Source organism: Palaemon carinicauda, chromosome 3, assembly GCF_036898095.1.
Source record: "Palaemon carinicauda isolate YSFRI2023 chromosome 3, ASM3689809v2, whole genome shotgun sequence".
Classification (NCBI taxonomy): Eukaryota; Metazoa; Arthropoda; class Malacostraca; order Decapoda; family Palaemonidae; genus Palaemon; species Palaemon carinicauda.
This window is the reverse complement of record NC_090727.1, coordinates 1-72089: the sequence shown is the minus strand read 5'-3', so window position 1 is coordinate 72089 and position 72089 is coordinate 1. Positions and strand designations below refer to the sequence as shown.

At 41.6% G+C, this 72089-nt stretch overlaps 1 protein-coding gene and 5 pseudogenes across 1 annotated transcript; 2 read left to right on the top strand and 4 right to left on the bottom strand.

Annotated features, from left to right (window-relative positions):
- The first annotated feature begins 18094 nt into the window (after window positions 1-18094).
- Window positions 18095-18613, top strand: LOC137638885 (uncharacterized). The gene has a single exon (XM_068371291.1). It carries the CDS (start codon window positions 18095-18097, stop codon window positions 18611-18613), a length of 519 nt encoding a protein of 172 aa, XP_068227392.1.
- Window positions 18614-27521: 8908 nt separating this feature from the next.
- LOC137638191 (ATP synthase subunit a-like) lies at window positions 27522-28630 on the bottom strand (annotated as a pseudogene).
- Window positions 28631-28741: 111 nt separating this feature from the next.
- LOC137638192 (cytochrome c oxidase subunit 2-like) lies at window positions 28742-29458 on the bottom strand (annotated as a pseudogene).
- Window positions 29459-56936: 27478 nt separating this feature from the next.
- Window positions 56937-57997, top strand: LOC137638884 (NADH-ubiquinone oxidoreductase chain 5-like; annotated as a pseudogene).
- Window positions 57998-59445: 1448 nt separating this feature from the next.
- LOC137636625 (ATP synthase subunit a-like) lies at window positions 59446-60580 on the bottom strand (annotated as a pseudogene).
- Window positions 60581-60691: 111 nt separating this feature from the next.
- Window positions 60692-61408, bottom strand: LOC137636635 (cytochrome c oxidase subunit 2-like; annotated as a pseudogene).
- Window positions 61409-72089: the final 10681 nt, after the last annotated feature.

The window sequence follows — 72089 nt, the reverse complement described above, 5'->3', positions numbered from 1 at the left end:
AAAACATCACGAGTAACTCTCGTGAAGGGAAATATTAACGTGCACCCCCCCCACTGTAAATGACGGCAAATGGTCCTTTTTCGTTATGGGACTACATATTCCAACCACCCAAAAAACACTTAAGTTCACAAAGAAATTCGTAATGTCGAGAAACCACGAGAAAACGGCATTCTTGTTAGGTTAGGGAAAGGTCCTGACAATGCGTCGTTCGCTGAAGCCACGGCCAAGTTATTCGATCGTAAAATTTCCCCCAAGCATTGTTTCCTGCCTGACTATAATACCACCCGTTTGGCGGCGCTCTGTTCGCCTATCAGCTGGTGGCGCAAGCTTGAACAGTTATCGATGTTCGGACTTATGTTTTTGCTAATTCCAACAATCTTCATTTTTAACCTCATGTCAAGATTGTTAGTTCGTTGGGACACGTCCTGAAATTATGCCGAATACTAATTTGTAATATATACAACCAAAGGTTAGGTTAGCCAACATCTACTGTAGTTAAGATATTTCGGTAGATAAAGCCAGTGTCAAACAAACCAACCGAACTAACCCTCTCGTTGGCCGCGTGATTTCAAATTTTTAATCCCCCCCACATGACCTGAGATTGACCTGGAGTCGACCCTTTCCAACTGTAACCGCCAAAATGGATAGACGTGTTGCATATGGTTACTCTTTGAGCGATGTTGTTGAGTTTATCACTCATATTGATCAAATTGATTCGTTGAAGACAATAAGGTATTTACACGTACGTGACTTTACTCGAGTTACCCCAATTTTTTCATTATTTCGAGAAGCCCTCTTAGGTGATTTTAGGGGTCCATGTGTTAAGTGTAAAATTGGTGATGTTGCCCTTGTGCGTGATGGCCGCAATGTGCACAATGGCCAATACAGGTTTTATTGGAGGTGTAGGAACCGCCAGTGTCGCCGAGAGTTCATGATGCGGCATGGATCATTCTTTGAGCGGTCACACCTCGAAGAACGTGAGGTCATTCTCCTCGCATGGTTTTAGCGACATCGAATATTAAGTTAAGCCTGAGTAACTTTCTTATTATGACAATGTGGTTAAGATATAATTTTGAGTGCTGCCCATACCTTTTTTTTGTGTATTAGAGAGACTTACGAAGGGGGTCCGGGGGCTTGCCCCCTGGTAGGGGTAGTGACCTCTGAACTACTAGGTTTGTTTAGGATGGGTTCGTGGGGTTTGTATGTTAGCGACAGTGGTTGGGCAACGCCCACTCGGTTAGATCATGAGGAAGGTAAGGACATGGCTGGCTTGTAGGCCAGGTCAGGAGGGGAATTTTGGGTTGTCCATTTTTCTCGCACGTTTCCGACATCCATGAACAGACTGGTCCTAGTGTGTAGATTGTTGGGACAAGCATTTACAAAACTAGTGAATTTAATATTATTTAATTCCGTGATCATTCCCGTGAAAAATAGCCAATTTCGGACTTTTTGTACTCGATTTTCGGCCGGTCCGAGGCCTGTCCCCATAAACTACAAAGGCTCCGTTATTTCTTATTTATTAATCCAAGTTTTCGTTATAATATAACCAATGGTGAAATCAGTTTGTCGTGTTTTATTTGGATCCTTTGTAGTTTATGGGGCTTACATGTGGTCTGTAATGGAATAGAATATTAGTGAATGTCACACAGAGGAATTGTAGGTTTTTCAAGAACACTACCTAACTTGAACTTTCCAACCTAACCTAAACCTACAAGCTGTACCCTACCTAAACGGGGGGGCTAACACCCCCTGCGACCCTCTTACATTGCCGTATTCTTATTCCCTAAAGACTACTGTATTCTTAAACCACACCCATACAGAAATCCGTCTCATACATACACACCCCTATTCTTTCTTATGATCATATAAAATCATTAATTAAACATGGGAATGAATTATGTGAAAATTTAACTTACCGTAAATTAACTAAGAAATGTGTCGGTCAGGTCGGGTTCGGCAATGGTGGGATTAATGGTGGTAGGAAAAGGGTCTGTAATAAAGTACTAGCATTAGTGAGCAGTTCTCGTACATTGAATATTTAACTTGGTGTTCGATGATTCGCAAACGCATAATCTTTCATGTATTCATTTTAAGAGCAATAGAAATAAAACGGGGAAGAATGTGTGGCAATTACTTCATATGACTGATGAAGACACTGGCATTTATTATAATAATAATGGGAACGTATTTGTGAAGATTAAACTTACCGTACATTGAAGAAGAAACGTGGAAAGACTGCATATTCAGGGTTCGGTCGGGTTCGGCAACGGTTGGACTGGTGGCGGTAGGAAAAGGTTCTGTAGTATAGTATAAGAATTAGTGAACAGCACTCACACAGATAAGATATTTGAGGTGAATAATAATTCACAAACAACATAGTCTTTCATACATTCATTTAAAACCAATAGTATTAAAACGGGGAAGACACGTGGAAGTATGATACAGTGAGCCCTCGCTACTTCGCGGTTCGACCATCGCGGATGCGCGACTTTGCGGACTTTTTTCATTAAATATGGCATCCGATTTCATCAGCAAATCACTATTTTTGGGGGAAACATCATTTTATTCTAGAAAATTGCTACTCTTTAAATAGTTAATTGCACATTAAGAAAGCGTGTACTTTTGTTTTTAAATTTTGGGTGTGTTTTAAAAATCGAGTGTTGTTGACTTCTTTTTGTTTTACTTTTGGCTGTGATCAGATCAGCGAGTCTAGCTGCCGGTCTCAAGAATATGCGTGTACGAAGTATTGTTTATACCATTTCTTAACTTATTCAAACCATCTATACAGTTGATATTACATAAGCACCAATGTGTTATAACCTATCATATTTTTTTGTTTATTACATTTAAAACTTCTCTCTCTCGCTCTCTCTCCAGGATGCCTGAAAACTTTAAATATCTCTCTCTCTCTCTCTCTCTCTCTCTCTCTCTCTCTCTCTCTCTCTCTCTCTCTCTCTCTCTCTCTCTCTCTGTGGGCTACTTTTCGCTACCTCTCATTCCTTACCTCTATCTCACTAACAAATGAAATCTTTGTTGCTTCACAAAGTTTCATATATATTGAAAATCAATCATAATTCAATTTTCCTTACTTTCTCCAATCTCACACTCTCACATCGAAGGTTATAACGGTAACTTAATTGTTTGACAACTTTAAAAATCGGCCTAGTACTTGCTTCTTCTCTTACTTTTTTTTTTCTTTTTTTCTAGATGGTTTCATAATTGAGGGGGGTACAAGTTGACTTATAACTGAAGTTAGGAAAAGTATTTTGGATATGGAATGGAGAATCATCTTTAGTAACAGTTTAGAATTATCGTAAATTATCATTCGGTCACTAGCGGCAGTTTGTTATTGTTGATTAAATGCCAAAAAAAAAGAAGAAAAATTTGTTCCTGCTTTGCTATGTATGTAGGATTTTATATAGATACGGTAAATAATATTTGTAATAACATATTTACTAAAAGCTTTTAATATTATTTATCACTTTCATTATGCGCGTTTAATGCCTTAGTTTGTTTATTACAATCGAAGATGGAGCATACAGTAAACGAATGAAAGGTTTCCGTTTCAGGCGGTGTCATAAAGAAAAACATTATATAAATGGCATTCATTTCATTTATTTGGAAGTCCTAAGAAAAATTAAGTAAAACATTGGTAATAACAAAATCAACATATAATCAATACTTGGTAAGATTGCTGTCGATGCAAAAACTAACCTACAGTATACACAGATGTGTAAATGCGTATTTCTTCATTATGATCAGAGATTAACGTAAACAAGACATTGGTTGTCATTTTTTATCGTGCTTTTTGGCATTTTTAGGAAACGCATGATATAAAATCGCCTTTAATATTTGTGCCTGTTTTAGTTTAGGGTACTGTAGTACATGCATTAAGTATTCTGTACATTTAAGGGTAGTTTGTTAACAGTACTGCGTAAAGGGAAGGTTTTAACCCTTTTACCCCCAGGCTCTTTGGAAATTTCCAACCCTTAACCCCCAAGGTGTTATTTTTTCCCCAGCACATTTTGCAGTATATTTTTTTTTAAATTGCTCTAACAGCCTTAATTTTTGTCATAGAGAGGTCAGGTTGGTCTCATTCTCTTGGAAAATGCCTGAATTTTCTCAAAAAATTATCAAAAATATGAAAAAAATTTTTTATAGCATTTTTTTGCAAGGACCTACCGGTACGTCCATGGGGGTAAAGGGATGAGTTTTGTGAAACGTACCAGTACGTCCTTTGGGGGTAAAAGGGTTAAAAGTCTGAATATAGGCTTACATGTTAAATAAATACGTAAATATGGTGTCCCTACTTCGCGGATTTTCAGCTATCGCGGCCGGGTTTGGAACCTATCTACCGCGATAAACGAGGGTTCACTGTATATTCAATTGGGTTACCACTACAATGTGTTGCATAAGGTATGCTATTTACCTCATCGCCGTGTATTCACGATATCAAGCCATGTCACGATATTTTTATGGCCAGATTCAATTTATCAGGTGTTTTAATAAGGCGTCCATAACTTTAGTATCTGGCGGCCTGTGATTATCAGGTATGGGTGTCTTGGGTGGCCATCGTTGTAGGGGTTGTCGTGTTGTTGATTGGAGCATCTATCTGGTCATCCACAACGTCCTCTGGCTCAGTATCAGTGTTGAATTGGAATTTCTCACCAGTGGTCCTCAGGTGTCTCCTGTTCCGTCGGTATTTCACAAGGCTGCGGGAAATCACATCATATGAACGTGGCTCTTCCCGTCTTTTCTGGACTTTTGTTGGTATCCAACACTTGTTGCTGTGGTCCATCATGCGGACATCTTGGCCTTCACTAAGTTCTGGGAGTTGTTTAGCGGATTGTAATGCTCCCGCCACTTGCATGTTCGTTCCCTTCGTGTGACTGGTTCTGAGCATATTGGCAGGTTGGATTTCATCTTCCTTCCGTAAGATAGTTCTGATGGCGATGGTTCTCCAGCCTAAATAGGTTGTTCCAAGGCTTAAGAGGGCCATGGTTGGGTCCTCATTGCTCTCCGCAGCCTTGGTCAGTGTCCGTTCAACGGTGCCTACGAATCTCTCGGCTTTCCCATTATTCTGTGGGTATCGCGAGCTGCTAGTTTGATGCTGAAACTCACTGTCTCGCGAAGTCTCAGAACTCCTGTGAGCTGAAGTGAGGTCCATTGTCGCTGGTAAGGGTGTTGGGAACCCCATGTTCTGCAAATATTGAATTGAGTTTCTGGATTATAGACTTAATGTGGTACTTGTAAGGCATCTTATGAAGAAGAATGAACTGAAGTAGTTTACAAGAAGTAGGTATTCCACCTCCTTGAGTTGGAGTAAGTCACATGATATCTTGTCCCATGGATGGTCGCCTTCTACGTGTATCAAAGTTTCCTTCTGTTGAGCTGTTTGGTTTGTTTGGCATGTATTACACTTTCACTAACGACTCAATGTCATCATTTATTTTGGGCCAGTGTACACATTCACGAGCTCGTAATCGACACTTCTCGAGGCCTTGGTGACCGCTTTAGGATGTCAGACCTCAGACACCTAGGCACTATTATCCAAGACCCTTTTAGAATGATACCATCTACAACAGGTAACTCGTCTCGAAAGTTCCAGTAGGGTCGCAGAATGGCAGGTCATTCCTTCTGTACTTCTGGCCATCCTTCGTGGACCATCTCCTTTAGTAGTGTCGGCTCACTTATCTGGGGTTGTTGCTGACTATATGGCTTCTAGCCTGTCTCACGATAAATTTCGTATGACATGGATGGTTACGTTCACATCCTGTATTTCCTGGCCTTGGACTGGCATCCTCGAGAGTGCGTCAGTTATGCATACCTCCTTGCCAGGCTTGTACCGAATGTCGTATGAGTGTGGTTGTATCCGTAGCAGCATGCGCATCAGTCTCGGTGGTGCCTGCTTGATGCCTTTCTTGGCAATGGATTCCAATGGCTTGTGGTCTCTCCACTATTACTGGGCGGCCGTACATGTAGTGGTGAAACCTATTTAATCGGAATACCACCCCAAGCATCTCCCTCTCTGTTACTGTAATTGCTTAGTCTGCGACAAGACTTTGCTGGCATAGGCCACAGGTCGACTGTTCTGTAGGAGTGCAGCGCCGACACCTCTCATGCTAGCATCCATTTGTGTGGTGACCTTTTGCTTAGCGTCAAAATATGTGAGCGTCGCGCAGTTTTGGTGGTCATGTTTGATAGCATCGAATGCCTTTTTGTGTTCTGGGCTCCACACATACTCCACATCTTGTTTGACAAGGTCTCTCAGAGGGGCGGTCTTGGTTGCAAGGTTTGGGATGAACCTGGAGAGATAGTTCACCATGCCCAAGAAGGAATTAATTTCCTGTACGTTTCGAGGATGCACCATGTTGACAATAGCGGTTATCTTGTCTTGATTCGGCTCCAGACCCTATGATGTTAGATAGTTTCCGAAAAATTTTATCCTTTTTTGCCGTACTCTGCATTTTTTGGGATTGAGACAGACCAACTTCTTTCGTTCGTTCCATCACTTAACGCAGCCTCTGCTTGTGTAGTTCCAAACACGACAATGTCATCGGCGATTGCGACTAACCCTTCTAGGCCCTCGAAGGTTTGGTCAACCTTCTTCTGGAACACGTCTTGTGCCGATATTAGGCCGAAGGGCAACCTGCGGAAACAGTAGTGACCGCATGGTGTGTTAAAGGTTGTCAGAAACTTGGATTATTCATAGTTTCACATTCCAATACCCTGAACGTGCATCCAAGATGGTAAAGAATGCAGCCCCTGTAGTTGGGGCAATACGTCGTAAAGTGTTTGGGTATAGTGGTGCGGTCTTTTTACCCACCTGTTTAGGTCTCTGGGGTCCAAGCAATGGTTTTGTGACATACAATGTTGTTCACCCAGTCGGTTGGCCTGTCTACTTTTTTGATTACGTCTAGGTCAATCATGCGTTTGAGCTGCTGTTTAACAGCGTCCTCCTGTGACTCAGGCACGCGTCTGGGAGGGTGTATCACCAGCTTGGCATTTGGTTGTACCTCGATATGATATTCACCAGGGAATAGTCTGATGCCGTCAAATAAAGTAGGATATTGTTTGGTTAACTCCTCAGTTTCATCACTGTTCACTTGTTTCGATGCCAGCAACCTCGCATGTCTGTTGGCAGCTGGAGCAGTGTGCCTCCCTGCAATTAAGTGTTATTAAGCCAAAGCGTAGGCTGGACGACAGGCTTAGCATCGTTGTACCACTATCATTGGTAACGTGAAACTCGCACATCTCGGATCGTTGGTGACAGCACCGTATGTTAGACACCGTATTGTTTGATCTTATGATTGCCATATGCTGTCAGCACTATGGGGCTTGGTCTAAGTGTTTTCGGCTCAACGTTTTCTTCAAAGTCATCAGGGAATAATAGTCTGTAAACACGCAAGGGCATAACATTAACCTCCGCGCCGCTGTCGATTTTGCATTTTACGGTGACCGGTTGCTCTCCAATCATTTTGATGTTGGCGTGCTTGGGAGTGTGTTGAGTCTCCATTGTCATTTCCGGTCAACTCATGCACTTGTTGGTGCCTGGCTGATGTGTTTGTCATTGGTTTATTTGCAGTTTCTCCTGCCTCGTCGCTCTTTTTCTAGAAGCACACTTTTCTCCAGTGTCTTTTACCCTTACAGTAATGACACTCGCTGTCTGCGGCTGGGCAACGAGCGCCCTTCTTGTGCTGTGTTTCGCAGTTGAGGCATCCAGACGATCCTGTTTGTTTTGCTCGGTGGTCTTGTATTTTTGTGATGGCATGTATTGGCCTCTGGCCTTCAATATCGGATAGTAGTTTCTGCGTGCCTTTATACGTTCTGACGACTTTTATTGCCTCACCTAGGGTCAGTGTTGCGTCCTTAGCAATAAATTTCCTTTGTATGTCTGAGCTGCAGGCTCCTGCAATAAGCGTATCAAGTAGTTGTTCTTTGTGTGTTCACACTTGGCCGCAATGACCCTGGATCTTTTCATGAACATGTAGACAGTTTCCGTGGTCTCCTGGGTATGATTTTATTTATGGACATTAATAATGTAGTGTATTTTAACTTAGTTCTCTGTTAAGGAGGTCTTTTGTAGTATTTCTGTATATTGTCGTAAATGCCTAGTTCTTATAAAAATCAAGAAAAACGTTAGCAAGTTCACCTGAAAAAGTTTAAGTCCAATGTTATTCTTTTCATGGGCACGGGCAGCTCTGTAAATCTCATTCTACTGGGTAGAAGCTTCGTAAATCTCATTTTAGTAGGTGGTAAATTTATCTTCTCAATGCGTACGCATAGAACCAATCTGTTTTGGTTGTTGGCTCCACCTTTTCAACTTCTGTAATTGGAAGTAATTTTATGACGTCTTAATATTTGCCTTCTACTCCAATCATCAGAATCCTGAGTTTGTTCATTTGTTTGTTATCGGCAACCACTCAACTCACCCGTTTCATCTCTTGTGGCCTAACTCTATTATTGATTTCAGCCAATAACAAACTTTTTTGGAATTACGTAATACTTTTTGTGTCGTTTTGCCATTCGAAGACAGGTGCTTCAGGCCACTGTTTTGACAATTAGACAATCTACAACTGCCATCTACAAACATACCTGATTCTCTCCGAAATACTATGGTTTGGTTGGTCCTCGTTAAAGAGATGTCAATTGTCACAGTTTATGTAACTGGCCGTCAATTTATGACTTTTTCATTGTTAACCCTTTTACCCCCAGGCTATTTGGAAATTTCCAACCCTTAACCCCCAGGGGTTATTTTTTTTTCAAGCACATTTTGCAGTATATTTTTTTTAAATTGCTCTAACAGGTATAATTTTTGTCATAGAGAGGTCAGGTTGGTCTCATTCTCTTGGAAAATGCCTGAATTTTCTCAAAAAAGTATCAAAAATATGAAAAAAAAAAATATTTTATAGCATTTTTTTTGCAAGGACGTACCAGTATGTCCATGGGGGTAAAGGGATGGCTTTTGTGAAACGTACCAGTACGTCCTTTTGGGGGTAAAAGGGTTAAAGGTATGGATAGTGAAATTCAGTTGACTTGTGAGCTCGATTATTTTTGGGTAATAGGCAAATATCTTGATGGTGCATATGCCGAACATGCAAAATATGCATATGATTATTTTGTTAAAATTTTGTTACCTTTGAGTGTTCAGTGTCCTAAGTGTCAGAAACCATTACTTTTTAGGGAAGATAAGCATATTTGGTATTGTAGTTCTAATGTGGGGATTGCTAAAACAAAAACGCCGGCGATGTGGGTATAAAGTTTTAGATTATTAAGGTACCTTTTTAGATGTTACTCATCTTCCTTCTTGGAAACTTATCATTTATTAATCATTGGGTCAATAAATTGTGGAACCATCATACGGTAATAGATTCTCTTAAAATTAGTAGAGCAACCAGTGTTGATTGGCGTAGTTTTTGTTGTGAAGTTGCTGAATATTATTTTGATAATCAAAGAACCAATTGGTGGTGATGGTGTTATATTAGAAATAGATGAATCTCATTTTGGCAAACGTAAATTTGACAGGGCCCGTCCTCTCAGTGATATTTGGTTTTTTGGGGGGATTGAGAGGGAATCCAAGAAAATTTTTATAATGCCTTTAGTGGAGCCTTTGCCTCGAACGCTCAGCTGAAAATCTTACTCCTTTAATCCAGAAATAAATTAAGAGTGGCTCGTGTATTAATAGCGACAAGTGGTGTGAGTATAATAAGCTGTCAGCTTTGTGTTCTATACATAACACGGTGTGAATCATTCGGAAAACTTTGTAGACCCTGAAAATTCATTGGGTACATACTCAAAATATTGAAAAACTTTGGAGAAATCTCAGAGTGGATCAAGAGGCCTGGAAATCGCTCACAATATTTTAAGCAATATATATCTCTTTAGTTTTAAAATGACACCCTGAAAATCAGCTAATACATTATTTTTGTAAAAGTGCTGCATTGCTGTAGCCTCCTCAAGGAGAGAGGCAACGGCCCAAGAGGCCACAGGAAGAGGAAGAGGACGACGACCAGCAGCAGCCTCATTGTTCAGGCTTGTAAGACTGAGAGTAATGGTGAGTGTATTTATTTCTGTAGTATTAGGTACCGATCAGGTATTATTTTGATTATGGTGCAGATATATTCAATGACAGGTTAAGTCAGAAAATTAAGGTTAGTTTAGTGCACGACTACAATGTGACGTTCAATAACTGGTCATATAGTGCATTTGTTTGCCATTTTCTAATGTAAAATTCTTGGCTCGGGTTTTCCCATATCCTGTGTTTTTATGTATTTCGAATTCTGTGTATACCTGTATACCTGTCCATTTTTATATGTTTGAGTGTCATATTTAGGTTTTTTCCTCCATTTTGCCCAGTTTTTACCTACTTTGTGTGTCTCCCCCAAAACCCCGCTTCCCAAGGAGGTTCCCCCATATTGTTTTCTAAAGGAGGAGGGGTGGTGGAAGGATAAGTATTCATTTGAGATGGAAATAAACCTCAAAATCATTCAAATCACATCATAATAGAACAGAAAAAAACCTATATATTATAGCAATTAATGTCCATAAGTAAAATAATTGTCTCCTGTTTTAGGGCACGTAGCTTGAAATGAGCTACCCGGAAACTTGATTTGGGCCTTAAAGGGAAACCTTTAGGATACTCGCTCCAGAAGTTAGAATTCTGTGATAACCTGTGGTTAAATTCTCTGGGAATATCTAGTAGTTATTTACCCAAGGAAGCTACCAAAAAGGAACCTTCCATCAGGACGCCATGGCTTGAGCCCAAAAACCTTGTGTAAATGCATACAACCGAATGAGTAAGTATTCGCTGATTTGGTATTCTTTATAATGACACTAGTGTGTGAATAGTAAATGCAATTTTTCATAGTTAGTGAATGTCTTATCAAAATAGTTTTTATTTTAATATCAGTTTTACCACTAATTGGATATGGGCTATAGTTTTGTACAACGAGGTAGCCCTAGTCTAGTCAGAGTACATTTTAATTATACGCTAATTTTATCTACAGGTAGTTATAAGTGATACCCCTTGAAATGAGTTACCAACTAGTATCCGACCTTAGCATGATACCAAAGTACACGAGGCAACTCCCTCTATCCACGAATTTAACAAACCTCTGTGCAAAGAACCAAGCACTCAAACTTTTTCTGAAGCTGTTAAACAGATGAAATCCATTTTAGTTGTGAGTTTAAGGGGTTTACATTGCAACACATAAGGACCTTTATACCAAAAAGGGGCGTACAGACTCAATAGACCTGGCAGATGCTTACTAGCACCTACCAATCTGTTGCCCTCTCTCCTCCTACCTAGGATGCAGGTTACTCTAAATGGTAAAGCATTGATTTTGTGTAAAAATAGTTTATTCATCAAAGTGACTTATTCCATAATGATTGCATAAGTAACCGTTGAAGGGTAAAAAACTACTCTTCAAAAATAATGGACTTTACGTTATACAGAAATGTGATGAAGGTATATATTTTAACTTTGACAAATAATTATTCTAAAATGTACAATTATAAGTTATTTGATAATCAAGAAAATTATCCTCTGACAGAAATCTTTCTGCTCAAGAGAGTGATATAAGTTTAGTTAAAAAGTTTGTCGTTCCCCCTACCGTATGACTGAATTGAACTGGATAATAACCGTTCTTGGGTAATTCATGGGGTTCGAAATAGGGAATACGCATGTAAGAACATGACAAACTGCGTAGATTGTCATTAAATGGAAATTTTGGTAGGCTAACATTTACTTATGAAAACAATGAACAATACTTATATGTAATATATCTAAGATATGGAAATATTTTGTAGAAATCAGTCAGGAAAAAAAAAGGAATAAAATAAGCAAATCTAGCGTCATTGTGTTATTGGTATTAGGGTTACAAATGTATCTTGATCCAAAACTGAGGAAATGTGAGATGCAAATAAACAGCAAATTGGAAATTCATTAAACATAAAGGAAAGATATATATCGATAGAGAATTTTTCAGTAATTATAGTATCAGATAATTTGAGTTTAGACGTGTGTGACTGAATTAGAAAACTTGAACTACTAGCTTTTGGTAGCGTTGTTGGTGGGAGTCGAGGGGAAACCAGATGATGGTTCATTGCACTTTTCAGGGTGCTTTCTGTGAGATTTGATTTGTATGCCAACATAGAAATATGCTAAAATAGACTGCATAATCATGAATAAGGACTAGAATTGCATGTGTTTCAGTTTGGTGGTGGGATGACATGCGAGGGTCTGTACGTCTCTTAAGAAGGAAGTCATTAGGGGGCTTTGAGTATTTCCTCAGGTAGGGAATGTCATCATTGGCTAGTGGTGTGATTCTACGTGGTAAAATAAAAACTGACTGAAATATCTCTTGGACAGTTGGAAATAAAGGCTAGAATCAGAGACTATATTGGTTTGCTGTAGAAAGGAGGAGTTATTATCAGGGAGAGGAGGAGATTTTGTGGAATTTCTTAGTGAACTGTGATAAACGACCAAATGCTGTACCCTTTAGTAGGATATAAGAGTGATTTTACCTTTACAATGTGGTTTGTATTTGTAAATAACTTATCCAGGATGTCAGTGTGTATCACAGTATTGTTTTAACGTAGAGCGTTGTCATAGCGAAGGGGTTAGAGACTTAGTTGCTGATTTGATATGAAAAGTCTTAATTTCTTTCCTACCAGCATGGTCCTTTTTTATTTAATTGTTCCTACACCTAATACAAGCACTTTAGCTTTTGTAGGAGTTAACATTGGCAAAGGTGAAACGACAGTAAGGTAAACCACCTTTATTGCCGGGTGGGGGTCATATAAGCCTTGCTCACGAAAGTCAGGTCAACACTCGTGTTTGACTTTGGCGTCAGCCCAGTACAGACGTACACTGCTGCACTCCCTGACTTTGCTGTTGCATTACTTTTGCTTTCCATTTCTCTTCAGTGTTTGGGACGTCTACTCCTAAGCCAGAAATGTGGTTTTTCCTCAACCTAGGGATTGGGTTCCTGTGCAGTGGGAGAAATTCCCATAGAGGAAGTTGGGGTCTCTCTCTCTCTCTCTCTCTCTCTCTCTCTCTCTCTCTCTCTCTCTCTCTCTCTCTCTCTCTCTCTCTCTCTCTCTCTCATTCATATATATTTTAGAACATTGATAATAAAAAATTTACATGACATTTTCAACAAGGAAGTTTTTTATTATAAAAAAATTTACATGAAATTTTCAACAAGGAAGTTTTTGGGCAGGGTTGGAATTACAGACAAGGTAGACACAATTCTTTGTTTGGAACCAGCTGGTGCTTGGCACAAAGTAGCTTCCCCAGCGCCAAGTACTTAAGTTCCTGTCTTTGGCATGGGAACATTAGTTATCACATTGATTTTTTTATATCAAATTTTCATTTAGGTAAAACCTGTTATAATTTAGCAACTTTTAAATTTTAACCCTTTTACCCCCAAAGGATGTACTGGTACGTTTCACAAAAGCCATCCCTTTACCCCCATGGACATACCGGTACGTCCTTGCAAAAAAATGCTATAAAAATTATTTTTTTCATATTTTTGAAAATTTTTTGAGAAAATTCAGGCATTTTCCAAGAGAATGAGACAACCTGACCTCTCTATGACAAAAACTGTGACCTTGGCAAGAAAAATGGCAGTCTAAGTTTTCCAGGAGGAAAGGGAGTTGCACAAATTAAATGGATCTGACTGAAGAGGATGAGGGCCTCGCACTCAATAAGTAGGTAAGTGATGTCACAGATGGTAATAGATTTAAAAAAAAAAGGTATAAAGCGTGAACCCTACAAGGGTGCGTGGCCTCAGGTTCAAGGGTACCATGTATGAGGGTTTTTCCGCTTACAAGATCATCGTGGATTAAATGGCCACCTACTTTGATTCTGTCCTTCAAATTGATTAGTGTATGTTAATGATCCATATTTATAGTAATTAAACATTCAATGTTTCAAGAATTTCTTTATAGTACTAAAGAGATTTCTATGTAGATGTCATGCCTTGCAGTTACATCCATCATTTTTTATCCATTTATAACTGCATGACTAAACCTTATCCACATTACCAACTGTGCCCCTTTGTGGGATGTTAAACAAAGTTACCTGCATTTAAATGAATTTTTTAGATACCATCCTTGTGCCAATGGCATGTTAACCTTTTTGTTTTTACAGGTGTTAACTTGTGTAGCTTGTAAGGGCTTCACAGTAAGCGTAGCCTACACATCATTTTGAGTGTACCTTACACTAAATGATACTACTTGGTGTCAAAGATTCAATCATTCGTCAGAAGATTTCACTGCGTAGGACTCTGTAAACGGTAAGTGGTGTTGTACGCAAACTGTTCAGTCCTTTTTTGCCATCGTACTTTAATGTTGCAGTGTCATAGGGCAGGTATTCTTACGTGCATTGAGAAGGTATTGTGAACTGTATACTGTACTTGTATACAAACAAGGTACACGTTAGGTGACGAACTGGTAGGGTTTAAGTGACCTTGCAAAGACTGCAATCACTCGAGTGATGTCACAACTTGACTAATTAAGCTGTACTGTAGTGGTAGTAATATACACATACGCAGTTTAGCGATATGCGCCACAGTATCAATTTGAGTTGTTAGACAAGAATGTTTCGCTGTTACTTGTACATAGTGTGGCGTGGTGCCGACGTACATATAGTGAATCGTCTTACCTTGTACTGGATCTCTTAGTAATGTAAAATTACATTTTAAAGTAATATAAACGACAATGCAGTGGTAGAAACCACATGAAAATGCTAGTACAGTACAGCTAGTCATTAAGCGTCATTCGACTGCTCGTAGACGGTGGTCTGCGTTTCAGGGGGTTATGAGTTGACCTTGCTTTAGGGGACCAATTTTATGAATGTTTTCGGTACGTTTCCTAACCCCTGCAGTGACATAGGTCTGAAACATTTAAGAATAATTTTACTCATTATGGCATGTTGCGACTTGCGAAAACCTTTGAAGGTTGGCTTAAATAATGATACGAAGCCAAGGTTATTAGAATCCGGACACTATAGTTGTCATGTAAGTGGAGAAAAAATTCTTGAACTTTAATTTTCCTGAGGCTTGCGGTTTAATTAGTTGCACATATTTTTTCATGGGTGATCTTCATCACTGATGCCGAGTAGCTCAGTCGAATTAAAATTACTTGTATATTAAAAAACCGTAAGTGGTATTGGCCATTGTCCAATGCTAAATATGTGAGGATCACCGAATCTTGAATGGTCTTGCAATTGCAGCTCACAGTATAGACGGGTACGATCCGTTTGAGTAATGGTGTTTCTCAACTATAAACTTTTGTCTTCTTGAACCTGTTCTATTTATGTTCACGTAATTTACTGCTATATTTGATTAATGTTTTTCATTGCTATATATGTTTATGCTTCAAGTTCATTCGAATTACTTAATTATATCGTTATAGTTTGTACTTTCCAAGAAAAGTTGTGATTTTTAGTTTTTTCACTTAATATTTATTTAGGATTTTTTTTAGTATTTTGAATTATGTTTCAGGTTGAAATGCAGTAATAAAAAGAAAAGCATTGCAACATCTTTCGTGACTTTCACTGCACATCCAACATTTCAACACATTTGGCACTCTGTTATTTTGGAGGAAGAACTGCAGCAAGCTAAAAATGACCGAGCACAGGCCAAGAGGACCTTCACGAGAAAATGCAACATTCGAGGACACTGTTGGACAAGCTAGTACTTCAACAGCGCTGACTGAGGTTTATGAAGAAGTCTGTAAAGCTTTTGATAAGGTTGAATTTTGTCATGAGAGGTATGTCTCCATCTTCATTAAGGTTGGTGCCAAAGAGGAACATTTAATTGAGTGTGACGAATATATTGATAGTTTGGAAAGAAGGAAAGTCCAGATTGTCTAAATACAAAAAAAAATATTCATGTGGTACAGGACTCTAGTGTTAGAAGGGTCAAGGTGAAGGCTTTGCAACCGCCTCAGTTTAGTGGAGACAGTAGAGATTTTCCGAATTTTATAGATTATAAAAGATTAATGGTACATAGTTTTGGAGAGGATTATAAAAGATTAATGGCACATAGTTTTGGAAAGGATCCCTATGCACTGAGGTCATGTTTAAGTGGTGAAGCATTAAATACTGTCAGAGGTATTGAAAATGACTATGATGAAATGCTCAGTAGGTTAGATTTAAGGTATGGGGATAACCGCAAATTAGTTGATGCAGTACTTTCAGACTTGAAATCGATCAAGCCTGTTAATGATGGTGATAATGGAGCGTTTGTCATAATGGTAGAGAGAGTTGAGAGGTGTTGGTTAGACTTACAGAAGATGGACCTTGAAGGGGAAATGAATACCGCTAACACAGTAAGCTACATAGAAAAGTTACTCCCTATTACACAAAAACGTGAGTGGATACAAATAGCAGAAGAAAATAGAAGCTCCACTGAATTGTTTAAACATCTTATGGGGTTTCTGCTTAAAGAAAAAAGGGTACTGGAATATATGAGTTCAGATATCAGGACATGTTCGAGTTCTAGGATTTGTCATATATCAGGTCAAGTTAATGAAGAAGATATGATAGCATCCATTAAGGGTATTCCAGAAAAACATAATGAATTACTCCGTGTAGATCAGCTAACTCAAATAGTCACTAATTTGTGTAAGGATAATGATACTTTGCAAACTGGGAAGTGCTTATTACACAAAAAAGGCCCTCATAACACGGGGAGCTGTTCAGTATTTGTCAATCTAGGTAATTTTGAGTAGTTTGAAACTGTAAGGAAAAGGCAAGCATGTTTCAATTGTCTGAAAGCTGGTCATATATCAAATTCTTGCCGTCTCAAGAATACTTGTAATGTAATAACTGAAGGTCAAAGATGTGGAAAATATCATCATCCATTACTTCATGGAGCATTTTCAGAGGGTCTGATGTACAGTACTACTCTTTCCGTCAAATCCAAATATTTAGTAAGAGACAAAGCACTGTTAATGATTAGTAAATTATACAGCAATGGCACACCTTTGAATACGTTGTGGGACCCTGGAAGTGATATAACACTAATATCATTTGCTACTGCTTATAAATTAGGTTTGAAAGGTAGAGACATTGAATTAACTATCACAGAGGTAGGAAGAAAGGTAGAACTTATAAAGAATAAAGAATATGTAATCAAAGTGACTGATCTTGAAGGTAAACACTGGTATATCACGGCTTACGGCATAGAAGAGATAACATCTGAAGCATGTAAGGTAGACCTGACAAATATCGTTCTTTTGTTTGATGATATCCGTCTTTTTGATGTGGAACGTCCATTTGGTGAAATAGAGTTGTTAGTAGTATCCAATTGGTGTACACTTATGCCACAAGTCAAACAGTCTGTTGGGAATTTACAACTGATGGAAAACATGTTCGGATATTGCATAAGAGGATCCCATCCATCGATTAAGTTTGAATCTTCGAACAATAGTTTCAATGTCAAAGTTAATCAAGTTTCTAGTGTGGTTAAAGTAGAGGAAATTAATGTTAACAATAATGAATTTTTAAGGATGGATTTAGATAAATTTTTCAACATTGAAAGCTTGGGCACATACTGTATACCGAAATGTGGATCATGTACATTAGGTGATAAAAGTTATAACAATTAGAGAAGAAAAGGAGTTAGACATGATTTCAAAGGGCTTAGAATATACCTGTGAGGAAAAATATTGGACTGTTAAATATCCCTGGTTTAGGGACCCTAATAAATTGCCTAACAATGTGGCAGTGGCTATTGCAAGAATGAGATCAACAGAGAAGCGATTAACTAAGATAGGTTATAAATATACACAACTGTATAATGATCAAATAAAAGACATGTTGAGTAGAGGCGTTGCAAGAAAATGATCTTGGAAGGAAATGAGTGAATTTGATGGTCCTATACACTATATTCACCATCATGAAGTATTAAAAGAAAGTTCAACCTCAACCCCAGTCAGAATAGTGTTCAATTCTTCAGCAGATTACAAGGGCCACAGACTTAATGATTATTGGGCAAAAGGATCAGATTTATAGAATGACCTAGTGGGAATTTTATTAAGATTCCGTCAGAACAATGTTGCTGTCATAGGGGATATATCCAAAATGTATAATGCAGTAAGATTGAAAGAATTGGAGCAGCACACCCACAGATTCGTATGGCGAGATGCAGATTATAGTAGACCCCCGAACCACCATGTACTTACAGCTGTGGGTTTTGGAGACCGACCCAGCGGTGTCATTGCTATAACAGCTCTTAAGAAAACTGCTTCAATTAAGGAGAATGAATTTCCGGAGATCAACAACATTATAGATAGGAATACATATGTAGATGATGATATTTTTAGTTGTGAAGATGTAAATAAAGCTAAAAAGCTTATGGGTAATATGAATTTGGTGCTAAATGAGGGTGGTTTCAAATTCAAACATTGGATTATGTCTAACAATGAAACTTTAGACAATGAATTAAAATTGTTATATGCTGGTGAGGAAAAGGTTCTTGGTTTACACTGGATTCCTAGAAAAGATATATTCTTCTTCAAGATTAAGGTGGACTTGAATAGATCCAAGAAAAGAATTTTCAAAATTGGAATAGACAAATACATCCAATCGGATAATACCTAAAGACTTAACAAAGAGAATGGTACTTAGTCAAGTATCTACGATTTATGACCCTTTAGGACTTACCGTCCCCTTCACTTTGAATGCAAAAGTCTTAATGAGAGAGCTCATCACAATTAGTCGCTCGGAAGGCAATAGATGTGACTGGGACGATCCCATGTCTGACGAAATGAGAGAGAAGTGGAGTAAATTTTTTATTGATATGCGAGAGTTGGAGTTTTTGTCATATGCTATATATCATGCTTTTACTAAATCCGCTGCCTTGACCATTGTTTTTGTATCGCCACCAATCAAAACAAACTCATTTACTTGTGTTGAGGTTAGCATTTTCAATAAATATAACATATGATGGTATTACTAATGTTTTCTTTTACTCACATCAATTATGGAACCACCAGGGAAAAGAATAAAGTAAGGTTAGTTTTAAATTGAGTTGTACAATCAGCCAAAGAATCAAACAATTGTGCTGCCCCTGGAACGTTTGATGTGACAGAAAATGGTGAGATTGGAGTGAGGATAATTTAAATGATGCTTTTTTAATGAAAAATCTAAAGTTAAATTTTATTTTGTTATTAATGCTACCATTGAAATTATTTAAAGGTTAGAGAAAGAAAATTAAGGTTGCTGGGAATGCAACCATAACTCAATGTTTACATTTTATCAGCTGGGCTCTCAGGTAAGAGTTGATTTCGTTGTGAAGAAGTATTCCTTCAAATAGGCTATTATCGTGAACTTGTACCTATAATGTGAAAGGTGAATATGGTTAGGTTGCCTTTATAAAAAATCGGACCAAGGCCTAGTATAGCCTACCATTAAACATAACTTGGAATTGATAGTGTGATTTTTTCGGTGGTTTAAGACGACGACTATTTTCAGGGGGTGAATGTTTAATCTTTGATTTGTTTGTTTATATTATAGTGTTGTTTCCTTAAATGAGAAAATGTAAACAGTGATTTACACAATTGTTACAGTTGGTCCTGTTTGTGAAAAATTGGCTGATTTCTCTATATTGGAATATTTGTGGGTTACTGTATGAAAAAATTGCGAGTAATTTGATGTTCGCAGACTTGGGTCTGCATGTCAGGGTGGTGGCATCAGTAGAATATGAAAAACCTTTTTTCCACCTAGTTTTGACATGTAATTGACGCCTTTCCAATTACAGTATTTTATTGGCAGCTTTGGTCGTTCACCAGCCAGGATGCCACAACCCCGCAGATGCCTTTCCAATTACAGTATTTTATTGGCAGCTTTGGTCGTTCACCAGCCAGGATGCCACAACCCCGCAGACGCCTTTCCAATTACAGTATTTTATTGGCAGCTTTGGTCGTTCACCAGCCAGGATGCCACAACCCCGCAGACGCCTTTCCAATTACAGTATTTTATTGGCAGATTTGGTCGTTCACCAGCCAAGATGCCACAACCCCGCAGACGCCTTTCCAATTACAGTATTTTATTGGCAGCTTTGGTCGTTCACCAGCCAGGATGCCACAACCCCGCAGACGCCTTTCCAATTACAGTATTTTATTGGCAGCTTTGGTCGTTCACCAGCCAGGATGCCACAACCCCGCAGACGCCTTTCCAATTACAGTATTTTATTGGCAGATTTGGTCGTTCACCAGCCAGGATGCCACAACCCCGCAGACGCCTTTCCAATTACAGTATTTTATTGGCAGATTTGGTCGTTCACCAGCCAAGATGCCACAACCCCGCAGACGCCTTTCCAATTACAGTATTTTATTGGCAGCTTTGGTCGTTCACCAGCCAGGATGCCACAACCCCGCAGACGCCTTTCCAATTACAGTATTTTATTGGCAGCTTTGGTCGTTCACCAGCCAGGATGCCACAACCCCGCAGACGCCTTTCCAATTACAGTATTTTATTGGCAGCTTTGGTCGTTCACCAGCCAGGATGCCACAACCCCGCAGACGCCTTTCCAATTACAATACTGTATTTTATTGGCAGCTTTGGTCGTTCACCAGCCAGGATGCCACAACCCCGCAGACGCCTTTCCAATTACAGTATTTTATTGGCAACTTTGGTCGTTCACCAGCCAAGATGCCACAACCCCGCAGACGCCTTTCCAATTACAGTATTTTATTGGCAGCTTTGGTCGTTCACCAGCCAGGATGCCGCAACCCCGCAGACGCCTTTCCAATTACAGTATTTTATTGGCAGCTTTGGTCGTTCACCAGCCAGGATGCCACAACCCCGCAGACGCCTTTCCAATTACAGTTTTATTGGCAGCTTTGGTCGTTCACCAGCCAAGATGCCACGACCCCGCAGCCGCCTTTCCAATTACAGTATTTTATTGGCAGCTTTGGTCGTTCACCAACCAAGATGCCACAACCCCGCAGACGCCTTTCCAATTACAGTATTTTATTGGCAGCTTTGGTTGACATGATTTGTTTAAATCTTTATTTATTTTAGCATAAAATGGAGCTTACAGTAGACATGTTAACGTGGAATAGAGTTGGTACCTGCACTATTTGATATTTTTAATTTCTAATTTGCATATGCTTAAGGTAAATGTTAATTAGCAAATGTACTTTTTCTTGAATTAACGGTTGCAAGAAATTACTGTTTAATGTATTATATAGTACATAATATACTATATGACATTGTACATACTGAGGGTATTTTTTTTTTTCTTTTTTTTTCTTTTTTTTACAGGCTTAGTTTGGAAGAGGAGGCCCCAGAAAACATCCATTGCCAAAGAGGGTAGAAGAAAGTGGAAAGTAAAGAATCGGGTGAGTGTGGCGTTATGGACGGCGAATCCTCCTCAGATCCACTGGACAAGGTCAGTCCCTAAAAAGGGAATGGCAGACATTAGGTTGGTAATAACAGTCGCCCCTCAAAAAGATATTTGTCCTCAAGGTAAGACATAGCCTAGGAAGGCGGTAGCCATTACTAAGAATAGAATGATAACCCCTACTGATCAGGTGTGCATGTAAAGGAAGGACCCGTAGTAGATGCCTCGGCCGATATGTCTATATAGACAGATAAAGAAAAAGAAGCTCCGTTTGCATGAATTGTTCGAAGTAGCCAACCATAGTTGACATCTCGGCAAATGTGTGCTACACTAGAGAAGGCAAGTGTAATATCGGCCGTATAGTGTATGGCCAAAAAGAGGCCAGTTGCGATTTGGACTACTAAGCAGAGTCCTAATAGGGACCCAAAGTTTCAAAGTGTAGAGATGTTAGCTGGAGTGGGGAGGTCAACTAAAGCTCCGTTAGCGATGCTGAATAGTGGGTGGGATTTTCGGATTGGGGCTGCCATTAGGAGAGGCGAAGGGGGACAAAGAATCTTGATCTTAACTTAACAATAATTACTAAAGATAAGAGGAGGTATAGAATGATCACTGCCGTTAGGTTGGCAGAAGTAGGGTTATACATACTATTTAATTTAAATTGGATAGATGTTATTTCTTGGGGGGATCAGTAAAAAGAGGTTTCAAGAGTTTCTTTGTTGGGTAGAATTAGAGTTTCGGAGAAAACTAAAGCCGGGATAGTTATAAGGGGTAGCAAGAGAATAATGGTAAGTTTAAAGTTAATTTTAAATATTTCGTTGGAGGCCAGGGAAGCCACGTAAATAAACAGTACTAAAGTAGCCCCTAGAAAAATCAAAAATAAGATATAGGAGAACCATCTTATTCCTGCGATAAGAGTAGCTGTGTTACAAATTAGGATAGTTTGCATGATTAGTGCTAGGCCCCTGGCCAGGTGGTGAGTCAGGAAGGAGAAGCAAAAAGCTATCGATAAAAGTCTTAGGGATAAAAAAATAAGTGTTGATATCCAGGGGTGAGCCCTGAGCTTCAAGAATAAAAATTCATTTACGGCTTACAAGACCATTGTTTTATTTAAACTATTGAAGCTATCAGGAAGTAGTTTAAGTAAAATATTAGTTTTGGGGACTGAAGATAGGGGTGAACTTTCATTCTGAAGTGCTAATGGTAATCTTGAGGCTTTGAGTTTGTATTCCTTTGGTGAGGTTGTGTTGTGGGGCTCTGGCATTTGTGATGAAGCGAAAACATCTTTTAAATTTACTTTTAAGCCTAGAGTTTATTATGGTTAGTATTTTTTGGTTTATGCTTAGGGTGGTAGGGTTTCTAGGGGAGATTCTTTTTTCTTAATATTTTTTTTAACTTTGGCCGCTTGTGAGGGAGCCCTTGGCTTGGCTTTGTTGGTTTCTATCGTTCGTAGGCACGGAAGGGATAATTTCAACAGGTTTAGAATTTTAGGGTGCTAAAGTTTGTTTTTATAGTTTTATTGATAACATTGTGTTCCAATAGTTGGCTGTCTGTTCAGCTTTCTCTTTTTTATTAGGTAGTTTGTTGTTTAGTGTGCTTTGTTTAAGAGGGTTTGGGGAGTTTCAATATGGCTGAAGTTTAGGGGTTGACTAGGTCGGCTATTTACTGATTCTACTCAGGTTTTGAGTTTTGGCGTTAGCTTTGGGGGCCAGGGAGGGAGTTAAGCGAGGTTCCACTTTTAGGGGGGTGTTTTTAATTGTTAATTTATTTTTATTGTTATCCCTAATTTTGACTTTTTCCTGTTTAGATTATTTGTTGTTTTATATTTGTTTCGAGAGTTCTTTGGTTCCTATTATAATTTTAACCCTTTTACCCCCACTATAAGGTTAAGTTTTGAGCACATTTTGCTATATACTTTTTTTAAATTGCTCTAACAGGTTTAATGTTTGTCCTAGAGAGTTCAGGTTGGTGTCATTCTTTTGGAAAATGCCTGAAGTTTCTAATAGAATTATCAAAAATATGTAAAAACTTGTAATTAACAGTGTTTTGTAAGAACATGCCGGTACATCCTTTTGGGGGTGAAAGGGTTAATTTTAGGCTGGGGCTATCAGCCCGAGCGGCTGCAAGCCGGTGTTTATATATTATTCTATACTTTATTTGGGTCTCTTCCTTTGTTGATCTCTTTTTTAAGATTGTATAACTTGGGCGGTACTATAATAATGAGTCTATGGGAATGTCCTGAGTTAGAGTTTAGTTTAAGGCTGATTTGATATGTCTCAAGGGTGGTGGCTTTTGTAGTAAAATTACCTATGTATTTAGTTCACTTGTGGCTCCCCAAGGCGCACGTAGAGGCCCCCGTGGCCGGTTCCATAATTTTAGCTGGGGTCCTACTTAAGCTTGGGGGCTACGGGTTAATTCGTGTTGGTCCTCTTTTTTTTCCAAGGTGGGAGTTAGTCTTAGCTGGGTTTGGATTAGTTGGGGGTTAGTGGGCGGTATTATTGTGAGTTTAATTTGTTTACGTCAGGGGGATATAAAATCTTTGATTGCTTATTCTTCTGTCGCCCATATGGGCTTAGTTTTGTGCGGACTGATACTCTGCAGCTGGTGGGGAGTTTTTGGGACAGTTGCCGTGATAGTCGGCCACGGACTGTGTTCTTCGGGGCTTTTTTGCTTGGCAAATGTAAGATACGAGCGGCTGGGAAGGCGAAGTTTATTTATCAGAAAGGGGCTCTTAAGGTTTATGCCTACTTTGTCTTTGGTGGTTTGCTTTAAGGGTGGGAAATATAGCGGCCCCTCCGACTTTAAATTTATTGGGAGAAGTTAGTTTAATCGTTGGGGTTATTTCTTGGTCATCTTGGGCTGGTTTGGGGGTGATATTTTTGTCTTTTTTAAGGGCAGCGTACACCCTTTATCATTTTTCTTTGAGCCAGCATGGGAAATATTTTAGGTCTGTTTTTTCTTGTTGTTCTGGTGAAGTTCGGGAATATTTAGCGTTAATACTTCATTGGCTGCCCTTGAATATTTTAATTTTAGTGGGGTATATGTTTGTTGTCTAATTCAAAGCTTGAATAGTTTAAGAAAAAAATATTGGTTTGTGGGGCCAAAGATATAATATTTATTTTGAGCAGTGTTATGAAATATTAAAATAGCTGAGAGAAGAATAATTTTTCTTTTAGGAGTGGCAGTTTGGGGCATTTGATCTTCGCTAGGGCTTTTGAAGTCTGGTTGTAGTTATTTTATAGAATGGGAGTTGGTTAGTTTAAACGGGGTGAGAATTGAAATGTCTTTAATTTTTGATTGAATGTGTCTGATGTTTTTATCTTTTGTCTGCTTAATTTCTTCTATAGTATTGTATTACAGGGGGATCTATATAAGGGGGATAGAAATGTGAATCGGTTTTTATACATTGTACTTGGCTTCGTCGCGTCGATGCTGATGTTGATTTTAAGGCCTAATTTAGTGAGGATTTTATTGGGGTGAGATGGTCTTGGCTTGGTGTCTTACACCCTAGTTATCTATTACCAAAACGAGAAGTCAGCCGCTGCTGGGATATTAACGGCGCTATCTAACCGGGTGGGGGATGTTGCTATTTTGTTGGGCATTGCTTTTATGGTAGACTGGGGGGGCTGAAACTTCCTCTTTTATGTTGGGAGAAGATCATTAGAAAATAGTTTGGTGCTTTGGTTAGTTGTTACTGCTGCAATAACTCAAAGAGCTCAGATTCCATTTTCAGCTTGGCTACCAGCTGCAATAGCAGCTCCTACTCCTGTGTCGGCTTTAGTGCACTCTTCTACTTTAGTGACGGCGGGGGTGTATCTGTTGATTCGGTTTAGGCCCAGGCTAACTGGCACTTTGATTAGAGATATTTTATTGTTGATTGGTTGTACTACGTTGTTTATGGCTGGTTTAGGTGCTAACTTCGAGACGGATTTAAAGAAAATTATTGCCTTGTCTACCTTAGGCAATTGGGGGTGATAGTAAGAATTCTAAGTTTGGGTGGGGCCATGTTAGCTTTTTTTCATTTATTACGCATGCTTTATTTAAGGCTCTCTTATTCATGTGTGCTGGTTCTATTATTCATAATGTTGGGGGTACTCAAGATATACGAAATATGGGTAATCTGGTCGGCAGTCTCCCTTTGAGAGTTGTGTATCAACTTGGCCAATTTATCTTTGTGCGGAATTCCTTTTTTAGTTGGATTTTATTCTAAAGACTTGATTTTAGAAGTGGTATTTATGGGGCCGTTAAAGGTAATTTGTTTGTTAATATATTGACTAGCAACGGGCTTGACAGTGTGCTATAGGTTCCGACTTGTTTATTATAGTTTGAGTGGGTCTTGGAATTTGAGTTGCTGTTCTTGCGTGAGAGACGAGGACACTTTGATAAGAACGCCGATGAAAGTGCTCAGGTTGGGTGCAGTCATAAAGGGGGCAGCTCTTTCTTGGCTGATTTTTCCTGCTTGTTATATAATTTGTTTGACCCCTGTCTTTAAACTGTCTGTGCTATTTGTAACTTTAGTAGGGGGGACTATCGGTTATGTACTTAATTTAGTTTCTGAAAGTTGTAATTTGAAATCTTTAAAGTCTTACCATAAGACTGTTCTTCGGTTCCATGTGATTTTTGCCCTTTTTATCCACCTTGGGGGTGGTTCCTGGGGGACTATCTCTTGGGAGACTCTTCCATCAAATTAGAGATAATGGGTGGTCAGAATATTACGGGGGCCAAGGGATTTATTTTAATTTAAGGAGGCTTAGGAAAGTTCTCCAAGTAGTCCAAGAAAATAGGATTAAAATCTACTTGTTGGTGATATTAGTTTGAATAGTGGGGCTATCTTTAATAATTTAAACACGGGTAGACTTATAAAGAGCATTACATTGAAGCTGTAAAGGAGGTATTCTTACCCCTGGGTGTTTTTAAAAGGAGTGTACCTTTAGCTCTACAATGAAAATGTAGTGTGTTTATTACACTATAATAACAGAGATAAAGACAGAGTTAAACTGCCTGAGAGTGAAGTTAGAAGCTGCTTCTCCTTCAAGTTATCTCTAGTTAGAATCTAAATTCAATAACTTCATTAACAGTGAAATACCTCTACTTTGGTTTTAACTAAAAGCTGGGGGCAGGTGTTGCTAAAGTTTAGGTCGAAACTAAATGCGATAGTTCGCTTCCCGGCCAAGATTAGCTTAATAGCACCTTTTGCGTGCAAGGCAAATATCATTGTTGACTACAATCTCTGGGGAGTACTAAGAAGATCAGTCAAGGGCGCCTTGATTCCATTCGTGGTAGAGGCCTGCTAGAAGGATTAGGAGGAAAAAAGTTCCAGTAATTACCCAGGTTTTAATAAATGTTAGCTTTGTTACAACTACTAGGGGTAATAGGAGTGTGATTTCTACGTCAAAGATAAGGAAGATAATGGCAATGAGGAAAAATCGGAGAGAGAAGGGGAATCGGGCAGACCCTTTAGGGTCAAATCCGCACTCGAATGGTGATCTTTTTTCTCGGTCGATAATAGTTTTTTTTGATAAAAGTGAGGAGATGAATATTACAATTGTTCTTAAGGCAAGGGCAAATAAGACTATGGTCAAGATCATTAGAATTACTTATCCTGGAGATACCAGACTTATTGATTGGAAGTCAATTGTACAATTATACTAGATAGGTATGGGATTACCCTCCTCATCAATAAATTGAAATATAAAGGAAGAGTCAAACTACGTCGACAAATTGTCAATACCAGGCAGCAGCTTCGAACCCTAAGTGGTGGTTGGCCGAAAAGTGGCACATGTATAGGCGGTATAGGGTCACTATAAGGAAGCCAGACCCAATGATAACGTGAAGTCCGTGGAATCCAGTAGCTACGAAAAAGGGAGAGCCATAGACCGAGTCTGCAATGGTGAAAGGGGCCTCATAATATTCGAGGATTGAAGGGCTGTGAAGTAAACTCCTAAAGAAACTGTTAGGGCAAGTCTTTGAAATGCTTGGGAAAAGTTGGATCTGATAAGTGCGTGGTGGGTTCATGTTACTGTTGCCCCTGAGGCTAAGAGAATGGCGGTATTTAGAAGTGGAATTTGGAAGGGGTTAAAAGACTGGATCCCGGCTGGAGGTCAGCAAATTCCTAATTCAATGGAAGGGGACAGTCTTCTAAGGAAGAAAGCTCAGAAGAAACTGAAGAAAAATAAGACTTCTGATGTGATGAATAGCATTATTCCTCAACGAAGTCTGTTCACTATTTTAGCAGTGTGTTGACCTTGGTAAGTCGCTTCTCGTATGATGTCTCGTCATCATTGAACTATGGTCAATAGAGTGGTGAGTAAGCCTAGGATCAAAAGATCTGGATTGAATTGATGGAATCATTTTACTAATCCCGTAGTTAATATTATGGCTCTGATTGATCCTGTGAGCGGCCAGGGCCTGATGTCTACTAAATGATATGCATGGAACCCGTGTTTTTGCATTAGTTAACTTCCCTGGTGTACAGGGTTGTTAGAGCTGCGAATACATAAGATTGAATAATAGCAACAGCTGATTCTAAAATTAGTAAGAGGAGTTGGGAGAATAAGAGAATAGGTAGTAGGGTTTTGGGTCACGCTGGTCCTGTATTCCCGAGCAGGGTTAGTAAAAGGTGCCCGGCAATTATGTTGGCAGCAAGCCGGACTGCTAAAGTCCCTGGGCGAATATTTCTTACAGTTTCGATTAAAACTATCAGGGGGGTTAGGGGTATCGGTGTTCCTGAGGGAACTAGGTGTGCAAACATGTGTTTCGTGTGGTTTAACCAGCCGAAAATGATTGAAGTTAGTCAAAGGGGAAGGGCAAGAGAGAGGGTTATTACTAAGTGTCTAGTTCTTGTGAAAATATAGGGAATTAAGCCTAAGAAATTATCAAGTATAATAAGTCTAAATAGTGAGACGAAGACAAGGGTGCATCCAGGGTTGGCAGGCCCTAAGAGGATTTTTAGTTTCTTATGTAGTGTTAGTGTAAGAGAGGACCATGCAAGCGAGGCCCGTGAAGGCATGGCTCAGTATAGATAGGGTATAAACAAGAGTGCTAATGTCATGGAGGCTCAATTTAGGGGCAAGTTAGCTAGCCTAGAAAGGGGGTCGAAACTAGAAAAAAGGTTTATCATTTTCAAGGTTGTGGGGTTTGAACTGCTTTTACAGTAGAAGTTTTGATCTTAATTGGAAGCTTAGTATAAAAATTTAAAATAATGATTAGGGCGAAGATGGCTGTGAAAAGTGCGTACAGGTTGAGTCATAGCAAGGGGGCTATTTGTGGGATTTTAAAATATTAGGATCTAATAATTAAAGCTTGACAAGCTTATGTTACAATTTAACTAATTTTAAATCTCATTAGGGGTGGGTGGTTACGCCATTTTAGGGTTAAAAGACCTACACTTATATCTTCAGTCACCTAATGAGGAGGAGTTCTTTGTGTTCATAGATTCAGTTTAAGAAAGACTTAACTGAAACTCCTTCTACTACAATCGGTATAAACCTATGGTTGGCCCCACAGATCTCAGAACATTGGCCATAAAATAGTCCTGGCCGGTTGATTTGGAATCTTAGTTGGTTTAGTCGTCCTGGGATGGAATCTACTTTGACCCCTAAAGAAGGGACTGTTCAAGAGTGGATAACATCTGCTGCGGTAATTAGAACCCGGATTTGAGTGTTTATGGGTAAGATTGTTCGATTATCTACATCTAGTAGTCGAAAATTAGAGTTATCAGCCTCTGGTTCTGGGATTATATAGGAGTCAAATTCTACCTGAGGAAAGTCTGAGTATTTGTATCTTCAATATCATTGGTGGCCAATGACTTTGAGTGTGACGTTGGGGTTATTTACTTCGTCGAGTAAATAAAGAAGGCGAAGAGAGGGAAGGGCAATAAAAATTAAATTAACTGCTGGGAGGATCGTTCAGATGGTTTCAATGGTTTGGTGTTCTAATAGGAATCGATTTGTGAGCGAATTAAAAAACAAAGATGAGAGTATGAATCTTACTAAAGTGGTGATTAAGATTAAAACTAATATAGCGTGGTCGTGGAAGAAAATTAGTTGTTCTATTAGGGGCAAGGCGGCGTCTTGGAAGTTTAGAGCAGTTCAGGTTGCCATAAGTTCTAAAAGGAATATAAATTTCCTACTAGGAGCTTAAATCCTATGCAATGATCTGCCATTTTAGATAGTTAGTAATTAGAGGAATCTCAGAGAATCTGTGGTCGGCGGGGGGGGGTAGTTATGTTGTCACTCAATAGAAGTGGGCATAAATAGGGAAAATAAAACTGGGCGTTTCACTGAAAAAGCCTCTCAGATTACAATTACAAACCCAATGACTGCGATTAGGGAAATAGTAGACCCTATTGAAGAAACTACATTTCAAGTAGTAAAAGCATCTGGGTAATCTGAGTATCGTCGGGGTATTCCGTTTAAGCCTAGGGAATGTTGGGGGAAGAAAGTTAAATTAACTCCGATAAATATTGTTGTAAAGTGGGTTTTTAATAGCGTAGGGTGAAGAGAGAGGCCTGTGATGAGGGGAAACCAGTGGGCAATTCCTGCAAAAATACCAAAAACAGCTCCTATCGAGAGAACATAGTGGAAGTGGGCAACTACATAATAGGTGTCATGGAGAATGATATCAATAGATGAGTTGGCTAAAACTACTCCTGTTAAGCCTCCTATAGTAAACAGGAAGATGAACCCTAGGGCTCAAATAAGGGAGGGCCTGTACGTAAACTGGGTTCCATGCAGTGTTGCTATTCATCTGAAGATTTTAATCCCCGTGGGGACGGCAATGATTATGGTGGCAGAAGTAAAATAGGCTCGTGTGTCAACGCCTATCCCCACAGTGAACATGTGGTGAGCTCAAACTACAAAACCTAGGACTCCAATTGCTATTATGGCGTAGATTATTCTAGTGTCCCGAAAGAATCTTTTTTGCCTGCTTCTTGTCTTACAATGTGGGAGATTATCCCGAAAGCAGGTAGAATTAAGATGTAAACTTCCGGGTGCCCAAAAAATCAAAATAAATGTTGATAAAGAATTGGGTCTCCACCTCCGGCGGGGTCAAAGAAAGACGTGTTTAGATTTCGATCTGTTAATAGTTTAGTATGGTCGATTGAGAGTTGCATACTCATGAACTCTGACATTGTTGTAACTCAAAATGTATGTGTGTCGAACTTAAAAAGTGAATTTTCTGTACCTGTCATCATAACTGTAATGTCGTATTTTATCAATATTTTCTTACTGTATATCATTTCATTTCCTTGGTTCATAGGATAGCATATGCTTTATTAAATAGTTTTTGTATGACTATTTTCCAATACCAGAATCATTTTAACAAGCAAGTTATGTTTTATTCTGTTTATATTTGGTCCGTTGGTATTGATCAGGTGATCTCGGTCCTGCTACCGTACGTAATAATATTCAGCACCAATATCTGGCAGGACATGATAATTTTCTTACAGTTAGTGTATACCAAAAGATATAATTCCCGTTTTAAAGAAACCTATCTGCCTGAGATGGTAATGCAAATTTAGTTCATCAGACTGTTTGTTATTCCACCTTCCATGTGACTAACGATATGAACTAGATAATTCCCGTTTATTGGTAATTCTCGGGCTTCGTTATAGGGAATGTGCATGTAAGAATGTGACACACTGCGTAGGATATCATTCAATGGAAGTGACAGTAGACTAACTTTTACTCGTGAAAACAAAGAACAATACTTGTATGATATGAGTGACGGAAGTAGACTAAACAGCGTTTTCAATAACACATTATTGATGTTTTGGGAGCGTTGTGGGTGGTGGTCAGGGGAGAACAGATGATAGTTCATCGCCCTTTACAGAAGGCTTTGTGTGATTTGAACGTATGCCAACATAGAAATACACTAAAATAGACCGTTCATAATCATAAGGACTAGAATTGCAAGTGTTATTAGTTAGTGGTGGCACGAGATATGAGGATCCCTACGTCTCTAAACAGTGGGTTGTAAGGGGGTTTTGAGTATGCCTCGGGTAGGGAATGTTGTTTGGATAACAGGAAAAGATGAAAATATCTCTTGCACAGACAGAAATAAAGGCCAGAATCCTAAAAACACTGTTAGTTGGCTGAAGATAAAAGGGGTTTTAATATCAGGGAGGGGAGGAGATTTTAGTGAAATTTCGTGAGTGAATTGTGTAATAAACGACCATGTGCTGTACTCTTGTATTGTAGGATATAAGTGATTTTATCTTCAATGTGGCTTATTTGTAAGCAACGTATCGTGGATGTCGGTGTGTATCACCGGCCATGATTTGACATAAAGCGACGTCGTCATAGCAAAGGGGTTAATGACCAAGTTGCCCATTTATTTTTTTTCCCTCCAACAGAGATAGATTATATTAGTTCCTACATTTAATACATTCAATTAACTTTCAGTAGGAATTAACATTGGCAAAGCTGAAACAGCTTCGTCGGAAGACTCGGACGCCCGAGAGACGAGAAGGAAGTGGAAGAGGTCTAAAAGGAGTCGAGCTCTTACGTAGCAAGAAGAGGAATTCCTCCAAGAGGAAATGGGCTAAAGTGGCTTTTCCCCCTAGCGGGTCAAACAGGGCTCTTACCGCTCCAGTGCCTGCCTCTTGTTCCTTATATATTTTTCAACTTTAGAAAATTTTGCACCCCTAGGTATTGACTTCTTATTTCAGAAAATTTGCTTTGAGTAATTTATCCTGTAGACTTTAACTTTCTCTTTAAAATTTCTTCTGTTAAAGGTTTAATCTCGTCCATAAATATTTATTGCATGTTTGTTGTTACTTTTGTAAGATTGTCATAACTTCTGTTAAAATATAGTTTTTTCTTGGTTATTAATGAATAAGTCACCCGTTGAATATGTGAAACATATTTTCCTAACTAACAGCATGCATAGTTTATATTTAATTGTTCCTACACATGATATAAACATGGAAAGGTAATATAATCTTGAAAAGGAAAACCTTGTTGCTTGCCAGGTAAGTCCTGCACACCCAGTAGTCAGAGCAACTCTCACTTTTGATTTTGGCTGCATCCAAGCACAAAGTGACGCTTGTGTTCCCTGACTTGGCTGTTGCTTTACTAGTTTCTTGCCCTTTTTCTTTGCAGTGTGTTTGTGGCTGTTTGCAACGTCTGCCCCTAATCCAGACACGTGGAAAGCTGTAGGTTTGGGTGCTTTTACTAAGGTCAAAGTAAATTCCGTAAGTTACTGGTATTTTGTCCCATTGTTGTTAAAGTACTGGTGCCTTGTATATTTTTCAAATTTAGAAAATTTTTCCACCCCTGAGTATGACTTCTTTTGAATGTTTTTAAGTGATTTATACAGGAGACTTTAACTTTCTTCAAATTTCATCCAAAAGGTTTACTCTCATGCATTGTTTATTACATTTAGACCCTATGCTTGCTCTGGTCATTAATGACTAAACCCATTGAATATGAAAAACCTCTCTTCCTTTCCCACTAGCATGGATAGTTATATCATTTGTTCCTACATGTAATAGAAATCCTGGACCTTTAATTGAAGAATAACATTGGCAAAGCTGAAACAACTGGTGGACTTTTAACAAGGTGAACATTGTTAATGTCTGGGTGGCAGGTAAACCCCACCCCCTCAATAAGCAGAGCAATTTTCGCTTTGAATACAACCACAGAAGAGTACAGACATATACTGCTACATTCCCTGACTATAGTTAATTGACTTTGCCCAGGTGAAGAAGGATGCAGGTATGACAGATATGTAGTCATCCCTTGGTATGCCAACGAAACGAAACGGTATTAACATTAAATTAAAATTCACTACAGGTATACTGCCTGTACTGTAAAATAAATCTTTTTTACACAAGTTTCATCCAGTTGATGTAAAGTATGTGTGTAACTTTACTATTTTATAAAGATTTTTTTTATAACTCTATCCTGTGCTGATCCATTTCAGAGTTATGAGGTCACATTTATTGAATTATATATCTTTGAGTGTCCTTGCACTTCCCAAGTTACAGAGTGTGGTGCTGACATGTTCTGGAGTAAATTTTTGCTGAGCCCATGGACGGGAGGAATAGACATGTTAACCCACGAAGGACAACAGGCGGCGCCGCCAAAGGACGACGACGGTATATTGATATTTATAGAAAAAAGAAAAAAACTAGATATATTATTTTTCACTCTAATACAAAAGTATTTGGTATCATTAAAACCGCAAGAAGATGAGCTTTTTTAATAGGGCATTTATTGTTTAATACATTAATTACTTTGGATATAAAAAGTCTTTAGAAATCACAGTAGCAAAAAAATCAGTCCCTTTGAAGCTGGATTATTACGAAACTTATTACAGTATTCCTTTTTGTTATAACAGTGCTAATTTTGTAAAGAATGTTATTTTGAAAGTCCTAAAAAACGGATTTTGAGCGAAGCGAAAAATCTATTTTTGGGTGAGATAGCCATGTCGTCCTGATGGAAGGTTCCTTTAGTAGCTTCCTAAGGGTATATATGACTACAGTGGATATTCCCAGAGAATTGAACTCAAGGTTTCCAGAATTCTAACTCTGGCGCGAGTACCCTTAAGGTTGTCCTTTAGGATATCGCATAATAACAGGGGACGTATTCTTGACACGCCACATAGCTATCTGCACCCCACATAGCGTTTACGCTTCGAGGGGGAAATTGGTGGCAAGATATGGGAGGAGGCGTTATAAAGTTCTCCTCCGTTACTGTTATGGGTACTCGGATGACGTCATATGCGTCGGCCATCTTGCTGACGTCATCACCGCCTGCCAACTCCATTCCTTATAGTGTTAAGACCAGCCCCCATGATACAGTAAGATTGGGAAGGGGCCTGCCAAGGCCTTATAGAGAACAAAGGGCGGGTCCATCAGGACGTCATGGCTATGTCACCTAAAAATAGATTTTTTGCAGTTTTTGGGGCTCCGGCCATGTTTTCCTGATGGAAGTGTACTATAGCATTAATGTATCATGGATTTTTCCCTTCAGTAGTGCCTTCAACTAAGAGACCTGTGACATTACCAGTATATGTCACTTCAGCTGAGCATGTACTATGTTACTGCTTCCTGCCCCCCAGCAGGGATGAGTCCTATTGGACTTTGGAAAATCTCGAAGTTGCATGATGAATGGAACCCACCCAGCATCAAGAAGTACCTGCCGGTCCCAGAGCGAGGTAATAGATAAGGTATGTATTACGTGTTGGAACAAATTACCTCAGGCTAGATGAGTTTGTTTAAGCGTAGGAACGATAGAATTCTTTTGTTCAATTATCTTATACAGAATAGAGGGATAATAATACTCACTCAGTTTTTTCTACACTATTAGGGCGAAATAAGACGCACAGAAAAAGTAGATTCATTTATTAACAATAAATGAGAATTAGCATACATAAAAATTAATGTAAATCTGTAGTTAGAAATGTAAATAAGTTACGTAGACTTGGAACATTAGCAGAAATTATTGTGGTATCTGAAAAGGAAACTTGCCCTCACACATGTCGATTCTGTAGGAATTGTAATGTCTTTCTGAAAATGTCTTGTATACTTCTTGTTTGAAAACACGTGGCACAAGTGTTAAGTCTGTGACATCACCTCAGTATATTAGAACAGTCCATAGTGTCACAATGGTGACACAAATTTCACTGTGTTGCACACTAGTGTCAACACAGACACCCTTAGAGATAGTCCCATATAACTCGCTGTTCTTCGCAGTACTAAGCGGCAGGTTTTAGCACACACCTGCAGCTACCACAAAGTGTTTCGCTTCTTGCACCTGCTTCGCATAGTGTTTAAAGAACTCTCTCGATGACTTCCATCCTGCATACGAGCGAAGACTTTCGAAATCCATTGATTGGAAGAAATTCAAGGAAGAGGCAACTTTCCTGGGATGATGACCTGCAGGTGTACTGTCAGGAACCCGATGTTTCTTATTTAAAGAGCTGTCCTCCACCGAAGTCGGAAGATCTTCGAAGATAGACCTTTAGACACTCCACTGGACACAGGGAGATATCTTCCTTCAGAGGGCAGATTCTCCAGGGACCCCATCTCTTAGTGGGTAACTCGTTCTTGGCGAGAAACGTAGAGTCAGGAAAGAGGGCGAGTTCGCCTGTTTCTGCGAACTGAATCTGGCCTGCTTCCCTTGATAATGCCACAATTTCACTGACTCTAGCCCCCGTGGCTAGAGCAAACAAGAAAATCACTTTCGAGTCAAATCTTTCAGAGGGCAAGTCTCATTGTGCAAACCTGAGGCAAAATGTAGCACCTTGTCGAGGGACCAGGAAATAGGTCTCGGAGGGGCAGCAGGTCTGAGTCTAGCGCATGCCTTCGGCAACTTGTTGAAAATTTCGCTGGACAGGTCTATTTGGAAGGCGTATAGTAAGGATCTTTTCAGGGCCGATTTGCATGTGGAAATCGTGTTGGCCGCTAAGCCTTGTCCATGAAGGTAAATGAAGAAGTACAAGCAGAAAACCATCGATATTTCCGTAGGATTTTTAGCCTTGACAAAGGCCACCCATTTCTTCCAAGATGCTCATATTGCCTTCTGGTAGATTTTGTTTTATATTCCTCTAAGAAGTCTAAGCTTTCTTTTGAGATCCCAAACCTCTTCTTGAAGGCTAGGGAGAGAAAATCATGAGATGAAGGTCTTGAGTTTTCTGTGATGAAGCGAAGACAGTCGACTTCTGAACTTGTTGGGACTGAACTGGGTCCGGCAGAGAAATTAGCTTGGGTTGTAACTCCAGGATCAGTGGGAACCAGTTGCTCCAAGGCCACTTGGGAGCCACTAGGGCCGCTTTTCCTTGAAAGGATCTCAGCTTGGTGAGGACCTTAAGCAGAAGGTTGGGTGGAGGGAACAGGTAAATCTTGGTCCATCTGTTCCAATCCAGGAACATTGTGTCCACCGCTTCCGCTCGAGGGTCCTCGTATGAGGCCACGTATCGAGGAAGTTTTTTGTCGTCACTCGTTGCGAAGAGGTTGATTTGTAGTTCTGGGACTTGGTGAGAGATGAAGGAGAATGAGTCTTCATCTAGGGACCATTCTGACTCTATCGGAGCTGTTCTTGAAAGAGCATCCGCCGGCACGTTGTGGAATCCTTGAAGGTGAACTGCTGAGAGGTGCCATCTTTTCTTCCCCGCCAGACGGAAGATGGGCAATAACACCTGGTTGAGTTTGGGCGATCTTGAGCCCTGACGATTCAGACATCTGACCGCTACGTCGCTGTCCAAAGTCAGTTGGATGTGGACTGAGGGGCGTGGGGACAGTCTCTTAGAGGTGAGAAAGACTGCCATGGCCTCCAAGATGTTGATGTGAAACGTTTTGAATAGAGGAGACCACGTTCCTTGAACTTGACGTTAATGGGAGTGACCCCCCCCCCTCCTTCTAGCGATGCATCCGTATGGATGACGACCGAGGGTGGAGTTAGTTGCAGAGGTACTAATCTCCTGAGCTTCTTGGCCTCCGACCATGGCTTGAGGAGTGATCTTAGCAGAGTCGGTAGACGTCTCTTGATCTCTTCGAGCGTTTGATGAGTGTCTTCTCCAGACTTGCGATGCATCTCATAGCTGTGCTCTTAGCACTAGGTCTGTCACTGAAGCGAACTGGAGGGAGCCGAGCACTCGTTCCTGTTGTCGTCTTAATATCCGTTTGGATTTGAGAAGTCTCTTGACAGACCTTGCTATTTCCTTCCTCTTCCTTAGCGGAATGGAAAGACGATGTGACTGGAGGTCCCAATGTATGCCTAGCCATTGGAACTTCTGAGCTGGAGAAAGTTGAGACTTTTTGGTGTTTTATCTTGAAACCTAAGTGTTCCAGAAATTGGATCACCTTCTCGGAAGCTTGCAGGCATTCCTCTTTTGATGCTGCCCACACCAGCCAATCGTCATGGTAAGCCATCACCTGGACGCCTTGTAGACGTAGTTGTTGAACAATTCTCTGCAAGCTTCGTGAAGATCCTTGGGGCTATGTTTAGCCCGAAGGGCATGGCTCTGAAGACGTACTGTCTTCTTTGAAGCCTGAATCCTAGGTAGGAGGAGGTCTGGCGATTCATTGGAATATGCCAGTAGGCATCCGCCATGTCTATCGAGACTGTGTATGCTGAAGGGTCAGCATCTTGAACTTGTTGTTCACGATGAACTTGAGAGGGGACAAATCTAGAATGACTCTGAGTTTGTTGGAGTCCTTCTTGGGAACACAGAACAATCTTCCTTGGAACCTGATGGACTTAGCCCTCTTGATCACCTTTTTATTCAAGAGTTCTTGGACGTATTCTTCCAGAACGGGGTTGGAGTGTTGGAAGAATCGGGGGAAAGGTGGTGGTGGTGTCCCCCAGCTCCAGCGAAGTCCGTTCTTGATGATGCTGTGAGCCCAGGGATTGAAGGTCCAACGATCCTGGAAGAGGCCGAGTCTTCCTCCCACCGGAAGCATCTCATTGCTTCTGGTTTCCGGAGGGCTTCCTTTCTCGACCGCTTGCTCCCTTGCCGCCTCTCCCTCTGGAGGGACGTCTAGAGGGGTCTCTACCTTTGGGAAGAAAGGGAGTCGTCTGTCTCTCGTAGGTAGGCCTGAAGGCTGGTGACTTGAGTCGCCACTGGCTGGGGTACCAGTTGGAAGGTTTGTTGGGGCTGTGCCACCAACAAGGGAGCAGCGGCCACAGGAAGCTGATGTTTAGCTTGTCGAGGCTGTGGCCTTGGTCTCTTGGACTTCTTCGGTTGGGGGCCTTCATCCAAAGATTTCCTTTTTGACGATAGGCCCCACTTTGGGAGAAGGTTCCTGTTCTCCGTGGCGGCCTTGTCGATGATCTTGACCAAGTCATTGGGGAAGAGATCTTTTCCCCAAATGTTGGAGGAAATCAGCTTCCTCGGTTCGTGTTTGACAGCGGCCGATGCAAACACCAACTCTCTGCAGGCCCTCCGTGCTCTGACGAAGCTATAGAAGTCAGGTATAGGACCATGTGCCTGTCGTCCCCAGCCAGGTCGCCAGGTGGGAGATAATCCAAGAACTTGGAGGTTCTCACTGAACTGACGTCCAGCGATGTCGGCCTCCAACTTTCCCACAGAGAAAGTTAACTGGATGTCCTTCCAGCTCTTGTCGTCGGGGGGTAAGGCGAGGGAGAGGGGCCTACATACCTCCAGTGTAGGGCAGGGTTTCCCTTCCTCTACCGCCTTAAGCACTGCCAGGAGAGACTTCTCCGCGAAGGGGAAGACCATGGTACTTGGGGCAAGAAAGGACGGGTGTTTCTTGCTAAGGGCCGGCACCTTAGAATTGGTGTAGCCCTTGTCCTTCAAGCAACCGGCTAGCAGAGATTGAGCTTTTGGATGGTCAAACACGATAACCTCCTTCGGCTCGGTTTCTTCCTTAGAGACGGGTTCTGACGAGGCGTATAAAGCAGTCTGGATACGCCTCAAAGCTAGGCCAGAATTCCACCTCTTCAAGGGGGACGGCGCCTAGCTTGTCGTTGATCACGATCCTACCGCTGGTGATGGACATGTACTTGGCATGCCTCCACGGGTTGGTCACAGAGCAAGTAGGAAGGTCCTTGACTTTAAGCCTTCTCCGAGGCTCGCGTTGCCTCGATTTCCTTCTTGAAATCCTCATCCCTCTTGTGGAACCTCTCCTCGAGGATTGCCATCATAGCCTGAAAGTTGTCCATGGAATCACCCTGTCTTATGGGCATGGGAGTGGACGATGTAGAGGGGACTTGTTCCGAGATGACTACGGAAGCTACGGAGGGTGCAGCGACGTCCTCCTGTTCGGAGTCGGGAGCCGTCAAAGGCTCCTCTCCGTGACCTTTGGCAATAAGGGTCCTCTCGGTGGTGTCCGACACCCTAGACATCCTGTCATCGTCGAGATGGATGTCCTGAAGTGCGTCAGATATGTCGGGGTCGACCGTCGGCTGGACGCATGGGATTTCTCGTTTTGGGATGACAGCATCTGCAGATGCCTTAGGGAAGAGCATAGCCCTCATCTTCTCATTGGGAAGGTAAGGCCCCATGGTGTTCTTTTGGAAACCACGCACCCACTTCCGCAGTTTCTCTCGGGCGATGTCCCTTGACTCCACAGACTTGTGAGTCTCAAATGCCTCATTGAGCAGGTCCTTGCACATTGTGCATACCTGCGGGTCCCAGTACCTCGGAGATCCTTGGGTGACGGAACAGCTGGTGTGAGTTCGGCACGCCAGGTGCCCGTAGAAATCACGGCGCTGAACGCTGCAGAAGGCGTTCTCACACTGGATGTACTCCTCCTGAAAGGAAAGGTACACGAGTATGCGGGAGTCGAATATATTAGACAGAGTAATTTTAGATTAACCTTAATGTGATTGAGTATGTGGGAGTCAAATATGTTAGACGAGTAATTTTAGATTAACCTTAATGTAATCTTGATTATAATATAAGATTCCTTTCCAAGTGTAAGCTTAGGATAGGTAAGCTGGTTGGCCGCCAGGCGTGCAGGACTGAGTGTGCTCCTCGCCTTGTACCTCACCCCCTCCCCCGTTCCCTGGTACTCCATCCTTGTTGTCCGTCTGTTCCGGGAGGGCCAGGATAGTTTGAGTATCGTATCTATAAATGGTAGCTATGATTCTTTGATTTGATTCAGATATTCTACTCTGTTATGATCCATTATTTATCCAATATTTATTTACGTAATTTTATGGATGGTTGGTCTGGGAGAGGGGCTTAGACGGAGTGTTTGTTTACTGGTAAAATATGTACTATAGCGCGGCGGAGTTACGCAGGTATTCCGACACTATGTTAGTATCTCTATACTCCCTTCCTGTCTTTTAAGTTTGTCATTTTGGTATGATTTTAATGTAATGAATCAGGCTTACTGGGGCCTACGGAGTCTCGATGTTTGTACCAGGTCCGCTCGTCCCTTACCTTGTTACAACCCCCTCTGGTGGGTGTTCCGAAGGCAGAAAGTTCATGTTACGTTTCTTTCTCTTGGGCTGGTGGACGGGTTCATGGTTGATCAGTCATTGTTCCCGTGCGCTCCGAATATTTATGATTACGTTTTATTGACTAACATTTCATGACGGAAGGATGACATATATATAGGGTACTATTACATATTTTTAATTCTATTTAAGTCCTTAAGCACGCATGCTTTTCCGCCGAACTACGCGGCGGATTTTAATCAATTCAAGTATTCCGCCGGGTTTCCCAGCATCCGTTAATTTAATACTTGTTTACCAAATTATCTTGCAGGTGGTACGCTGTCAGGAGACACCATGCACTGCTGTGTTGCGGCAACCTTGCGGGCATGAGGTTTGCCGTTCCCATGCCGGGTGTGCGGTCCAGGTGGCCAATCTATATTCTTTACCTCATTGTTACTTTTTGTCTCTTTGGGGAATATTTTGGTATATGCTACAAATTTGGTATCAGATTTTTGCTTTTGTTGCAGAATTATTGTTCCTACCATTTTCGAGTATTAATTTTTTCTTTACCATAATTCCTTTTATGGTTTGAGTTCTAAATGGCAGTTTCTCTTTCAGACTTCCCCCGCCATCAAGAGCACTTCTCTTGCAACCCTCAAGACCTGGGTTGGTGGCTTTGGCCGGAACATGAAAGCCAAGCAGCCATATATTTTAGCAGAGGAGATGTTCCCTCCTCTATCCCAACGCCAAGATGTCGGCGGCGGTGGTGTCAGATGTGGCAGCCCCAATCATCACGAGGATTCGTGATACCTAAGCACTCCCTGAAGATTTAGTGGTCCTAGGGGAAGATGTTTTAGGTGATGTCGCTGCCGTTAGCTTAGACGTGGAACCGATGGTCGTCGACTCGGCAGGTCAAGGTAGGGTGGTAGGTGAGGCAGGTAGCGTCCGGCCTAAGGTTCCTTTCCTTGGTCCAGCACATTCTATTTCTTCTTCTGGCTTTTCTTTCCCGGGATTTACTGGAAATGTCATGGCTCGGGACAAGGCATGTTCAGTGGTCCCTAGAATAAAACAGGTCAAGGTGGTGTTACGCGAGGCTCACAAGCCTTCTAAAATGCTCATGTCACTCCCCGCCAGGCCATCCTCGGTCTCTAAGCGTCTGACATTCTTGGCAAAGGTCCCTCTGCCAACCCAGGACTTGAGAGCGAGGAGCTCAAAGGCGAAGTCGCCGGAGCTGCCTTTTGACCCGGTGGCCTTCTCGAGCCAGCTCTTGGAGCAGATGGGGAGTATGGTTCAATCCCAGATTGGATCTATTGCTGATTGTTTACAGTCGATGGACTCTTTCGCCCAAAGACTGCAGAACCAAGAGTCCATGATTGAAAGTCTATTGAGGTCAGGACTCCTACAGCAACAACAATTTGTGGTACCAGATGCGTTGAAGCTTCCGGCGTTTATTAAGAGCAATCCGTGGCGGTTGGCCCTTCATGCTCCATTTTCCGAGGGCATGTTGACTATCGAGGGTTGTGGTACCCGCCGGGTTTGCAATTTCCCTTCCCTGGCTATGCGGGCTTGACAGTGGACGCGCTAGTCACGGTGGATAAAGTTCCAAAGGAAACTGTCATATTCCCAAAGGAGCAGGCTCAGTCCGCCTGGGTCCGAACCCTGACGGAGTGGGAGTTTAATACAAAGTTAACCCCTCATAAAGGGGCGTATACCATGTTCGTTGTCGAAGAGCAGACTCCTACTCAATGCACCACCAAGGTGGTGGGCCTTACTTTGCAAGCGGAGATGGAAGACAAACCTATGCCAAAACTTGAGAGACTGACCTGACTACTTTGCTGAATTGAGACCCCGGCTACCTTCACGACGGGTAAGTTGAATCCGGACTGTGCGTCCACACAGTTCAGTGAACATCTTCCCTGGTTACAGGATTCGCTTATTGGGACGGAGTATGAGGCACGAGTCAAGACTCGGTAGGTCTATCAACTCGGCTACAATGGCGGAGATGTCTTCGTTGGTATACGCCGATGAGCCTTTGTTCAAGATATTGATGAAGTTGTTGTTTCACACGCTTCAGTGTGATGCATACGACTTTGCAGTAGCTCGTCGTACGTGCCGGAAGCACGTGTTAGCGGAGGCTTCCATTGGGCATGAGCCTAACAGGCTGATTAAAGCCTTCGTCTGGGGAGCAGATCTTTTCCCATATGATGGGTAAACAGCGTCCTCAGTGAAGCAGCTAGGGTCAATAAGACCCTTAGGGTTAGGTTGGCTCTCATCCCTAAGAGGAAATTTGAACCCATAGGGACGCAGTTACGAGGAAAGAAATAACCGAGAAGGTTTCTCGCCTTCCAGGGTTCACAAGTCCAACCTGTGGTGCAGGTGCTGCCTGTACCCCAGGTGCGTCATCCTTCCGCCTCTAAACCTCAGCCCCAACAATGTGTGTTGGTAAGCCAGCCACCCCAACCATCGACTTCGTTCTCTACTTCGCCTGCTTATAACCCTGCCTTTGAATCCCAAGGCCTGGCTCACAGGTAAAATAGGCAGGCGAGAGGGAGGTGGTCGGGTTTCCGGGAGGGGCAGAGGATTCCGAGGGAGCCGTGGTAGCAGACCACCTGCGAACCAAGGAGACTCCTCAGGTAGGGGAGAGGCTATACCTTTTCCGGAGCTGTTGGACGTTCAACAAATGGGCTCGCAGCAGTGTCAAAGGGTCTAGGGTGGAGTTGGATTCAAGGGCCACCTTCCGCCGGTCAGTTTTTATCAGTCCAACGGCAGATCTTACGCTTTTCGCACAAGATGATCTCCTCAAAAATGCAATAAAGGATGTAAAGCATTTAAAGTTTAAAGATTTCTTATTCAGTGGGCCAAAGAAAGACTCCGACAAGTGAAGAGTCATCTTAGATATGTCTCGCTTGAATACATTCATTCAATGCGACAAGTTCCAAATGCTGACAGTCTCGCAGGTACGGACCTTACTTGCCCGTGGGGCCGTCACCACCTCTATAGATCTTAAAGACGCTTATTATCATGTTCCGATAGCGCAACATTTTCGTCTTTTTCTGGGATTCAAGCTAGGCAAACGGGCATACGCCTTCAGAGTGATGCCGTTTGGTCTCAATACCACTCCCAGAATATTCACGAAGTTGGCGGAGACAGTGGTCTAGGAGTTGATAACTCAGGGAATAAGGTTGGTGGCCTTTCTAGACGATTGGCTTATTTGGGCCAACGATGACAAGGAGTGTCGCGAGGCAATGGACAAAGTAAGAAAGTTTCTGGAACACTTAGGGTTCTGTGTAAATTTTAAAAAGTCCCGCCTGGTTCCGACGTCAATGCTTCCAGCGGCTGGGTCTACATTGGAACCTGATCACCCACAGACTGCCGATTCCTCCAAAGAAGAGGAAAGAGATAGCAAGGAACAAAAAAAGATTTCTCAAGGACAAAGTACCATCTCGGAGAAATCAGGAATGGGTCTTAGGTTCACTCCAATTTGCTTCTGTCAGACGTTCTGCTGAAAGCCAAACTAAAGGACATCAATTGAGCTTGGAGGTTCAGGGCAAACAACCAGAGTCGAGACGAGGTTTCTCGGATTCCATCTATCCTAAAGAAAAGACTTCTCCCTTGGATGAAGGTCAGGAACTTGGTAAAGTCTGTACCTCTTCATTTCCCTCCGCCGGCATTAGTAGTCCTTGCAGATGCCTCCCTGAGCAGTTGGGGGGTTACTCCCAATTCGAAAAGGTCCAGGGTTTGTGGTCAGACTTTCCGTCATTTTCACATCAATATTGTAGAGGACATGGCAGTTTTCTCGACTTTAAAACGGCTCTCTTTGTCAAAGAATCAACATATCAGATTAATTCTAGACAGCGCGGTAATAGTTCACTGCATCAACAGGGGAGGTTCCAAGTCAGGTCACATAAATCAGGTGATAATTGCAATATTTTCATTGGCATTTTTCAGCAGTTCACCTGTCGGGCGTCAGGAACGTCTTCGCCGATGCACTTTCACGGACGACCCCGCTGGAGTCGGAATGGTCCCTGGACCAAGTCATTCTGTTGGATTTGCCAGAAAATTCCAGATCTTCAAGTGGATCTATTCACCACGGAATTATATCCACCCTTCGGCAATATGATTCTGCTGTTAAGAAGTTAGCGAAGTTTTTGAAAGGCTTGGATGTTCAGGTGATGACTGCTAATCTGTCAGTTACCTTTTTCAGAACTTTGTTTGAATGGGGACTAGCGGCCAGTACTATTAAGTCTGCATTGGAGAAAATATTTCAGTTCGGGTTCAATATTGACCTTATGGATTTGTATTTTTCTTCTATCCTCAAAGCTTGTGCCAGGCTAAAACCAGCAACTCATCCACATGTGGTTTCTTGGTGCCTAAATGATGTCCTTAAATTGTCTTCCGATACTAATAATGACTCATGTTCTTATGTAACGATTCTTAGAAAAACGTTATTCTTGGCTAGTTTAGCTTCAGGAGCCAGGATATCTGAACTCTCGGCGTTATCAAGAGAGCCTGGTCACACTGACTTTCTTTCTTCTGGTGAAGTCTTACTTTCTCCAGGTTGACGATTCTTGCAAAGACTGAGGACCCACAGAGTAGATGGACCCCGTGGAAGATTGTCCCACTTTCTCAGGATCTCTCCTTGTGCCCTGTTAAAACACTGAAAGCTTATTTGAATAGAACTACTAATACGTCTTCAGGCCCCTTGTTTATTCAAGAACATGGCAGAACCATTTCCTTGAAAGGAATTAGGCAGCAGATTCTTTATTTTACTAAAGCAAATCCTGCTTCAGTCCCGCATGCCCATGATATTCGAGCAGTGGCAACATCAATTAATTATTTTCATCACATGAATTTTGAAGAATTAAAAAGATACACAGGCGGGAAATCACCAGCAGTCTTTAAGCACTACTATTTGAAATCTTTGGAGGCCCTTAAATTTGCAAGTGGCAGCAGGGAACGTAGTTCCTCCAGATATAGCGGAACCTTTATAACTAGGTCCTTTCTTCTTATTTCTCTTTCTTTTAGTGCCTTGTCTCCTTATAAAGAGCGGGACGTCACCTGCCTTGCCTACTCTCCCTACCGTTCCTTTGTCTTTCATTTGCTTTCCACCCTACCCCATGGTTACGATGTATATATTTTATTTGTCAAGAACAACTCGTGGAAGTTAGCAATTCACGCACCCTTTAAGGATGGGATGTTGACCATCGAGGGTTTTGGCACCCGGCCGGTGGAAGATTTTGAGTTCTACCTGCCGGGTTTGCAGTTTCCTTTCCCTGGCTTCGCCCGCCGCACGGAGGAGGCTCTGGTCCGCCTAGACAAGGTCCCTAGGGAGACCGTCATTTACCCCAAAGAACAGGCCCAATCCACTTGGGTTCGGACCATTAATGAGCTGGAGTGTGTCAACACGATGCTTACTCCTTTTAAGAGTTCCTACACCATGTTTGTGGCAGACGAGCGCACCCCTACGCCGTGTCACCAAGATCATGGACCTTGCCATGCAGGCTGTCAATGAAGACAAGCCATTACCGCAACTGCGGGAAACAGACTTGATTTCCCTTGTTTTCCCGAGGGACTATGAGTGCTGGGCTGGTGCCCCGGCGACATTCACTGTGGGTAAGCTGAGCCCTGATTGCGCCTCTACTCAATTTAGTGAGAGACTCCCTAAGCTCCCTGAGTCCCTGATTCGCCTCGAGTATGAGGCTCGCATGCGCCCGAGTCGCTCGATTAACTCGGCAACCATGGCGGAATTGACTTCTTTCATATATGAAGAGGAACACCTCTTCAAAGTACTTACCAAGTCGTTGCTCCACACCTTGTTGTCGGATGCCTACGACTTCCTAGCAGCTAGGCGCCGCTGCCGCAAACGTGTTAGCAGAGGCCACTATCAGGCACAAGCCTAACAGACTCATTAAGGCCCCAATCTGGGGTACGGACCTATTCCCTGAAGATCTGGTGAATAGCGTCCTCAGCGAGGCTGCTAGAGTGAATCAGAGCCTCAAGGTGCGTTGGGGTCTAGTCCCTAAACGCAAGTTCGAACCTGTCGCTTCCCAATCTCGCGGCAGGAAGAGACTGAGGCCCTTCCCCTCTTACCAAACCTGGCAGCCCCAGCAGATGGTTCAACGTCCCTTTAGCTCAGGGAAATCTCCCTTCCACCTCAAAAGCCCATCACCAACAACAATACGTGTTGGTCCCTCAAAGTCAACGAGCCCCCGCGACCTATGCTTCCCCAGTCTACAACCCCACCTTTGAGACTCAGGGGGCCTCTCATGGATACCAACGTTCCAGAGGCTCTGGCGCAAGGGGCACCTTTCGGGCCAGAGGTGGAAGGATCGCCCCTCGAGGCCGAGGCCTCCGTGGAGGACGAGGAGGTAAATCCTCCACGAAGTATTGAGACACCACAGGTAGGGGGAAGACTTTACATTTTCCGGAAGAACTGGACTTTCAGCAGTTGGGCACTCGGTATAATTTCCAACGGTCTGGGGTGGAGTTGGATAGAAGGGCCCCCTCCACCAACCAGTTTTTATCAACACCCAACAAAAGAGTTAGCCTCGTTCGCAGACTATCTGCTTCGAAAGAACGCAATCTCAAAGGCACGTCATTTGAAATTTCAAGGTCGCTTATTCAGCGTGCCAAAGAGTGAGACTGACAAAAGAAGAGTAATCCTGGACCTATCCCATCTAAACTCTTACATTCAATGCGACAAGTTTCACATGCTAACCGTCTCTCAGGTGCGGACCTTACTTCCCCGTGGGGCCGTCACCACCTCCATCGATCTTACCGATGCCTACTATCATGTTCCGATAGTAAGGCATTTTCGTCCGTACCTAGGCTTCAAGCTAGGCAAGCAAGCATACACCTTCAAAGTAATGCCATTCGGACCAAATATAGCACCCAGAATATTCACCAAACTGGGAGAGACGGTAATACAAGAACTAAGAACCCAAGGAATTCAGGTAGTAGCGTACCTGGACGACTGGCTCGTTTGGTCGAACAACGTTGAGAACTGCCTGACGGCAACAAACAAGGTCTTATCATTCCTTCAACACTTGGGGTTCCGGATCAACTTCGCGAAATCTCGCCTGGTTCCGAAGTCGACTTTCCAATGGCTAGGGTTACAATGGGACCTAAACTCCCACACCCTACGCCTTCCATCGGCTAAAAGAAAAGAGATAGCAAGAAACGCAAAACGTTTCCTCAAGGACAAATTGACGTCCAGAAGGAACCAAGAGAAGATTCTGGGTGCCCTCCAGTTTGCCTCAGTGACAGACATATTACTGAAGGCCAGACTAAAAGACATAAATCGGATTTGGAGTTCCAGGGCGAACAAGAAATATCGAGACAGAAGAGCTCGTCTCCCTCCGATCCTGAAGAAGAGACTCCAACCATGGACATTGACGAAGAATCTGCCAAAATCCGTCCCCTTGCAATATCCACCTCCAAAATTGGTCATTCACACGAATGCCTTCCTAACAGGCTGGGGGGGGATACTCCCAGTTCAAGAAGACCCAAGGTCTTTGGTCGCCAATGTTTTGCCAGCCTCACATAAACGTCTTAGAAGCCATGGCAGTGTTCCTTACTCTGAAACGGTTGTCCCCAGCCAGAAACCAACACATCAGATTAGTTCTAGACAGCGAAGTCGTAGTTCGCTGCTTAAACAGAGGCGGCTCGAAATCGGGACACATAAATCATGTGATGTTAGCCATTTTCTCCTTGGCAACGTCCAACAAGTAGCATCTTTCAGCAGTCCATCTGGCGGGAGTAAGCAATGCAGTGGCGGACGCTCTGTCCAGAACGACTCCGCTAGTGTCGGAATGGTCCCTGGACCTCGAGTCATTCACGTGAATTCTATCCCAGATCTTTCAAGGGGCAAGTGGCTCTAGTAGCCCCCAACTGGCCCAAGAGCAATTGGTTCCCTCTTCTGGTGGAACTGGGTCCCCGCCCCCGCCGGATCCCCAATCCAATACTAACAAAGACAGTACAAACTTGCACTGTGTTCGCTTCCTCAAACGCTCGGAGTTCCCTAACTTTATGGACTTTATGAAATTCGCGGCCCAAAGAGGCGCAGATATTGACCCTCAAAATACTTTATTTTTAGAATTAGATAAGAGGGAGTCCACCCTTCGACAATATGACTCGGCTGTCAAGAAACTCGCCAAGTTCTTAAAGGACTCAAAGGTTGAGAGAATGACTATGTACCTAACTGTAACCTTCTTTAGGACTCTATTTGAATCGGGCCTAGCAGCTAGTACTATTACTACCATTAAATCGGCCTTGAAAAATTTTTTAGATACCATCCTTGTGCCAATGGCATGTTAACCTTTTTGTTTTTACAGGTGTTAACTTTTGTAACTTGTAAGGGCTTCACAGTAAGCGTAGCCTACACATCATTTTGAGTGTACCTTACACTAAATGATACTACTTGGTGTCAAAGATTCAAACATTCGTCAGAAGATTTCACTGCGTAGGACTCTGTAAACGGTAAGTGGTGTTGTACGCAAACTGTACAGTCCTTTTTTGCCATTGTACTTTTAATGTTGCAGTGTCATAGGGCAGGTATTCTTACGTGCATTGAGAAGGTATTGTGAACTGTATACTGTACGTGTATACAAACAAGGTACACATTAGGTGACGAACTGGCAGGGTTTTAGTGACCTTGCAAAGACTGCAATCACTCGAGTGATGTCACAACTTGACTAATTAAGCTGTACTGTAGTGGTAGTAATATACACATACGCAGTTTAGCGATATGCGCCACAGTATCAATTTGAGTTGTTAGACAAGAATGTTTCGCTGTTACTTGTACATAGTGTGGCGTGGTGCCGAAGTACATATAGTGAATCGTCTTACCTTGTACTGGATCTTTTAGTAATGTAAAATTACATTTTAAAGTAATATAAACAACAATGCAGTGGTAGAAACCACGTGAAAATGATAGTACAGTACAGCTAGTCACTAAGCGTCATTCGACTGCTCGTAGACGGTGGTCTGTGTTTCAGGGGTTATGAGTTGACCTTGCTTTAGGGGACCAATTTTATGAATGTTTTCGGTACGTTTCCTAACCCCTGCAGTGACATAGGTCTGAAACATTTAAGAATAATTTTACTCATTATGGCATGTTGCGACTTGCGAAAACCTTTGAAGGTTGGCTTAAATAATGATACGAAGCCAAGGTTAATAGAATCCGGACACTATAGTTGTCATGTAAGTGGAGAAAAAATTCTTGAACTTTAATTTTCTTGAGGCTTGCGGTTTAATTAGTTGCACATATTTTTTCATGGGTGATCTTCATCACTGATGCCGAGTAGCTCAGTCGAATTTAAAATTACTTGTATATTCAAAAAACCGTAAGTGGTATTGGCCATTGTCCAATGCTAAATATGTGAGGATCACCGAATCTTGAATGGTCTTGCAATTGCAGCTCACAGTATAGACGGGTACGAGCCGTTTGAGTAATGGTGTTATGTTTCTCAACTATAAACTTTTGTCTTCTTGAACCTGTTCTATTTATGTTCACGTAATTTTCTGCTATATTTGATTAATGTTTTTCATTGCTATATATGTTTATGCTTCAAGTTCATTCGAATTACTTAATTATATCGTTATAGTTTGTACTTTCCAAGAAAAGTTGTGATTTTTAGTTTTTTCACTTAATATTTATTTAGGATTTTTTTTAGTATTTTGAATTACTTCTGTTTCAGGTTGAAATGCAGTAATAAAAAAAAAAGCATTGCAACATCTTTCGTGACTTTCACTGCACATCCAACATTTCAACACATTTGGCACTCTGTTATGGAGGAAGAACTGCAGCAAGCTAAAAATGACCGAGCACAGGCCAAGAGGACCTTCACGAGAAAATGCAACATTCGAGGACACTGTTGGACAAGCTAGTACTTCAACAGCGCTGACTGAGGTTTATGAAGAAGTCTGTAAAGCTTTTGATAAGGTTGAATTTTGTCATGAGAGGTATGTCTCCATCTTCATTAAGGTTGGTGCCAAAGAGGAACATTTAATTGAGTGTGACGAATATATTGATAGTTTGGAAAGAAGGAAAGTCCAGATTATGTCTAAATACAAAAAAAAATATTCATGTGGTACAGGACTTCAGTGTTAGAAGGGTCAAGGTGAAGGCTTTGCAACCGCCTCAGTTTAGTGGAGACAGAGATTTTCCTAATTTTAGAGATTATAGATAGGAATACATATGTAGATGATGATATTTTTAGTTGTGAAGATGTAAATAAAGCTAAAAAGCTTATGGGTAATATGAATTTGGTGTTAAATGAGGGTGGTTTCAAAATCAAACATTGGATTATGTCTAACAAACAAACTTTAGACAAGGAATTAAAATTGTTATATGCTGGTGAGGAAAATGTTCTTGGTTTACACTGGATTCCTAGAAAAGATATATTCTTCTTCAAGATTAAGGTGGACTTGAATAGATCCAAGAAAAGAATTTTCAAAATTGGAATAGACAAATACATCTAATCGGATCATACCTAAAGACTTGACAAAGAGAATGGTACTTAGTCAAGTATCTACGATTTATGACCCTTTACGGCTTATCATCCCCTTCACTTTGAATGCAAAAGTCTTAATGAGAGAGCTCATCACAATTAGTCGCTCGGAAGGCAATAGATGTGACTAGGACGATCCCATGTCTGACGAAATGAGAGAGAAGTGGAGTAAATTTTTTATTGATATGCGAGAGTTGGAGTTTTTGTCATATACTATATATCAAGCTTTTACTAAACCCGCTGCCTTGACCATTGTTTTAGTATCGCCACCAATCAAAACAAACTCATTTACTTGTGTTGAGGTTAGCATTTGCAATAAATATAACATATGATGGTATTACTAATGTTTTCTTTTACTCACATCAATTATGGAACCACCAAGGAAAAGAATAAAGTAAGGTTAGTTTTAAATTGAGTTGTACAATCAGCCAAAGAATCAAACAATTGTGCTGCCCCTGGAACGTTTGATGTGACAGAAAATGGTGAGATTGGAGTGAGGATAATTTAAATGATGCTTTTTTAATGAAAAATCTAAAGTTAAATTTTATTTAGTTATTAATGCTACCATTGAAATTATTTAAAGGTTAGAGAAAGAAAATTAAGGTTGCTGGGAATGCAACAATAACTCAATGTTTACATTTTATCAGCTGGGCTCTCAGGTAAGAGTTGATTTCGTTGTGAAGGAGTATTCCTTCAAATAGGCTATTATCGTGAACTTGTACCTATAATATGAAAGGTGAATATGGTTAGGTTGCCTTTATAAAAAATCGGACCAAGGCCTAGTATAGCCTACCATTAAACATAACTTGGAATTGATAGTGTGATTTTTTCGGTGGTTTAAGACGACGACTATTTTCAGGGGGTGAATGTTTAATCTTTGATTTGTTTGTTTATATTATAGTGTTGTCTCCTTAAATGAGAAAATGTAAACAGTGATTTACACAATTGTTACAGTTGGTCCTGTTTGTGAAAAATTGGCTGATTTCTCTATATTGGAATATTTGTGGGTTACTGTATGAAAAAATTGCGAGTAATTTGATGTTCGCAGACTTGGGTCTGCATGTCAGGGTGGTGGCATCAGTAGAATATGAAAAACCTTTTTTCCACCTAGTTTTGACATGTAATTGACGCCTTTCCAATTACAGTATTTTATTGGCAGCTTTGGTCGTTCACCAGCCAGGATGCCACAACCCCGCAGATGCCTTTCCAATTACAGTATTTTATTGGCAGCTTTGGTCGTTCACCAGCCAGGATGCCACAACCCCGCAGACGCCTTTCCAATTACAGTATTTTATTGGCAGCTTTGGTCGTTCACCAGCCAGGATGCCACAACCCCGCAGACGCCTTTCCAATTACAGTATTTTATTGGCAGATTTGGTCGTTCACCAGCCAAGATGCCACAACCCCGCAGACGCCTTTCCAATTACAGTATTTTATTGGCAGCTTTGGTCGTTCACCAGCCAGGATGCCACAACCCCGCAGACGCCTTTCCAATTACAGTATTTTATTGGCAGATTTGGTCGTTCACCAGCCAAGATGCCACAACCCCGCAGACGCCTTTCCAATTACAGTATTTTATTGGCAGCTTTGGTCGTTCACCAGCCAGGATGCCACAACCCCGCAGACGCCTTTCCAATTACAGTATTTTATTGGCAGCTTTGGTCGTTCACCAGCCAGGATGCCACAACCCCGCAGACGCCTTTCCAATTACAGTATTTTATTGGCAGCTTTGGTCGTTCACCAGCCAGGATGCCACAACCCCGCAGACGCCTTTCCAATTACAATACAGTATTTTATTGGCAGCTTTGGTCGTTCACCAGCCAGGATGCCACAACCCCGCAGACGCCTTTCCAATTACAGTATTTTATTGGCAACTTTGGTCGTTCACCAGCCAAGATGCCACAACCCCGCAGACGCCTTTCCAATTACAGTATTTTATTGGCAGCTTTGGTCGTTCACCAGCCAGGATGCCGCAACCCCGCAGACGCCTTTCCAATTACAGTATTTTATTGGCAGCTTTGGTCGTTCACCAGCCAGGATGCCACAACCCCGCAGACGCCTTTCCAATTACAGTTTTATTGGCAGCTTTGGTCGTTCACCAGCCAAGATGCCACGACCCCGCAGCCGCCTTTCCAATTACAGTATTTTATTGGCAGCTTTGGTCGTTCACCAACCAAGATGCCACAACCCCGCAGCCGCCTTTCCAATTACAGTATTTTATTGGCAGCTTTGGTTGACATGATTTGTTTAAATCTTTATTTATTTTAGCATAAAATGGAGCTTACAGTAGACATGTTAACGTGGAATAGAGTTGGTACCTGCACTATTTGATATTTTTAATTTCTAATTTGCATATGCTTAAGGTAAATGTTAATTAGCAAATGTACTTTTTCTTGAATTAACGGTTGCAAGAAATTACTGTTTAATGTATTATATAGTACATAATATACTATATGACATTGTACATACTGAGGGTATTTTTTTTTCTTTTTTTTTCTTTTTTTTACAGGCTTAGTTTGGAAGAGGAGGCCCCAGAAAACATCCATTGCCAAAGAGGGTAGAAGAAAGTGGAAAGTAAAGAATCGGGTGAGTGTGGCGTTATGGACGGCGAATCCTCCTCAGATCCACTGGACAACGTCAGTCCCTAAAAAGGGAATGGCAGACATTAGGTTGGTAATAACAGTCGCCCCTCAAAAAGATATTTGTCCTCAAGGTAAGACATAGCCTAGGAAGGCAGTAGCCATTACTAAGAATAGAATGATAACCCCTACTGATCAGGTGTGCATGTAAAGGAAGGACCCGTAGTAGATGCCTCGGCCGATATGTCTATATAGACAGATAAAGAAAAAGAAGCTCCGTTTGCATGAATTGTTCGAAGTAGCCAACCATAGTTGACATCTCGGCAAATGTGTGCTACACTAGAGAAGGCAAGTGTAATATCGGCCGTATAGTGTATGGCCAAAAAGAGGCCAGTTGCGATTTGGACTACTAAGCAGAGTCCTAATAGGGACCCAAAGTTTCAAAGTGTAGAGATGTTAGCTGGAGTGGGGAGGTCAACTAAAGCTCCGTTAGCGATGCTGAATAGTGGGTGGGATTTTCGGATTGGGGCTGCCATTAGGAGAGGCGAAGGGGGCCAAAGAATCTTGATCTTAACTTAACAATAATTACTAAAGATAAGAGGAGGTATAGAATGATCACTGCCGTTAGGTTGGCAGAAGTAGGGTTATACATACTATTTAATTTAAATTGGATAGATGTTATTTCTTGGGGGGATCAGTAAAAAGAGGTTTCAAGAGTTTCTTTGTTGGGTAGAATTAGAGTTTCGGAGAAAACTAAAGCCGGGATAGTTATAAGGGGTAGCAAGAGAATAATGGTAAGTTTAAAGTTAATTTTAAATATTTCGTTGGAGGCCAGGGAAGCCACGTAAATAAACAGTACTAAAGTAGCCCCTAGAAAAATCAAAAATAAGATATAGGAGAACCATCTTATTCCTGCGATAAGAGTAGCTGTGTTACAAATTAGGATAGTTTGCATGATTAGTGCTAGGCCCCTGGCCAGGTGGTGAGTCAGGAAGGAGAAGCAAAAAGCTATCGATAAAAGTCTTAGGGATAAAAAAATAAGTGTTGATATCCAGGGGTGAGCCCTGAGCTTCAAGAATAAAAATTCATTTACGGCTTACAAGACCATTGTTTTATTTAAACTATTGAAGCTATCAGGAAGTAGTTTAAGTAAAATATTAGTTTTGGGGACTGAAGATAGGGGTGAACTTTCATTCTGAAGTGCTAATGGTAATCTTGAGGCTTTGAGTTTGTATTCCTTTGGTGAGGTTGTGTTGTGGGGCTCTGGCATTTGTGATGAAGCGAAAACATCTTTTAAATTTACTTTTAAGCCTAGAGTTTATTATGGTTAGTATTTTTTGGTTTATGCTTAGGGTGGTAGGGTTTCTAGGGGAGATTCTTTTTTCTTAATATTTTTTTTAACTTTGGCCGCTTGTGAGGGAGCCCTTGGCTTGGCTTTGTTGGTTTCTATCGTTCGTAGGCACGGAAGGGATAATTTCAACAGGTTTAGAATTTTAGGGTGCTAAAGTTTGTTTTTATAGTTTTATTGATAACATTGTGTTCCAATAGTTGGCTGTCTGTTCAGCTTTCTCTTTTTTATTAGGTAGTTTGTTGTTTAGTGTGCTTTGTTTAAGAGGGTTTGGGGAGTTTCAATATGGCTGAAGTTTAGGGGTTGACTAGGTCGGCTATTTACTGATTCTACTCAGGTTTTGAGTTTTGGCGTTAGCTTTGGGGGCCAGGGAGGGAGTTAAGCGAGGTTCCACTTTTAGGGGGGTGTTTTTAATTGTTAATTTATTTTTATTGTTATCCCTAATTTTGACTTTTTCCTGTTTAGATTATTTGTTGTTTTATATTTGTTTCGAGAGTTCTTTGGTTCCTATTATAATTTTAACCCTTTTACCCCCACTATAAGGTTAAGTTTTGAGCACATTTTGCTATATACTTTTTTTAAATTGCTCTAACAGGTTTAATGTTTGTCCTAGAGAGTTCAGGTTGGTGTCATTCTTTTGGAAAATGCCTGAAGTTTCTAATAGAATTATCAAAAATATGTAAAAACTTGTAATTAACAGTGTTTTGTAAGAACATGCCGGTACATCCTTTTGGGGGTGAAAGGGTTAATTTTAGGCTGGGGCTATCAGCCCGAGCGGCTGCAAGCCGGTGTTTATATATTATTCTATACTTTATTTGGGTCTCTTCCTTTGTTGATCTCTTTTTTAAGATTGTATAACTTGGGCGGTACTATAATAATGAGTCTATGGGAATGTCCTGAGTTAGAGTTTAGTTTAAGGCTGATTTGATATGTCTCAAGGGTGGTGGCTTTTGTAGTAAAATTACCTATGTATTTAGTTCACTTGTGGCTCCCCAAGGCGCACGTAGAGGCCCCCGTGGCCGGTTCCATAATTTTAGCTGGGGTCCTACTTAAGCTTGGGGGCTACGGGTTAATTCGTGTTGGTCCTCTTTTTTTTCCAAGGTGGGAGTTAGTCTTAGCTGGGTTTGGATTAGTTGGGGGTTAGTGGGCGGTATTATTGTGAGTTTAATTTGTTTACGTCAGGGGGATATAAAATCTTTGATTGCTTATTCTTCTGTCGCCCATATGGGCTTAGTTTTGTGCGGACTGATACTCTGCAGCTGGTGGGGAGTTTTTGGGACAGTTGCCGTGATAGTCGGCCACGGACTGTGTTCTTCGGGGCTTTTTTGCTTGGCAAATGTAAGATACGAGCGGCTGGGAAGGCGAAGTTTATTTATCAGAAAGGGGCTCTTAAGGTTTATGCCTACTTTGTCTTTGGTGGTTTGCTTTAAGGGTGGGAAATATAGCGGCCCCTCCGACTTTAAATTTATTGGGAGAAGTTAGTTTAATCGTTGGGGTTATTTCTTGGTCATCTTGGGCTGGTTTGGGGGTGATATTTTTGTCTTTTTTAAGGGCAGCGTACACCCTTTATCATTTTTCTTTGAGCCAGCATGGGAAATATTTTAGGTCTGTTTTTTCTTGTTGTTCTGGTGAAGTTCGGGAATATTTAGCGTTAATACTTCATTGGCTGCCCTTGAATATTTTAATTTTAGTGGGGTATATGTTTGTTGTCTAATTCAAAGCTTGAATAGTTTAAGAAAAAAATATTGGTTTGTGGGGCCAAAGATATAATATTTATTTTGAGCAGTGTTATGAAATATTAAAATAGCTGAGAGAAGAATAATTTTTCTTTTAGGAGTGGCAGTTTGGGGCATTTGATCTTCGCTAGGGCTTTTGAAGTCTGGTTGTAGTTATTTTATAGAATGGGAGTTGGTTAGTTTAAACGGGGTGAGAATTGAAATGTCTTTAATTTTTGATTGAATGTGTCTGATGTTTTTATCTTTTGTCTGCTTAATTTCTTCTATAGTATTGTATTACAGGGGGATCTATATAAGGGGGATAGAAATGTGAATCGGTTTTTATACATTGTACTTGGCTTCGTCGCGTCGATGCTGATGTTGATTTTAAGGCCTAATTTAGTGAGGATTTTATTGGGGTGAGATGGTCTTGGCTTGGTGTCTTACACCCTAGTTATCTATTACCAAAACGAGAAGTCAGCCGCTGCTGGGATATTAACGGCGCTATCTAACCGGGTGGGGGATGTTGCTATTTTGTTGGGCATTGCTTTTATGGTAGACTGGGGGGGCTGAAACTTCCTCTTTTATGTTGGGAGAAGATCATTAGAAAATAGTTTGGTGCTTTGGTTAGTTGTTACTGCTGCAATAACTCAAAGAGCTCAGATTCCATTTTCAGCTTGGCTACCAGCTGCAATAGCAGCTCCTACTCCTGTGTCGGCTTTAGTGCACTCTTCTACTTTAGTGACGGCGGGGGTGTATCTGTTGATTCGGTTTAGGCCCAGGCTAACTGGCACTTTGATTAGAGATATTTTATTGTTGATTGGTTGTACTACGTTGTTTATGGCTGGTTTAGGTGCTAACTTCGAGACGGATTTAAAGAAAATTATTGCCTTGTCTACCTTAGGCAATTGGGGGTGATAGTAAGAATTCTAAGTTTGGGTGGGGCCATGTTAGCTTTTTTTCATTTATTACGCATGCTTTATTTAAGGCTCTCTTATTCATGTGTGCTGGTTCTATTATTCATAATGTTGGGGGTACTCAAGATATACGAAATATGGGTAATCTGGTCGGCAGTCTCCCTTTGAGAGTTGTGTATCAACTTGGCCAATTTATCTTTGTGCGGAATTCCTTTTTTAGTTGGATTTTATTCTAAAGACTTGATTTTAGAAGTGGTATTTATGGGGCCGTTAAAGGTAATTTGTTTGTTAATATATTGACTAGCAACGGGCTTGACAGTGTGCTATAGGTTCCGACTTGTTTATTATAGTTTGAGTGGGTCTTGGAATTTGAGTTGCTGTTCTTGCGTGAGAGACGAGGACACTTTGATAAGAACGCCGATGAAAGTGCTCAGGTTGGGTGCAGTCATAAAGGGGGCAGCTCTTTCTTGGCTGATTTTTCCTGCTTGTTATATAATTTGTTTGACCCCTGTCTTTAAACTGTCTGTGCTATTTGTAACTTTAGTAGGGGGGACTATCGGTTATGTACTTAATTTAGTTTCTGAAAGTTGTAATTTGAAATCTTTAAAGTCTTACCATAAGACTGTTCTTCGGTTCCATGTGATTTTTGCCCTTTTTATCCACCTTGGGGGTGGTTCCTGGGGGACTATCTCTTGGGAGACTCTTCCATCAAATTAGAGATAATGGGTGGTCAGAATATTACGGGGGCCAAGGGATTTATTTTAATTTAAGGAGGCTTAGGAAAGTTCTCCAAGTAGTCCAAGAAAATAGGATTAAAATCTACTTGTTGGTGATATTAGTTTGAATAGTGGGGCTATCTTTAATAATTTAAACACGGGTAGACTTATAAAGAGCATTACATTGAAGCTGTAAAGGAGGTATTCTTACCCCTGGGTGTTTTTAAAAGGAGTGTACCTTTAGCTCTACAATGAAAATGTAGTGTGTTTATTACACTATAATAACAGAGATAAAGACAGAGTTAAACTGCCTGAGAGTGAAGTTAGAAGCTGCTTCTCCTTCAAGTTATCTCTAGTTAGAATCTAAATTCAATAACTTCATTAACAGTGAAATACCTCTACTTTGGTTTTAACTAAAAGCTGGGGGCAGGTGTTGCTAAAGTTTAGGTCGAAACTAAATGCGATAGTTCGCTTCCCGGCCAAGATTAGCTTAATAGCACCTTTTGCGTGCAAGGCAAATATCATTGTTGACTACAATCTCTGGGGAGTACTAAGAAGATCAGTCAAGGGCGCCTTGATTCCATTCGTGGTAGAGGCCTGCTAGAAGGATTAGGAGGAAAAAAGTTCCAGTAATTACCCAGGTTTTAATAAATGTTAGCTTTGTTACAACTACTAGGGGTAATAGGAGTGTGATTTCTACGTCAAAGATAAGGAAGATAATGGCAATGAGGAAAAATCGGAGAGAGAAGGGGAATCGGGCAGACCCTTTAGGGTCAAATCCGCACTCGAATGGTGATCTTTTTTCTCGGTCGATAATAGTTTTTTTTGATAAAAGTGAGGAGATGAATATTACAATTGTTCTTAAGGCAAGGGCAAATAAGACTATGGTCAAGATCATTAGAATTACTTATCCTGGAGATACCAGACTTATTGATTGGAAGTCAATTGTACAATTATACTAGATAGGTATGGGATTACCCTCCTCATCAATAAATTGAAATATAAAGGAAGAGTCAAACTACGTCGACAAATTGTCAATACCAGGCAGCAGCTTCGAACCCTAAGTGGTGGTTGGCCGAAAAGTGGCACATGTATAGGCGGTATAGGGTCACTATAAGGAAGCCAGACCCAATGATAACGTGAAGTCCGTGGAATCCAGTAGCTACGAAAAAGGGAGAGCCATAGACCGAGTCTGCAATGGTGAAAGGGGCCTCATAATATTCGAGGATTGAAGGGCTGTGAAGTAAACTCCTAAAGAAACTGTTAGGGCAAGTCTTTGAAATGCTTGGGAAAAGTTGGATCTGATAAGTGCGTGGTGGGTTCATGTTACTGTTGCCCCTGAGGCTAAGAGAATGGCGGTATTTAGAAGTGGAATTTGGAAGGGGTTAAAAGACTGGATCCCGGCTGGAGGTCAGCAAATTCCTAATTCAATGGAAGGGGACAGTCTTCTAAGGAAGAAAGCTCAGAAGAAACTGAAGAAAAATAAGACTTCTGATGTGATGAATAGCATTATTCCTCAACGAAGTCTGTTCACTATTTTAGCAGTGTGTTGACCTTGGTAAGTCGCTTCTCGTATGATGTCTCGTCATCATTGAACTATGGTCAATAGAGTGGTGAGTAAGCCTAGGATCAAAAGATCTGGATTGAATTGATGGAATCATTTTACTAATCCCGTAGTTAATATTATGGCTCTGATTGATCCTGTGAGCGGCCAGGGCCTGATGTCTACTAAATGATATGCATGGAACCCGTGTTTTTGCATTAGTTAACTTCCCTGGTGTACAGGGTTGTTAGAGCTGCGAATACATAAGATTGAATAATAGCAACAGCTGATTCTAAAATTAGTAAGAGGAGTTGGGAGAATAAGAGAATAGGTAGTAGGGTTTTGGGTCACGCTGGTCCTGTATTCCCGAGCAGGGTTAGTAAAAGGTGCCCGGCAATTATGTTGGCAGCAAGCCGGACTGCTAAAGTCCCTGGGCGAATATTTCTTACAGTTTCGATTAAAACTATCAGGGGGGTTAGGGGTATCGGTGTTCCTGAGGGAACTAGGTGTGCAAACATGTGTTTCGTGTGGTTTAACCAGCCGAAAATGATTGAAGTTAGTCAAAGGGGAAGGGCAAGAGAGAGGGTTATTACTAAGTGTCTAGTTCTTGTGAAAATATAGGGAATTAAGCCTAAGAAATTATCAAGTATAATAAGTCTAAATAGTGAGACGAAGACAAGGGTGCATCCAGGGTTGGCAGGCCCTAAGAGGATTTTTAGTTTCTTATGTAGTGTTAGTGTAAGAGAGGACCATGCAAGCGAGGCCCGTGAAGGCATGGCTCAGTATAGATAGGGTATAAACAAGAGTGCTAATGTCATGGAGGCTCAATTTAGGGGCAAGTTAGCTAGCCTAGAAAGGGGGTCGAAACTAGAAAAAAGGTTTATCATTTTCAAGGTTGTGGGGTTTGAACTGCTTTTACAGTAGAAGTTTTGATCTTAATTGGAAGCTTAGTATAAAAATTTAAAATAATGATTAGGGCGAAGATGGCTGTGAAAAGTGCGTACAGGTTGAGTCATAGCAAGGGGGCTATTTGTGGGATTTTAAAATATTAGGATCTAATAATTAAAGCTTGACAAGCTTATGTTACAATTTAACTAATTTTAAATCTCATTAGGGGTGGGTGGTTACGCCATTTTAGGGTTAAAAGACCTACACTTATATCTTCAGTCACCTAATGAGGAGGAGTTCTTTGTGTTCATAGATTCAGTTTAAGAAAGACTTAACTGAAACTCCTTCTACTACAATCGGTATAAACCTATGGTTGGCCCCACAGATCTCAGAACATTGGCCATAAAATAGTCCTGGCCGGTTGATTTGGAATCTTAGTTGGTTTAGTCGTCCTGGGATGGAATCTACTTTGACCCCTAAAGAAGGGACTGTTCAAGAGTGGATAACATCTGCTGCGGTAATTAGAACCCGGATTTGAGTGTTTATGGGTAAGATTGTTCGATTATCTACATCTAGTAGTCGAAAATTAGAGTTATCAGCCTCTGGTTCTGGGATTATATAGGAGTCAAATTCTACCTGAGGAAAGTCTGAGTATTTGTATCTTCAATATCATTGGTGGCCAATGACTTTGAGTGTGACGTTGGGGTTATTTACTTCGTCGAGTAAATAAAGAAGGCGAAGAGAGGGAAGGGCAATAAAAATTAAACTAACTGCTGGGAGGATCGTTCAGATGGTTTCAATGGTTTGGTGTTCTAATAGGAATCGATTTGTGAGCGAATTAAAAAACAAAGATGAGAGTATGAATCTTACTAAAGTGGTGATTAAGATTAAAACTAATATAGCGTGGTCGTGGAAGAAAATTAGTTGTTCTATTAGGGGCAAGGCGGCGTCTTGGAAGTTTAGAGCAGTTCAGGTTGCCATAAGTTCTAAAAGGAATATAAATTTCCTACTAGGAGCTTAAATCCTATGCAATGATCTGCCATTTTAGATAGTTAGTAATTAGAGGAATCTCAGAGAATCTGTGGTCGGCGGGGGGGTAGTTATGTTGTCACTCAATAGAAGTGGGCATAAATAGGGAAAATAAAACTGGGCGTTTCACTGAAAAAGCCTCTCAGATTACAATTACAAACCCAATGACTGCGATTAGGGAAATAGTAGACCCTATTGAAGAAACTACATTTCAAGTAGTAAAAGCATCTGGGTAATCTGAGTATCGTCGGGGTATTCCGTTTAAGCCTAGGGAATGTTGGGGGAAGAAAGTTAAATTAACTCCGATAAATATTGTTGTAAAGTGGGTTTTTAATAGCGTAGGGTGAAGAGAGAGGCCTGTGATGAGGGGAAACCAGTGGGCAATTCCTGCAAAAATACCAAAAACAGCTCCTATCGAGAGAACATAGTGGAAGTGGGCAACTACATAATAGGTGTCATGGAGAATGATATCAATAGATGAGTTGGCTAAAACTACTCCTGTTAAGCCTCCTATAGTAAACAGGAAGATGAACCCTAGGGCTCAAATAAGGGAGGGCCTGTACGTAAACTGGGTTCCATGCAGTGTTGCTATTCATCTGAAGATTTTAATCCCCGTGGGGACGGCAATGATTATGGTGGCAGAAGTAAAATAGGCTCGTGTGTCAACGCCTATCCCCACAGTGAACATGTGGTGAGCTCAAACTACAAAACCTAGGACTCCAATTGCTATTATGGCGTAGATTATTCTAGTGTCCCGAAAGAATCTTTTTTGCCTGCTTCTTGTCTTACAATGTGGGAGATTATCCCGAAAGCAGGTAGAATTAAGATGTAAACTTCCGGGTGCCCAAAAAATCAAAATAAATGTTGATAAAGAATTGGGTCTCCACCTCCGGCGGGGTCAAAGAAAGACGTGTTTAGATTTCGATCTGTTAATAGTTTAGTATGGTCGATTGAGAGTTGCATACTCATGAACTCTGACATTGTTGTAACTCAAAATGTATGTGTGTCGAACTTAAAAAGTGAATTTTCTGTACCTGTCATCATAACTGTAATGTCGTATTTTATCAATATTTTCTTACTGTATATCATTTCATTTCCTTGGTTCATAGGATAGCATATGCTTTATTAAATAGTTTTTGTATGACTATTTTCCAATACCAGAATCATTTTAACAAGCAAGTTATGTTTTATTCTGTTTATATTTGGTCCGTTGGTATTGATCAGGTGATCTCGGTCCTGCTACCGTACGTAATAATATTCAGCACCAATATCTGGCAGGACATGATAATTTTCTTACAGTTAGTGTATACCAAAAGATATAATTCCCGTTTTAAAGAAACCTATCTGCCTGAGATGGTAATGCAAATTTAGTTCATCAGACTGTTTGTTATTCCACCTTCCATGTGACTAACGATATGAACTAGATAATTCCCGTTTATTGGTAATTCTCGGGCTTCGTTATAGGGAATGTGCATGTAAGAATGTGACACACTGCGTAGGATATCATTCAATGGAAGTGACAGTAGACTAACTTTTACTCGTGAAAACAAAGAACAATACTTGTATGATATGAGTGACGGAAGTAGACTAAACAGCGTTTTCAATAACACATTATTGATGTTTTGGGAGCGTTGTGGGTGGTGGTCAGGGGAGAACAGATGATAGTTCATCGCCCTTTACAGAAGGCTTTGTGTGATTTGAACGTATGCCAACATAGAAATACACTAAAATAGACCGTTCATAATCATAAGGACTAGAATTGCAAGTGTTATTAGTTAGTGGTGGCACGAGATATGAGGATCCCTACGTCTCTAAACAGTGGGTTGTAAGGGGGTTTTGAGTATGCCTCGGGTAGGGAATGTTGTTTGGATAACAGGAAAAGATGAAAATATCTCTTGCACAGACAGAAATAAAGGCCAGAATCCTAAAAACACTGTTAGTTGGCTGAAGATAAAAGGGGTTTTAATATCAGGGAGGGGAGGAGATTTTAGTGAAATTTCGTGAGTGAATTGTGTAATAAACGACCATGTGCTGTACTCTTGTATTGTAGGATATAAGTGATTTTATCTTCAATGTGGCTTATTTGTAAGCAACGTATCGTGGATGTCGGTGTGTATCACCGGCCATGATTTGACATAAAGCGACGTCGTCATAGCAAAGGGGTTAATGACCAAGTTGCCCATTTATTTTTTTTCCCTCCAACAGAGATAGATTATATTAGTTCCTACATTTAATACATTCAATTAACTTTCAGTAGGAATTAACATTGGCAAAGCTGAAACAGCTTCGTCGGAAGACTCGGACGCCCGAGAGACGAGAAGGAAGTGGAAGAGGTCTAAAAGGAGTCGAGCTCTTACGTAGCAAGAAGAGGAATTCCTCCAAGAGGAAATGGGCTAAAGTGGCTTTTCCCCCTAGCGGGTCAAACAGGGCTCTTACCGCTCCAGTGCCTGCCTCTTGTTCCTTATATATTTTTCAACTTTAGAAAATTTTGCACCCCTAGGTATTGACTTCTTATTTCAGAAAATTTGCTTTGAGTAATTTATCCTGTAGACTTTAACTTTCTCTTTAAAATTTCTTCTGTTAAAGGTTTAATCTCGTCCATAAATATTTATTGCATGTTTGTTGTTACTTTTGTAAGATTGTCATAACTTCTGTTAAAATATAGTTTTTTCTTGGTTATTAATGAATAAGTCACCCGTTGAATATGTGAAACATATTTTCCTAACTAACAGCATGCATAGTTTATATTTAATTGTTCCTACACATGATATAAACATGGAAAGGTAATATAATCTTGAAAAGGAAAACCTTGTTGCTTGCCAGGTAAGTCCTGCACACCCAGTAGTCAGAGCAACTCTCACTTTTGATTTTGGCTGCATCCAAGCACAAAGTGACGCTTGTGTTCCCTGACTTGGCTGTTGCTTTACTAGTTTCTTGCCCTTTTTCTTTGCAGTGTGTTTGTGGCTGTTTGCAACGTCTGCCCCTAATCCAGACACGTGGAAAGCTGTAGGTTTGGGTGCTTTTACTAAGGTCAAAGTAAATTCCGTAAGTTACTGGTATTTTGTCCCATTGTTGTTAAAGTACTGGTGCCTTGTATATTTTTCAAATTTAGAAAATTTTTCCACCCCTGAGTATGACTTCTTTTGAATGTTTTTAAGTGATTTATACAGGAGACTTTAACTTTCTTCAAATTTCATCCAAAAGGTTTATCTCATGCATTGTTTATTACATTTAGACCCTATGCTTGCTCTGGTCATTAATGACTAAACCCATTGAATATGAAAAACCTCTCTTCCTTTCCCACTAGCATGGATAGTTATATCATTTGTTCCTACATGTAATAGAAATCCTGGACCTTTAATTGAAGAATAACATTGGCAAAGCTGAAACAACTGGTGGACTTTTAACAAGGTGAACATTGTTAATGTCTGGGTGGCAGGTAAACCCCACCCCCTCAATAAGCAGAGCAATTTTCGCTTTGAATACAACCACAGAAGAGTACAGACATATACTGCTACATTCCCTGACTATAGTTAATTGACTTTGCCCAGGTGAAGAAGGATGCAGGTATGACAGATATGTAGTCATCCCTTGGTATGCCAACGAAACGAAACGGTATTAACATTAAATTAAAATTCACTACAGGTATACTGCCTGTACTGTAAAATAAATCTTTTTTACACAAGTTTCATCCAGTTGATGTAAAGTATGTGTGTAACTTTACTATTTTATAAAGATTTTTTTTATAACTCTATCCTGTGCTGATCCATTTCAGAGTTATGAGGTCACATTTATTGAATTATATATCTTTGAGTGTCCTTGCACTTCCCAAGTTACAGAGTGTGGTGCTGACATGTTCTGGAGTAAATTTTTGCTGAGCCCATGGACGGGAGGAATAGACATGTTAACCCACGAAGGACAACAGGCGGCGCCGCCAAAGGACGACGACGGTATATTGATATTTATAGAAAAAAGAAAAAAACTAGATATATTATTTTTCACTCTAATACAAAAGTATTTGGTATCATTAAAACCGCAAGAAGATGAGCTTTTTTAATAGGGCATTTATTGTTTAATACATTAATTACTTTGGATATAAAAAGTCTTTAGAAATCACAGTAGCAAAAAAATCAGTCCCTTTGAAGCTGGATTATTACGAAACTTATTACAGTATTCCTTTTTGTTATAACAGTGCTAATTTTGTAAAGAATGTTATTTTGAAAGTCCTAAAAAACGGATTTTGAGCGAAGCGAAAAATCTATTTTTGGGTGAGATAGCCATGTCGTCCTGATGGAAGGTTCCTTTAGTAGCTTCCTAAGGGTATATATGACTACAGTGGATATTCCCAGAGAATTGAACTCAAGGTTTCCAGAATTCTAACTCTGGCGCGAGTACCCTTAAGGTTGTCCTTTAGGATATCGCATAATAACAGGGGACGTATTCTTGACACGCCACATAGCTATCTGCACCCCACATAGCGTTTACGCTTCGAGGGGGAAATTGGTGGCAAGATATGGGAGGAGGCGTTATAAAGTTCTCCTCCGTTACTGTTATGGGTACTCGGATGACGTCATATGCGTCGGCCATCTTGCTGACGTCATCACCGCCTGCCAACTCCATTCCTTATAGTGTTAAGACCAGCCCCCATGATACAGTAAGATTGGGAAGGGGCCTGCCAAGGCCTTATAGAGAACAAAGGGCGGGTCCATCAGGACGTCATGGCTATGTCACCTAAAAATAGATTTTTTGCAGTTTTTGGGGCTCCGGCCATGTTTTCCTGATGGAAGTGTACTATAGCATTAATGTATCATGGATTTTTCCCTTCAGTAGTGCCTTCAACTAAGAGACCTGTGACATTACCAGTATATGTCACTTCAGCTGAGCATGTACTATGTTACTGCTTCCTGCCCCCCAGCAGGGATGAGTCCTATTGGACTTTGGAAAATCTCGAAGTTGCATGATGAATGGAACCCACCCAGCATCAAGAAGTACCTGCCGGTCCCAGAGCGAGGTAATAGATAAGGTATGTATTACGTGTTGGAACAAATTACCTCAGGCTAGATGAGTTTGTTTAAGCGTAGGAACGATAGAATTCTTTTGTTCAATTATCTTATACAGAATAGAGGGATAATAATACTCACTCAGTTTTTTCTACACTATTAGGGCGAAATAAGACGCACAGAAAAAGTAGATTCATTTATTAACAATAAATGAGAATTAGCATACATAAAAATTAATGTAAATCTGTAGTTAGAAATGTAAATAAGTTACGTAGACTTGGAACATTAGCAGAAATTATTGTGGTATCTGAAAAGGAAACTTGCCCTCACACATGTCGATTCTGTAGGAATTGTAATGTCTTTCTGAAAATGTCTTGTATACTTCTTGTTTGAAAACACGTGGCACAAGTGTTAAGTCTGTGACATCACCTCAGTATATTAGAACAGTCCATAGTGTCACAATGGTGACACAAATTTCACTGTGTTGCACACTAGTGTCAACACAGACACCCTTAGAGATAGTCCCATATAACTCGCTGTTCTTCGCAGTACTAAGCGGCAGGTTTTAGCACACACCTGCAGCTACCACAAAGTGTTTCGCTTCTTGCACCTGCTTCGCATAGTGTTTAAAGAACTCTCTCGATGACTTCCATCCTGCATACGAGCGAAGACTTTCGAAATCCATTGATTGGAAGAAATTCAAGGAAGAGGCAACTTTCCTGGGATGATGACCTGCAGGTGTACTGTCAGGAACCCGATGTTTCTTATTTAAAGAGCTGTCCTCCACCGAAGTCGGAAGATCTTCGAAGATAGACCTTTAGACACTCCACTGGACACAGGGAGATATCTTCCTTCAGAGGGCAGATTCTCCAGGGACCCCATCTCTTAGTGGGTAACTCGTTCTTGGCGAGAAACGTAGAGTCAGGAAAGAGGGCGAGTTCGCCTGTTTCTGCGAACTGAATCTGGCCTGCTTCCCTTGATAATGCCACAATTTCACTGACTCTAGCCCCCGTGGCTAGAGCAAACAAGAAAATCACTTTCGAGTCAAATCTTTCAGAGGGCAAGTCTCATTGTGCAAACCTGAGGCAAAATGTAGCACCTTGTCGAGGGACCAGGAAATAGGTCTCGGAGGGGCAGCAGGTCTGAGTCTAGCGCATGCCTTCGGCAACTTGTTGAAAATTTCGCTGGACAGGTCTATTTGGAAGGCGTATAGTAAGGATCTTTTCAGGGCCGATTTGCATGTGGAAATCGTGTTGGCCGCTAAGCCTTGTCCATGAAGGTAAATGAAGAAGTACAAGCAGAAAACCATCGATATTTCCGTAGGATTTTTAGCCTTGACAAAGGCCACCCATTTCTTCCAAGATGCTCATATTGCCTTCTGGTAGATTTTGTTTTATATTCCTCTAAGAAGTCTAAGCTTTCTTTTGAGATCCCAAACCTCTTCTTGAAGGCTAGGGAGAGAAAATCATGAGATGAAGGTCTTGAGTTTTCTGTGATGAAGCGAAGACAGTCGACTTCTGAACTTGTTGGGACTGAACTGGGTCCGGCAGAGAAATTAGCTTGGGTTGTAACTCCAGGATCAGTGGGAACCAGTTGCTCCAAGGCCACTTGGGAGCCACTAGGGCCGCTTTTCCTTGAAAGGATCTCAGCTTGGTGAGGACCTTAAGCAGAAGGTTGGGTGGAGGGAACAGGTAAATCTTGGTCCATCTGTTCCAATCCAGGAACATTGTGTCCACCGCTTCCGCTCGAGGGTCCTCGTATGAGGCCACGTATCGAGGAAGTTTTTTGTCGTCACTCGTTGCGAAGAGGTTGATTTGTAGTTCTGGGACTTGGTGAGAGATGAAGGAGAATGAGTCTTCATCTAGGGACCATTCTGACTCTATCGGAGCTGTTCTTGAAAGAGCATCCGCCGGCACGTTGTGGAATCCTTGAAGGTGAACTGCTGAGAGGTGCCATCTTTTCTTCCCCGCCAGACGGAAGATGGGCAATAACACCTGGTTGAGTTTGGGCGATCTTGAGCCCTGACGATTCAGACATCTGACCGCTACGTCGCTGTCCAAAGTCAGTTGGATGTGGACTGAGGGGCGTGGGGACAGTCTCTTAGAGGTGAGAAAGACTGCCATGGCCTCCAAGATGTTGATGTGAAACGTTTTGAATAGAGGAGACCACGTTCCTTGAACTTGACGTTAATGGGAGTGACCCCCCCCCCTCCTTCTAGCGATGCATCCGTATGGATGACGACCGAGGGTGGAGTTAGTTGCAGAGGTACTAATCTCCTGAGCTTCTTGGCCTCCGACCATGGCTTGAGGAGTGATCTTAGCAGAGTCGGTAGACGTCTCTTGATCTCTTCGAGCGTTTGATGAGTGTCTTCTCCAGACTTGCGATGCATCTCATAGCTGTGCTCTTAGCACTAGGTCTGTCACTGAAGCGAACTGGAGGGAGCCGAGCACTCGTTCCTGTTGTCGTCTTAATATCCGTTTGGATTTGAGAAGTCTCTTGACAGACCTTGCTATTTCCTTCCTCTTCCTTAGCGGAATGGAAAGACGATGTGACTGGAGGTCCCAATGTATGCCTAGCCATTGGAACTTCTGAGCTGGAGAAAGTTGAGACTTTTTGGTGTTTTATCTTGAAACCTAAGTGTTCCAGAAATTGGATCACCTTCTCGGAAGCTTGCAGGCATTCCTCTTTTGATGCTGCCCACACCAGCCAATCGTCCTGGTAAGCCATCACCTGGACGCCTTGTAGACGTAGTTGTTGAACAATTCTCTGCAAGCTTCGTGAAGATCCTTGGGGCTATGTTTAGCCCGAAGGGCATGGCTCTGAAGACGTACTGTCTTCTTTGAAGCCTGAATCCTAGGTAGGAGGAGGTCTGGCGATTCATTGGAATATGCCAGTAGGCATCCGCCATGTCTATCGAGACTGTGTATGCTGAAGGGTCAGCATCTTGAACTTGTTGTTCACGATGAACTTGAGAGGGGACAAATCTAGAATGACTCTGAGTTTGTTGGAGTCCTTCTTGGGAACACAGAACAATCTTCCTTGGAACCTGATGGACTTAGCCCTCTTGATCACCTTTTTATTCAAGAGTTCTTGGACGTATTCTTCCAGAACGGGGTTGGAGTGTTGGAAGAATCGGGGGAAAGGTGGTGGTGGTGTCCCCCAGCTCCAGCGAAGTCCGTTCTTGATGATGCTGTGAGCCCAGGGATTGAAGGTCCAACGATCCTGGAAGAGGCGGAGTCTTCCTCCCACCGGAAGCATCTCATTGCTTCTGGTTTCCGGAGGGCTTCCTTCCTCGACCGCTTGCTCCCTTGCCGCCTCTCCCTCTGGAGGGACGTCTAGAGGGGTCTCTACCTTTGGGAAGAAAGGGAGTCGTCTGTCTCTCGTAGGTAGGCCTGAAGGCTGGTGACTTGAGTCACCACTGGCTGGGGTACCAGTTGGAAGGTTTGTTGGGGCTGTGCCACCAACAAGGGAGCAGCGGCCACAGGAAGCTGATGTTTAGCTTGTCGAGGCTGTGGCCTTGGTCTCTTGGACTTCTTCGGTTGGGGGCCTTCATCCAAAGATTTCCTTTTTGACGATAGGCCCCACTTTGGGAGAAGGTTCCTGTTCTCCGTGGCGGCCTTGTCGATGATCTTGACCAAGTCATTGGGGAAGAGATCTTTTCCCCAAATGTTGGAGGAAATCAGCTTCCTCGGTTCGTGTTTGACAGCGGCCGATGCAAACACGAACTCTCTGCAGGCCCTCCGTGCTCTGACGAAGCTATAGAAGTCCTTCGTCAGGTCGCCAGGTGGGTCTTGGCTAGGACCATGAAAATGCCTGGTGTCCTGTGTTCCCCAGCCATTGTCTCCATGATCACTTGGAGGGAGAGAGAGGCAGCCAGCCTCTCTTTCGTATCCTGCTCCTGACGAAGGAGATAATCCAAGAACTTGGAGGTTCTCACTGAACTGACGTCCAGCGATGTCGGCCTCCAACTTTCCCACAGAGAAAGTTAACTGGATGTCCTTCCAGCTCTTGTCGTCGGGGGGTAAGGCGAGGGAGAGGGGCCTACATACCTCCAGTGTAGGGCAGGGTTTCCCTTCCTCTACCGCCTTAAGCACTGCCAGGAGAGACTTCTCCGCGAAGGGGAAGACCATGGTACTTGGGGCAAGAAAGGACGGGTGTTTCTTGCTAAGGGCCGGCACCTTAGAGTTGGTGTAGCCCTTGTCCTTCAAGCAACCGGCTAGCAGAGATTGAGCTTTTGGATGGTCAAACACGATAACCTCCTTCGGCTCGGTTTCTTCCTTAGAGACGGGTTCTGACTTGAGGCGTATAAAGCAGTCTGGATACGCCTCAAAGCTAGGCCAGAATTCCACCTCTTCAAGGGGGACGGCGCCTAGCTTGTCGTTGATCACGATCCTACCGCTGGTGATGGACATGTACTTGGCATGCCTCCACGGGTTGGTCACAGAGCAAGTAGGAAGGTCCTTGACTTTAAGCCTTCTCCGAGGCTCGCGTTGCCTCGATTTCCTTCTTGAAATCCTCATCCCTCTTGTGGAACCTCTCCTCGAGGATTGCCATCATAGCCTGAAAGTTGTCCATGGAATCACCCTGTCTTATGGGCATGGGAGTGGACGATGTAGAGGGGACTTGTTCCGAGATGACTACGGAAGCTACGGAGGGTGCAGCGACGTCCTCCTGTTCGGAGTCGGGAGCCGTCAAAGGCTCCTCTCCGTGACCTTTGGCAATAAGGGTCCTCTCGGTGGTGTCCGACACCCTAGACATCCTGTCATCGTCGAGATGGATGTCCTGAAGTGCGTCAGATATGTCGGGGTCGACCGTCGGCTGGACGCATGGGATTTCTCGTTTTGGGATGACAGCATCTGCAGATGCCTTAGGGAAGAGCATAGCCCTCATCTTCTCATTGGGAAGGTAAGGCCCCATGGTGTTCTTTTGGAAACCACGCACCCACTTCCGCAGTTTCTCTCGGGCGATGTCCCTTGACTCCACAGACTTGTGAGTCTCAAATGCCTCATTGAGCAGGTCCTTGCACATTGTGCATACCTGCGGGTCCCAGTACCTCGGAGATCCTTGGGTGACGGAACAGCTGGTGTGAGTTCGGCACGCCAGGTGCCCGTAGAAATCACGGCGCTGAACGCTGCAGAAGGCGTTCTCACACTGGATGTACTCCTCCTGAAAGGAAAGGTACACGAGTATGCGGGAGTCGAATATATTAGACAGAGTAATTTTAGATTAACCTTAATGTAATTGAGTATGTGGGAGTCAAATATGTTAGACGAGTAATTTTAGATTAACCTTAATGTAATCTTGATTATAATATAAGATTCCTTTCCAAGTGTAAGCTTAGGATAGGTAAGCTGGTTGGCCGCCAGGCGTGCAGGACTGAGTGTGCTCCTCGCCTTGTACCTCACCCCCTCCCCCGTTCCCTGGTACTCCATCCTTGTTGTCCGTCCGTTCCGGGAGGGCCAGGATAGTTTGAGTATCGTATCTATAAATGGTAGCTATGATTCTTTGATTTGATTCAGATATTCTACTCTGTTATGATCCATTATTTATCCAATATTTATTTACGTAATTTTATGGATTGGTCTTGGATGGTTTACTGGTACTATGGGTTACGCAGGGCTATGTTAGGGGAG

Bases quoted from the DNA above. Each gene is read 5' to 3' on its own strand.
- LOC137638885 (XM_068371291.1), top strand. From the start codon at position 18,095: ATGTATAATGCAGTAAGATTGAAAGAATTGGAGCAGCACACCCACAGA.